Below are 72,089 nucleotides of genomic sequence, written 5' to 3' on the forward strand. Positions count from 1 at the left end.
AAGAGTATGTAATTGAGCCATCATTTTGGTCAACTAGGAGGTTTAAATTGGCTAGATGAATTTAATTGTAATTTAGAGCATTCCAAAAAAAGAATCAGGTCAAAAGGCCCCACGGTTTGAAAGTTACCACAGTTTTTCGAGTTTTGGAGACCTCCTAAGAATGCTTCAAAGTCAATTTAGGGGCATTAAATGACCTCAAAAATGGTCAAAAAATGGGGGACAAGTGGAGCTCATCCATAGGGCTATAGAGTGCTTCAAGAGCTTTCCAGAAATATAAATGGTTCATCAATCAGAGCTATGGTTCAAAAGTTATGCCTCATGGAAGTTCGGTTACCATTTTTGGATTCTTCTAGATTTACACCAACTTCTAATGCAGCTTCTGGAGCCTTCTACTTGGTTAGTGGATGCCTACTAGCACTTTCTAGAATGTATTCCTATTCCTTAACCCTCCGGGGTCTATTTAAGGACATTTCTAGCATTGTAAAAGGCAGTTCGGAGTGGAGTTTGAGAGGAGGTACTAAAAGGAGAAATTATCTCCAGATTTAAGTTATTGTAAGCCCATAGGGCATGTTATGAAGTCTATTTTCTCTGTACTGAATGTACTAGCTTATTTTCACAGTTAATACAATTTCCCTTTTCCTGTTGTGTCCCCATCAGTATGATGCAGATTTATGATATATGATTGATGATGTGTCAATTAAAGCAAGAATATCATATGAGCATTGTTTTATTATCTTGGTCATTTCAAAAGATAAGTCTAAGTTTACTTTTGAATTTGAAAATAAAAGATGAGATTTTCAAAAGATGGAGAATGTAGTATCATGTTGTAAACTAATTTTATATCTATTGCATGTACATTCTTAGTATATCTGTTTGATGTGTATTTTAAGGATAGTTGTGATGAACATATATTGGGGTGGCTGAATTTGGTTTACCCTATTCAGTTAACTAATTTAGTGATAACTTTAAAATGAATTGGGTGGGTTAATTACATATAAAAGATAATTGGCCTTACCTAAGACTTAAACCTATATGGTTAAGTACAGAGAACAAGGCATATCTCTATTCTGTCATTGACAAGTATAATAGAGAATATCATTATGTGTTGACTATGGGCATACCATACATGGATTTAGAATCTTAGTGCCATAATGATGACACGTCAATATATATATGATTCATTTACGGGTTATTCTTAGTGTGAGTTTAATTTTGCATAGTAAGTAAATGATTACTTCTTGCATATTAATTTTGGAACTGCACTATGTTAAGTGGATAAGATATCTACATTATGGTTATGTATATGTTTATTCTAACATGTAGGCAGGTGGATTACACTTTTTTAACTCAGTGTGTACTGAGCCCCCTTTTTGTGTTGTGTTGCATTTCTATGTGTTTTTCAGGTACTCCAAGTCGTTTAGCAAGTAGCTAAAGATGATTGTTGCAGTTACTTCTTGAAAACAGCATTTAGGGTCCCTATGTTGGACATAGGTGTTTAGAAATGTTATTGTACTGAACTCTATATGTATTCACATTATAATGGATATGTACTTTGATGATATCATCTTTCATTTTGAGGTTTTCAGATTGAGAGTGGTTCAGTCTAAGTATTTGTACTTGTATTAAGTTGGAATAATAATAATAAAATTATTGTGTTCATTGTTCTTGTTCTTTGTTACTAGAAAATTATGCTTCAACATTTTTTTAAATTTAATATATGGAGTTTGATATAGTTTTAAAAAATAAATTATTTTTGGGATATTGTAATGTAAAATGTTATAGTCAAACCTAGATATATGGTTAGGGACAAAGTTACCATTGTGGTTAATTTTAACCTTAGGGATATAATTAAGGTTAGGGTTGGAGTTAGGGTTAAGGTTAGGATTCGAGTTATGGTTATGGTTATGGTTAGATTTATGGTTAAGGTTTAGATTAGAGTTACGTTTATGGTTAAAGTTAGGTTTAGAGTTATGGTAATGGTTAAGGTTAGGGTTAGAGTTAGAGTTCAATTATGGTAGAGATAGATTTAGGGTTAGAGTTAGGGGTAGAGTTAGGTTTATGGTTAAGGTTAGGGTTAGAGTTATGATCATTGTTAAGGCTAGGGTTAGAGTTATGGTTATAGTTAGGGTTAGGGTTATAGTAGGCCTAGTGTTAGAGTTAGGCTTAGGGTTTGAGTCAGGGTTAAGGTTAGAGTTAAGAGTAGGGCTAGGGTTTGAGTTAGGATTAAAGTTAGGGTTAGGGTTAGAGTCCAATTATGGTAGAGTTAGATTTAGGGTTAGAGTCAGGGGTAGAGTTATATTTATGGTTAAGGTTAGGGTTAGAGTTATGGCCATGGTTAAGGTTAGAGTTAGAGTTATGGTTATAGTTATGGTTAGGGTTAGAATTATAGTAGGGTTAGGGTTAGGGTTTGAGTTAGGGTTAAGTTTAGAGTTAGGATTAGGGTTAGAGCTTGAGTCAGGATTAAAGTTAGGTTAATATAGGGTTAGGGGTAGAGTCCAATTATGGTAGAGCTAGATTTAGGGTTAGAGTTAGGGGTGGAGTTATGTTTATGGTTAAGGTTAGGGATAGAGTTATGGTCATGGTTAAGGTTAGGGTTAGAGTTAGGGTTAGGATTAGGGTTAGGGTTTGAGTCAAGATTAAAGTTAGGGTTAGGGTTAGGGTTAGATTTAAGGTTAGGGTTAAGGTTAGAGTTAGGGTTAGGGTTAGTCTTAAGGTTAGGGTTCAGGTAAGGGTTAGAGTTAGAGTTAGGGTTAGCATTAGGATTAAGATTAGGGTTAGGGATAAGGTTTGAATTAGACTTAGGGTTAGATTTAGGGTTAAGGTTACAATTAGAGCTAGAGTTACAGTTAGGGTTAGAGTTACATTTAGAGTTAGAGTTAGGTTTAGCATAAGGTTTAGCATTAGAGTTAGTGTTAGAGCTAGGATTAGGGTTAGGGTTAGAATTAGGGTTAGAATTAAGGTGAGGGTTAGAATTAGGGTTACAAATGCAATTAGGGTTAATGTTAGGATTAGAATTAGAGTTAGGGTTTGAGTTAGAGTAAGAATTAGATTTAGAATAAGGGTTAGAGTTAGAGTAAGGGTCATAGTTAGGGTTAGAATTAGGGTTAGGGTTAGTGTTAGGGTTACAATTAGGGTTAGGGTTAACATTAGGGTTATGGTTGCAATTATAGTTAGAGTTAAAATTAGAGGTAGTGTTAGTGTTAGTGTTAGTGTTAGTGTTAGTGTTAGTATAAGAGTTAGAGTTAAGGTCAGAATTGGGTTTAGGGTTAGGGTTAGGATTAGGGTTAAAATTAGAGTTAGAGTTAGGGTTCAAGTTAGAGTTAGAGTTAAAGTTATAGATAGAGTTGGGGTTAGGGTTAGATTTAGGGTTAGGGTTAGAGTTAGGGTTGGGATTAGGATTAGAATTAGGGTAGGATTAGAGTTATGTATAGTGTTAGGGTTAGGATTAGGGGTAGGTTTGGGGTTAGGGTTACAATTAGAGTTAGAGTTATAGTTATAGTAAGGATTAGAATTAGGGGTAGGGTTAGAGTTAGAGTTAGAGTTAGAGTTAGAGTTAGAGTTAGAGTTAGAGTTAGAGTTAGAGTTAGAGTTAGAGTTAGAGTTAGATTTTTGGTTAGAATTAGGATTAGGGTTAGAATTAGTACTAGAGTTAGATTTAGGGTTAGAAATAGTGTTAGGGTTAGGGTGAGAACTAGAGTTAGAATTAAAGTTATGGTTAGAGTTAGAGTTAGGGTTAGGGTTAGAATTAGGTTAGGATTAGGGCTAGAATTGGGGTTAGAGTTAGAATTAGGATTAGAGTTAAGGTTATATAGGGTTAGGATTAGGGGTAGAATTAGAGTTATAGTTAGACTTAGCGTTAGGATTAGGGTTAGGGTTAGAATTAGGGTTACAAATATAATTAGGGTTAGAGATAGAGTTAAAGTTAGGGTTAGGGTAAGGGTAAGAATTAGGGTTACAAATATACTTAGGGTTAGAATTAGGGTTAGGGTAAGGGTAAGAATTAGGGTTAGGGTTAGAATTAGGGCTAGGGTTAGGGTTAGGGTTAGGATTAGAATTAGATTTAGGATTTGAGCTAGAGTTAGAATTAGAGTTAGAATAAGGGTTAGAGTTAGAGTTAGGGTTAAAATTAGGGTTAGGGTTTGTACTAGGGTTACAATTAGAATTATGGTTAGCATTAGGGTTAGGATTACAATTAGCATTAGTGTTAGTGTTAGTTTTAGTGTTAGTGTTAGTGTTAGTGTTATTGTTAGTGTTAGTGTTAGTGTTAGTGTTAGTGTTAGTGTTAGGGTTAGGGTTAGAATTAGGGCTAAAATTGAGGCTAAGGTTAGGGTCAGGGTTAGAAATAGAGTTAGAATTAGGGATCAAGTTAGAGTTAGAGTTCAAGTTGGAGATAGAGTTGGGGTTAGGATTAAATTTAGGGTTAAGGTTCAAGTTAGGGTTCGAGTTAGGGTTAGATTTAGGGTTAAAGTTAGAGTTAAGATTAGAATTAGGGTTGGGGTTAGGATTAGAATCAGGGTTAGGTTTAGAGTTAGAGTTAGAGTTACATATAATGTTAAGGTTAGAATTAGTGTTATATATAGTGTTAGGGTTGTGTTGGTAAATAGATTGTCCTTTTAAATAAATTCTCCAAATGCCCAATTCTGAAAGAATAATTAGATGCCAACAGTTGGATAATCTATCATGAGATTGATAGATTTCCTCTGAATTGGAAGGTACAGCTCCCTTATGAACTGATATGCAATGAATTTGTTTTATCTCTAATTCCTACTGTGGGGTATGTTCTTAACCGGAGAACAGCAGAGGAAAACTGAGTTCCACCCAGGCAAGTGAAATCTTAGGTGGAATTTAGATGCAAAATGTTGTGCTGTGATCTTCACACTCTTATGAATTTCTCAACAAATCAATCATGATAGATGCAAATATGAAATGCAATGCAAGCTTAACTATGCAGATGAAACAACTAACAGATACTTGTTGTATTTGAACCCTCACAATCTTATGACTTCTGACGCACAACAGAATATCACAATGATTAAGAAGAAATAGGATGGGATGCATACAAATGAAACACTTAATTAAAATATTTCCCAAAACTAGTGTCAACTCTCTGATTGATTTACCAGTTCCATTAAAATGAAATAACAAAATAAAACTCTGTTCACTTAATTACTTCAACTTAACCTTTCTGGAAATATAACATACAGAAGAAGAAAGCGGACAGTAAAGAAATGGCACAAAACTCAGTTGTCTCTGCAACAAGATTCACACCAAAAATTTGCCGACCCTTCATTAATCATTTAGCCCTATACATATAGAGATGAGAGATGATCGTTACAATAGGAATACCAATCGGTTCATCTCTTCAGAAGACAAATGACAAGAAGTTAATTTGTCATTTATGAAATCAAAAGAAAATGAAAAAGAGACATTATTTTGACCTCTTCCCCTTTTCCATTTTCACTCTATATGTTGTGGTAGCAATTATATTAGGAATTAGCTCATCATTGCTAGACACATGTACATTGGTGAATCTTAAGAGCCATTTTGAATGCTCTCAAGCTAATTCTTTTATAGAATTCATCTGACTTTTTAATTCATCAGCTGCCACATGTATGCATCTACTCAATGTCTATAAATCTGTTATTCTATTTTGATTATTAGGAGCGATGCTTGACAGGTTACTCAAATATACAGAGAAGTTATTTTTCATCACTTCTATTCCAATCAAAGCCTTTCCTTGACCACTAGTCTGTGGTTCAGAATGCAATCCTTTCATCAACTTGAAAGCTCTGTCCTGAGTCTTCTTTACTTTATCTTCTGTTTCCTTCAGCCCCTTTTCTGCTTCTTGAATCATCTCCTGTTTGAATTACATACCTTTAAGCCATTCAAACAGGGGCTCATTACCCTTCTTCAGAATCTTCTCTTCAACTGCTTCTTTCGCCTTCATCTGAATAATCATCTTCAGAAGGGAAACATACTCTTCACATCTTCCTCTCTTTGTGGCCAGAGTAGGTTGATTAGATATGAGGTTATCTTTCTCAGTCTCTAGTTGAATGATAACATTTCCAATTTGATCAATCAACATAACTCCATCTAAATTGAGCTTGTCAATCCATTCCTTTTTGATCTAATCGAAATGTTGGTCTTTTTGCAGCTAGGAGATGAAGGCTTGTACCTCCTCTGCCATGGGATTTTCAGCAGTAGGTACACTAGTAATAGTTGGCAATGGGACAACTAACTGCCTGATGAACCTCTTAAGCTCTTCTATCTCAGATTTCATTCTGATCTTTGACAACTTGAGATCTTCCAATTGATTTTCTATGATCTCATTACCCGATCTCCATAGGCCCACCTTTGTATCATGTCTGGCTGCTCCAAGATCAATGGAATGCAGAGTAAAATCTCCAGGAGTCAGGTCTTCAATTCGCCCTGCCTTACTGGGTTTGGCAATCTCCATGGTCAGATGTCCTATTTCTGGATCTTGCCCCATAATTGACAAAGTTTTCTGCTTCTTGACCTTCACCATGGTAGAACCAGAGTGAACTACCTGAGATACAATGTCCTTTGCCGGAACATGTTCATCTTTCCTTTTCCTTTTCCTTTCCAGTGAGTCTTCAAGCCAGGACTTTGTTCCAATTACCTTAGAAGCTACTCCTAATGATTCGATGCTAAACATCTTCTTCTTCACTGGAGTCTTCACCATTGTTTCCATGGAGAAAGGGTTCTTTGAATCTCTTGAAAGAAGTCTAGATGAGCTTGGAGCTTTTTCCTCCCCTTGTGTTGCTCCTTTTGCCTTGTCCAATTCAGTGGATTCACTGCTACTAGAGTCTTCATCTCCAACCTCTACTACCTGAATTGGAGAACCAGATGGCTGCAAAATGGGAGTCTTCTCAGATAGAATAGGACTATGATGAGGAGATGGAAGTGGTGTAGTATGAGGAGAAGGGACAGGTGTATTCTGTGGAGATGGAGATGGGGAAACATGAGGAATGAAGATTGGAGGAGCACCACTATCTTTTTCCTTACCAGTCTCTTTTTCTTCAGCAGTAGACTGGGTCCTGATAACTGGCAGAGAGCCACCTTGATATGTCAAAGATATGGGAATGTTCTTTTCAGGTGGTTGATCTCCTCCTCCTGCAGGCATAGCTGGTCCTTGAGTAGCTGATATTGATACATTAGGTGTGGTGCTATGAGAAGAAGTGGGAGTGGCAGCAGCTAGAGATTGTTGAGAAGCTTTTCCCTTACTTCGGCCCTTCTTGGCTATCCACTCTACCCATTTTCCTATTCTTTTGACGATCCTAGCCACCATAACATCGAGATCTTCATCTATATAAGTGTAGGGCTCTGAGCTGACTAGGGTATTTCTCAACCTTGTTAAATATGTATTGCTATACATATTCTGACCATCATCCTCTAGCCCTTCTACATCAAAATTGATACCATAAGTTCTTACTTGATCCACCGTGAATCTAGCAAAGGCATGATCTCTACTCTCCAGCTCATCTTTACAATTTGCTTGTTTGATCATGCCTCCAATCTGAAGCACATCTCGAGCATACCCATTCGGGTCAAACACGGGTCTCAAAACTTCATACTCTTTTAATTTGAACCTTCCTTCAAACGCTTTCACCATGTTCTTAGCATCCAACTTGGATTCACAACTGTAAGCTCCAACCTTCATAGGGAATTCATATCCCTTCTTTCGTAGTCTAACACTTAACGCATTCACCTAGAGAGCCTATCTCACGATCTCCATCAACATGATCATGTCATCCGGGTATCTGGGCATCTTCAAGGGAAAACCATTGAATGCTGCAAGACACAAATAGGAGAAGGATGAGAATTGTATAAAAAAGCAACCAAACTAACTGATTATCGCCATTGCTTCTGGGCTGAATCTCTACTCCGGACACCCTTGGAGTTCCTTGCAAATTCTCATAGTGAATGTATCATTAACTCTGATAAAATCTACATAGCTATTTTGTAGCTGCAAGCATAGATAAAATTCATAACTTTTAACATTTTTTGGTGCATCCTCAATTCTAGGGAGGCCTGGCCATAACTATAAGGAAGCCAGCATATATATTAGGAAGGAAGACATACAAAATGAATTATAAAACTTGGCTGCACTGAGAGCCCTAGATAATTGCTCACTGACCTCAAATGCCCAGTCAATATACTATGAATCTGAGAAAATAATTTGCACCAAGAAAAAATATTGCTCTACAAAATTAAAGGCATTTGTCTCACCTTTGAGTCGATGCAAAAGAACCATAATATCCACAATCTGTGGCTTGAGATCAGTGTCAAAAAGGGTTTTAGGGACCTTGCTCTTGACTCCCCTCAATTTCTGGAACCAAGACTTCATGATTTCTTTCCTCCATACCATCTTTTTCAAAGAGAATTCTGATATGGCTCCTCCAACTGTCAGTGTGGAGAACTCCTCATGTTCTGAGATTCGCAAATAGTTCACCACTACTTGCCTATCAACTGAAATTAATACACTCTAATCAGGCAACAGAATCTGCTTAGTGTCTGGATTGTAATGATTGATACACTCTACAATCAACTCCTGAGCTTGAACTGCCACAGGAAATCCAACTGCCTCCACCAGTCCACTCCCACGGAGCTTCTTAGTAATAGGATGAATTGGTTCAATCCTTATCCTTCTCTGAAAATCTAGAATATCATAAAAGCGGAGTGAAGTATCTGTGATGTTCTACCATGTTGATCGGACTCCACCCAAACCATCAAATCTAGAGAAATGAGCCATTTAATCAAACAGATGTAGACTATGAAACTTGAGAATGTAAATGATGGTGAGAAATAGCTTTGCAAGTACTGTATTAGCAATGTTCAATTCAACAGTGTAACGATTCAAAGCAAGAAAATGGTAATTTGAAAATTGATTATATTGTTCTTTATGTAGAAACTTCAATTTACCCATTAGGTTTTCAAGATCCGTGCCAAGTGAAATAAATGATCAATCCATTAGACTGATGGTTATAACAGGTTCCTCCATGTCTTTTCACTTTTCTGTTGGCTTAATGGTAACTTCCTTTATTACTGACTTACTTTCCCATTTTAACCCTGTTTCGGAAAAACCAAAACGAAGTACTCCCTAGGGTGAAATCCGCTCAGCTTGATTCTGCATTTAGACTCTTTTTCAGATGTGAGTATACACTTCCCTTGTATTCTTTAGGATTCTTGTGATTAATTTGTTACATAACCAAGCCTGGAAGATTAATTTTTTGGACAATGCGGAAAATCACCTCTGAAGGTAGAAACTCCGCAAAGGAGAAGGCAATTTCTAATTTTTCGCGAAGCCTCTGTTTAGTCTTTTCTGTCTTAACTATTTTGCTTTAAGCCTTTAGAAAATAGAAAAATTACTTCGCCAATGAAAGTGGGCCCCACTGACTTCCTTTACTTTCTTTAGTTATGCCTATTTAGAAAATTGACTTCTTGGTGCAAAAGCTTGTAAAAGGAGAAGCTATTTTTCAATTTTTTGCAAATATTCCTTTTACTCATCTCAACAGGTTTTAAATCATTCACGCCATTGAAACATCTGAACTTTAGATGATCTTAAGCAAAACATAACTCTTCTTTCTGAATTCATCTTGTAGACTGCATTTACATTTTTGGCAGAGTTTCACCTTCCAACTATGAAAGTCCGCAGGAGGAGAAGTCAGTTTTGAGTTTTCCGCCAATGCCTTTTCTGATCACTTTGGCAATTTTTGAATGATTCCTGTGCTAGAATATGATGATAATCAACTGACTTGTCTATAACTTCACTCACCTTTCTATCTTGAAATCTGCAAACCATATTTAAAACTCATTGCGGAATTATACCTTCAAGGTGAGAAAGTCCACAAAAGGAGAAGGAAAAACTAAAATTTTTGCCCCTTCATCTTTCTTCATATTCAGTTCGTATAATCTACAAGTAAATTTTTCTAAAGTAGTATCCTTTGAGAATCTCCATCGAGTAAGGATCTAGACTACCCAAATGAACTATGACCATGAGGAAAACCCACCCGGCTATACAATGTGCAAGAAGGGGGAAAGATGGAAACCCGATGGAGACAATCATCACCTAAAGAGGAAAGACTTATTGACTTGACAAGACCAAATATGACAAAACATCTACTTTGCCAAATTACTATGGGACTAAAAAGTGGGGCAACAGGTTAGGATTGGGGGAAGCTTAGGATTAGTGTTATGATTAGGGCTACAATTAGAGTTATAGTTATGGTTAGAGTTAGAGTTAGAGTTAGAGTTAGGGTTAGAGTTAGAGCTAGAGTTAGGGTTAGAATTAGGGGTAAGGTTAGGGTTATAATTAGAGATAGAGTTAGAGTTAGGGTTAGAGTTAGAATATGGGTTAAAATTAGGGTTAGGGTTAGAATTAGTGTTAGAGTTAGAATTAGTGTTAGGGTTAGATTGGGGTGAGAATTAGAGTTGGTGTTAAAGTTGAGTTAGAGATAGGATTAGAGTTATAGTAAGGGTTATGGTTAGGGCTTAAATTAGGGTTAGGGTTAGAATTAAGATTAGAGTTAGGGTTATAAAGGGTTGGGGTTAGGGTTAGGGGTAGAATTAGAGTTAGAGTTAGAGTTGGAGTTAGGATTAGGGTTAGGGTTAGGGTTAGAATTAGATTTAGGATTAGGATTATAATTAAAGTTTGAGTTTGAGTTTGAGTTAGAAGTAGAGTTAGAGTTAGGGTTTGTGTTATTATCGTAGTTAAGGTTTTTTTTGGATTACTAATCATATTGTAGCTGATGTTAGTGCTATTATTACACTTTAGCTTAATGTTAGAGTAGCTATTAGGTTAAATTTTTATGTAGGTTAGTTCTATTATAATGCTCATGACTAATGCTATTGTGAACACAAGTTATTTACTTTTTTGAATAATGTACTCCCACTCTCTCCCATCTCTCTCTCTTTCTAACTATATATATTCCCACTTATCAAAAAATATAATATTATTTCTAGTTAGTAGTACATATAAGGTTAGGTTAAGGTATATAATTTACTAAATACTTAGTATAGTCATATATAGAGTTAGAGTTAGATTTAGGATCCAAGGTTTATAATTTCATTTATATGACACTTGGTGTTATGGTTAGGGTTAATAAGTGGTTAAATGTTACACTAAAATAAGGGACATGGTTAAGGGAAGTATGAGATTTAGGTGTAGTGTTGGAGTATTTGGAGTACAACTATGGTCAAATTTTGGATATATGTTATAGAAATGAATCGAATAGTGGAAAATTTTTAATTGTGTCTTGTTTGTGAAAGGGAAATTATAAGTCCCAACACAACTATTTAGATGATGTAAAAGTGTGAAATAATAGATAAGAATCAATTTTATGGAAATTATTTCTCCATGGTGATGTGAGAACATTATATATTGTTGAATTGTTAATAATGCTAATGTAACTTTTATTACGATTGATTAAGAATTGTAATCAATAAATATGCCTATCATTAAGGACATCTATTTAGACTTATGATTTCTTTCTTAATTAACATATTTTGTAGCCGCATCCATTGAAGAAATCTTTTGTACAACAACAAATTTAGTTTTTCTTGTTCTCTTTTTCATGAAAGTTACATAAAAAAATGGAGAAACAAAATTGCCAATATAACTATTTAGAAGTAAAATTCTAAAACCTGAGACAAGAATGAACTATATACAAAAAAAATCTCTATAATGGTACAAATACATGTCACATTATTCAATGATTAGGATTCTTTTGTGACCTTTATTTGAAAAATGATAGCAAAAGACTTCTTTCATCATTGAGGGAAACCCATCCACTTATGCATATGTGTCACATAGGAATTTTTATGCATCTTTCATCTACATTACTTCCATTTCCTCAACACAATCAATTGGCAATAATGTGTTCTCCACAACTTTAATTATAGTTGTGTATGAATCTTTAATTATTTATAGGCATTTGTCAAACTCAGTCTCAAAGAAATCATTTGAGGTCATTGAAGTAATCAGACTAGTATCAATAATGTTTGATTCTCTATTTGAGGCATCCATAACTCAAATCGTAACCTATAAACTTATAAACAAACATCAATATATATAAATAATTTCATAATTAAAAAGTATTAATAATTAACATGAATTCTTTCAAATAAATAATGTTCAAAATAACATAAATAAAAATAAAAACTATTTCAAATGAAATAGTTAGATTTTAATGTTTGAAATATGGCGGCATTGTCTTCCACTTTTCAAACATTACAAACATAAATATTAATAAAAATCTATATATACTATAACAAATATTTTTAAAAAACACATATATAATCTAATTAAATAATGACAAAATATAAACTAAATATATGATTCTTTTATTTTAAATTAATCATTAAATTTATTAAAATAAAAGTTTTATTGATAAGGTGACCTTGCCATCCACATTAATAATTACTTTTAATTATGAAACATGAAAAATATAAATATTTTGAAACATGCAAATATAAAACTATTATGAAACATATAAATCTAGAACATGCAAACCAAAAGCATGTTAAAATATGCAAATCTAAAACTAATATGAAACATGCACATTAAAAATGTACAAATAAAATGTATTATCAAATAAATTTTGAATCAATTTGAATTCTAAATCTAAATCAAACATGCAAGGCTAAACTATTACATGAAAATCCAAACAATTTTGAATGCAATTCTAAATCTGAGATGAACCTTATTAAAATTAAAATCTAAAACAAAGGATAATATTATAACTAATTTTGAAACTAAATCTACATTTAAATCTAAATACATAACTAAATCTAAATCTAAATGCAAAACTAAATTAAAGTAAAAAATAAAAAATAGAAATCTCACTTAGAAAAAATTACTCCAAAACTTTAATCTACTCCTCTTCAAAAAATCCAGTCTACTCCAATCACTGTAAAAACACAAAAATGAAAATGAAATGAGGAGCATTTTTTTTATAACATATGAGAGACTCCTCGTATCCCCCATAGATGTATTTTGGCATTCCACTAATCTTTTTCAAATTCCACCACTCCCCACAAAAAGTAAGCATGAATGTGCATTCAAAAATATATTTAATAGAAAGAAAATGTTTTATATTTAAAATTTTAATAAAATTATTTCAGCCCTATATTTTTGGGTTCTATTTTTTGGCCCTATTTTCATGTCCTATTTTTGGCCCCTTTTTCAGGCCCTATTATTTCGACATCCATTTGGCTTCATATTATTTTGGCCAACTATTATTTTGGAAATGTTTTTTTATTTTATAATTTAATAATGATAAAATATATACTAAATATATGATTCATCCACTTTAAATAAATCATTAACTTTAATAAAATACAAATTTTATTGATATGGTGGCATTGTCATCCACGTTAATGATAAAATTTAACTATGAAACATGAAAATATAAATACTTTGAAACATGCAAATGTAAAACTATTATGAAACATTCAAATCTAAAATATGTTAACCAAAACTATTTTGAGATAAGCAAATTTAAAACTAATATGAAACATGCAAATCTAAAACTAATTTGAAACATGCACATTTAAAATATGCAAATGAAAAGTATTATAATATATATAAATCAAATATATTTTGAATGCAAATCTAAATCTAAATCAAACATGCAAGACTAAACTATTAAATGCAAGCCTAAACAATTTTGAATAGAATTCTAGATCTAAATGAAACTAATTAAAATTGAAATCTAAATCAAAGTAGAATATTATAACTAATTTTGAATCTCAATCTACATCTCAATCTAAATCTAAATAAATATATATAAAAATATAAATCTCACCTGTAAAAAAATTACTCCAAAACTTCAATCTACTCCTCTTCAAAATATCCAATCTAATCGTCCAATAATCTCCACCTCTTCCTTCTTGCAAAAATATAAAATGAAAATGAAATGAGGACCATTTATTTTATAACCTGTGAGAGGCTCCTCAGATCCCCCAATGGACATCTCTTCACATTCCACGAATTTGTTTCAAATTCCCCCGCTCCCCACAAAAAATAAGCATAAATGTGCATGCAAAATTATATTTAACAAAAAAAAAATCATATTTAAATTTTCAATGAAATTATTTCGGCCCTATTTTTTAAGGTCATTTTTTTTTGGGCCTATTTTTTTAACATCCATTTGGCTTCCTATTATTTTGGCTAGCTATTATTTCGTGAATGCTTTTTTATTTTATGAACTAATAATTTAATATTTAATTTAAAAGTTTGTAACTACTCTCATTTCCTTTCTATTGACAAGGAATCTATTATGGCATATTTTCGTGCTGGCCATTTGTGTTGCCATTATATAGAATGCATGTCAGTATAATAATAACTCCAAAATATTTAATGAAATACTATATAGCCATGCAGATGTTCATATACAAGAATAATGATTGAATTAGATCAGATTCAACCAACTCTATAATTTTTGCTAGAATAATTATTCTATTAGATAGATATTAAATCAACTGTGCCAAATAAGTGACCATAAGGCGCATTGGTATTTGGAAAACCACAAACATGGTTTTCAGACTATTTAGTTTTGACACTATAAGTTTTTTCCTATTTTTTTAGACTCTCAGATATTTCAAACAAGAAATTTGTGAATTCTTTTCTCTTCCTCTCTATAGTTTTTGTTGTAATAATTTTTCAAATTAAACTCCTTGAACCTCAAATTAAACTATTGTTCATCTTTTAGATAAAAATTGATAGCAACTGTGAGAAATAGCCTAATAGTAATGCGTAACAAGAATGAAAACAAGAAAATCTATAATTGTCATTACATCAAAGTAATATCACAACCAATATTGTATTTCACAATTATAATAGGCAGATAAAGCCTCCATCCCCAATCTAGCGGTAGATAAAGCTTCAATCTTTAAACTCGCATGAAATGTTTCATTTGTCCAACCTTGGTGAGTGAAAGAGAGAAAAATTCATTCTCCTTAATGAAAGAAACCATTTTGATTCTCTATCAATTAGCTCATATACATATTGGAAAAATGAGAGGTAGCTTAAACATTACACACTAAGGAAGAAATTAAGCTTGGAAAATAAAGTCAATTTTGACAATTCAACACTTTTAGTCTAGGAATCAAGCCTTAGCATGTGATGTTTAAGCCATCTGGAAACAAAATAGTAATGGTGCCTTTTTGTTCAAATGCATATTCTCCTTTGACTTCCTTGATGTATACCACAAGTATAAGGAATCATTGTTAAAGTTATTCCCCTTTTATGAAACTTAAATGCAAAGGAGATGTGAAATACACTTTAGATGCGAAATAGCAATTTCCTTAAGTGATTTGGCTGTGGCTCGGATAGAGTGGCAAATTTGTGGAGGAGATCTCAACTCCATGTGGTTTGCAATTTCTCTCCCTTCCTTTATTTTTTTTAGCTTGTTGTACTATTACAGTTATGGAGCTTAAATTTGAAGACACCAACATTAACTGCCCTCCCCAAATTGTTAATATACCCTCAATAGATGGTAATCTGCTCACTGCTACTCTCTACCTACTTTTTCCATTTGGTAAGTTAGTGTCTAGAAGTGTTAACCTACCCATTTCCTTTGGTAATCTACTAGATCTAAGCAATCAACCCCCTAAAAAGAGATTTAAAGAAATCATCACTCCTAGCAATATTGGTGTCTCTTCTTATGTGAGGTTTCTTCAAGTGACTAGAGAAGTAGGATCAAGCGAACAAGGTAAGAACTCTTCCCTTAGCTTGGATGATTTTTTCATTCCACGAAATGATGCTATGATGAAAGAAATTGTTCTTAGAATAAACTAGGCTAAGTAATACTAATATCTTCTTTGCATGTGTGGATGTGGATAAATTTCCTCCCAAGAAGTTTCTCAATGATTGATTCCATAATTTATGGAATCTAAAACTAGGGCTTAAGATTTCTTTTTCTCATCATATTCAAAAAGGGTTATATGCTATTTTTGTCAACAATCATGAGTCCCAGTTAGAAGCCCTAAAATGGTAGTATTGGTTGGTTGGAAAATCCTCCTTTCGGGTGCTTGCTTGGTCTTAGAGACCATTTGTGAGGAAGTTCTCTCTTTATCTAGCCTGAGATGGGTCATTCTCAAAGATTTTCCTCCTTTTCTGTGGTAATTTCTCCCACAACTCTTAGAACCCTTTGGTAGTATCATTTGAATTGATGAAACTACCAGACTTGTTTCAAACTTTGATGTCAAAATTCTTGTGTCGATCAAGCTGGGAGTTGACATTCCTCAATGGTTAAATCTTAATATCAATGGTGATATTTTCTCCTGCCTAGTTGAGATCCTTGGAGGGATGAACACTTGTTTCCTCTGCAAAAAGGAAGGACACCTTAGGAGAAACTATCCCATTATTATTAAGAATAAACCTAAACCTATCCTGACAAAAACCAATCCTAAAACACCCAATAATGGAGTTTTACCTAAACCTAGCACTCATAATATGGGTACTGCATTAGTTAACCCTAATAAAAAGAACCTTGTTGACACTTCTAGAAATAGTAAGGAGACTGCTAGGCTAGCCCTAAGTCCTAATCTATTCATGTCCTTCTCTGCTCTTGTTCTATTCCCTACTAAGAATAATAGTGCCCCAAAAAACCAACCTATAATCCACACTACCTTACTTAAAACAACCTCTCAATCTATTGGTGATGGCTTTCAAACTATCAATAATAAGAAATGTAAGAGAAATAATGCTAAACAACTCACCTTGGACCAAATTTGATCTGGTAACACTAATAATAACCCCTTCTTGACTTTAGCTTCTCCTACTCCGTTGATTGAAGATGTTCCTACCAATACCAATGTCTGTAACAAATTAGAACAACCCACTCTTATGATTGAAGATAATTCAAACCCTATGAATTCTCATCAGGAAAAAAATGTTGATCTTAATAGTAGGTCTGGTGATTTTATTATGAGTGATTTCCCTAGTACCTTGAATAGTAAGTTAGCAAAGGTTAATTTGTCACTTGATCCTATTTTTGGTACAGGGGCCCCTTGATAATAACACCCCCAACCCTTCTATTTCTATCCTAAATAAGATAGATGATAATTCCTACATCGAGGTTATTTATGCTAGATCATGTCCTAAAGATTTATTAATCTAGGATCCTTTCGGATAGTGTATTAATGAAGTCTCTAGTAGGAAGGACCCTCAATTTAGAAATATTCAACTTGGTAATATGAAGGATGATGAAGTTCTTTTAATGGGACCTAATCCATCTAAAAAGAAAGGTAAATCCATCTAAAAAGAAAGGTAGGCCACTTGGCTCTAAAAATAGGAAGAAGAATGATGAGCTTACTACTCCCTCTACTAGTTCTATCAATCACTATTAATCATGAAGTGCATATTATGGAACATAAGGGGACTTGAGTCTTCGGATAGGAAGTTTATAGTTAAAAGGTTTTTGATGAGGCATAAAAACACTAACTTCCTTATGTTACAAAAGCTTAAGGTTGTTGAATTTTTTCTTAATACTACTCTAGAATGTATTTGGAGATATGCTATTAAAAATATTTCTAATCACCAAAAAGGTAAAGGTGGAGTTGCTCTACTTATTAATCCTTGTTGGGAAAGATACATTTCTAATTTTGGTATCTCTCCCTACAACCATGTTGCCTAAGCAACCTTTGATGTTAATGGATCCTCATTTGGAGTTTGCTCCCTATATGCTCCTAATGATTCCAAGGAAAGGATTTCTCTTTGGAATTGGTTATGTGATCTCCCTAATATCCCCTAGATCATGGCGAGAGATATTAATATGATTGAAAATCAGGAAGACAAATCTGGGGGATTGGCCTTTCAATGGTAATCCCCAAAGAAGACTCACTGGGACTGCCTTAAATAGAAAATGAATCTTTATGACACCCTTGAAGGATAGAAGTTTGAGAATTTAGAACTCTAGTATACTTGGTGTAACTGTTAGAAAGGGCCTAATAGGATATATTCAAGGTTTGATAGATTCTATGATAATGCTAATCATTTTTCCTTCACCCCCAATCACTTAAATTCTCCTATTACCATAATCCCCTCTACCCTTTCTGATCACCTCCCCATCATTGCTAATATCTCTCTTAGGAATTCTATTGATCACTACAATCCTTGTAATAAAAAATTCATCCTCAACTCCTCCATTTTATAGGATCAAGATGCTCTTATCGCCATTAGAATGGTTAGATTTTTCAATTTATATACTAAAGCCCCCTCCCATGCTGCTTGCTGGAATATGAAAGTCAATTTTTGGAAAAAAGTTGTTCAGACCCTTGGTTAGAAGAAACCAAAAGATTAAAGTGTTGGAAATATTCAAGACTATGCTAAGTTACTGAGAGGGGAGGGGTGAATCAGTAACTTCTAAAATTTTTACACCAATTTCAATTCTAAATTCAATAAATCATTTAACATCTAAGTTTTCACATTTGAACTAATTGCATGCATGAGAAACTAAAAAGATAAAAGCATCCACAAAACTTGAACACAATGATTTGGTGACCCAGAAACCTACCAAATAGAAATTAAAACTAGGGTGGGGATGAAACCCACAAAACTTCAATACTGCAACATAAAGTTGGCTTGTTAAGGCTTACAATGATCACTTCTAATGATGTGTCCTATTAGGAGCAATTAGGATTGCTAGGTCTACCTTGTTAGAGGTTTTACAAACCCACAATGAAGTATGCACTCTAACAAGAGATTTAAGAAAGACTGTTAAGTCTACCTTGTGAAAGAATTTGACTGGTTCAACTATTAGGATGAAATAGTAATTCTCTGACTTACAATTGGATTGCTGATAGAGATTCCTTAAATGTACTAATCACCTTTCTGTGATAGATTTGTCTCTACTGCTTATATTTGCATTCATGCACTTGCATACACATTTCATTATCTTACATGCTCATTATCATGCATTACATTTTGATGTGATACAATACATTACATATATATACTAGGGTGAACTTTAAGAAAACCGCCTCCAAAAAAAAATATAAAATATTGGCGAATCTTTCATTATTTTGAAAAAAAATAAAAATTCTATTGGCGAATCTCTCAATTTTTTATTCTAAATATGATTAATATTGGCAATTATTTTTGAATCATAATTTTTTTTGTATAAAATATTAACGAATCTCAATAATAATAGGAAGTTCATTAATCACCATGGAATATTACAAATCAAAATTGAATATTTTTTTACCTCATGGAATATTATGTGAATTGTTACATATACTTTAAATCAATGGTGAAAAATACATATTGGTGATATATCCCTAAAGTAACTAATAATTCTGATAATTATTGGTTAGTTCAATTTAATTTCTGCAATAATATATTATATTTAGGTAACTCAAATCTATTCATGTAATAAATATTATGGCGAATATTTGAGTTTATATTTTTTAACAAAATAAATTATTGAGCGATTTTAAATATTCTAGAACTGAATTTTATAAAACTATGGCGATTTAGGTTGTATCAAATCTTAAATTATTAGCCAAATTACTAGCCAAAAAATTCTAAAATTAGCCAAATTATGAATATTAGCCACTAAATTATACCCTAATATATACCAATCCAAATTAAAAATTTACAAAGTTGGCCATCATACAAGTTAATGCCAATATTACAAAGTTGGCCCAAATGAAGACAGTCAAGTTTTGAAGACTGACTTGGTGAAGTTCTGATACTCAGCATGCACTATCATTACTCAGCATTGTCATGCACTCAATAGATGTAGAAGCTCAGTCCATACTAACCACTTCAAGATATTCTTGAACTCAGTCTACACTGGTGACTTGATAGATACTATGTGACTTGTCATAAACTAAATCACCCAGTAAACACATGAGCTCAGTTTACACTAGCTTTGCATTACATGAACTACGAACTCAGTAGAAATTGTAATGCTTGATAACCACTAAATTGCTTGAGTTGAACTACTAGACTGAATCTGCTCGGTTTGAACTATTGGGCTTCACATTAACTGAATATACTTGGTAACCATTGAACTACTCAGTAGCTATTGGATTACATGGAAAACATTGTATATTGTTCAATGAGCTCTATAGCCATACAAAATCTGAATAAGTGTGTGTCACTAATAAAAAACTTGACTGTTATGTCAACATACAGAGCTTAGGAGAAATACCTTAATGATCAACTCCAGGTTGTTGAACAGGAAATCCAACTTAATTCCTCCTCCCCTATTCTCTCTGAAAAAGTTTCCCATGCTAGAGATACTCTAAGGAAACACCAACAACTCAAAGTTAGAGGTGCCTATATTAGAGCTCGAAAAAATTGGCTCCAATATGGTGACAAAGGATCCAAGTTTTTCTTTAATCTCTTGAAACAAAAGTAGGATAAGGAAAAGATTGACAGGATTTGTGTTGACAATAAGGATCTTCTTAACATTAATGATATCATTCTTGCCTTTGAGGCTTTCTATAGGAATATTTTTTCATTGAAGAATAATAAAGCCTCTAAAGAAATTTGTGATAAATGCAAAACTATTATTCCCAAGAGAATCTATGATGTTGATGCCCTTTTGCTTAAATCTAAAATCTCCCTCCAAGAAATTACCAATGCCATTACTTCTCTCAAAGATAACAAAGCCCTTGGCCTTGATGGCCTTCCCATAGAATTCTATAAGGCTAATATTGACTAGATTGCTAGAGATCTTGAAGTTTACTTGGAAACCTTTAACTTGGGCACTCTTGGGAACTCCATCAATATGGGAATTATTAAACTGGTTCCCAAAGATGGTGATAAAGCCCTTATCAAAAACTAGCATCCTATCACTCTCCTTAATGCCTCTTATAAGATTCTCACTAAAGTCCTCACCTCTAGATTGGTCAATATCCTTCCCAAGTTTATTTGCTCTAGCCAAACTGGCTTCATCAAGGGAAGGTATATCCTAGAAAACCTTATTACCTATTTGAAGGCTATGGAATGGGCCAATTCCTCCAACCAACAAGTTTTCATGTTTCTCATTGACTTTGAAAAAGCCTATGATAGAATTGAATGGGAGTTCATTCTTACCGTGCTTAATGCTTTTTGATTCCCTAAAGAATTTTGCAAATTTATCCAAATCCTCCTAAAAGATGCCTCTGCTCTCATTGAAATTACTAGAAATTTAACTCACTCCATCCCCCTCTCCTATTCCATTAAGCAAGGATGCGCTCTTACCCCTACCCTCTTTGTTATTGCCTCTGATGTGCTTTTTTATCTTCTTATAGATAACACTCTTTCTCCTAAAGTTTGAGGCATTACTCTTCCTAATGAATCTAAGCTTCTCAATATCTAGTTTGCTGATGACATGTCTCTCTTTCTAGAGCTCTCTAATCTCAATCTTCATAACCTTACCCTAAAACTTAACTTTTTTGAGAAATCCATCCTTCCTGGTTGGAACAAAGAACCCCCAGACTGGTTTCATCAAACTGGCTTCTCTTGGGGTGGTCCCCACAAAATTGTGAGATACTTAGGTATTCCCTTATCTATTTCCCCCTCCCTTAAGGAAATGTGGTTCTAGATCAAGGAAAGGATCAACAAGAAACTTAATAAGTGGGATAATAGAGTGCTCTCCCTTGCTGGAAGAATCCAAGTTTGTCAAAAGATCCTCTCCTCTTATAGAATTTATTACTCTTCTACTTGGATGTTTAGTAATTATCAGATCTATGAAATTCAAAAAGATGTCAGAAGGTTTCTTTGGTCTTATGGGAAAGGGAAAAGAAAGGCCCATGGTGCCAAATGGAGTTGGTGTCACGCAGATAAAGATTTTGGTGGGCTTGGATTGAAGGACCATAGGCTGCAAGGAATCTCCCTTGCAACCAAAGGGATATTCCAATCCCTTGATGGGTAGGAACCTTAGAAAGTTTTAGTTAGGAATAACATTCAGAATGGTGTCCCTAAGTGGGAAAAAACTTGGAAGAATCTCCCTTTTAGCTATCTTGTCACTAGGTCCTTCTTTGTCTCGATCAGAGGTACTTGGGTCTTCAAGTCTGTTTGGAAGGCTTTAGAACATGTTTGTGGACACATCTATAATTCTAGATTTGATAATAGTAACTCTCTACATGGGGAATGGTCAATTTGGTGGAACCTTCACTACAATGGTAAACCTCTTGCTTTGACCCAAGGCTATTTCGCTAGACTTTGGCATACTAAAGGTATTAAGTATTTTATGGACATTCTAGATAATGATAGCATTATTAGTTGGCAATTTCTTAGGAGTAATTTTGATCTCCCAACCTCTCACAAAAGAACTTTCAATATGATTAAAAATGCCTATTCCCCTCTTAATCTTCCCCAGAACACCGATGTGGACACCCACATATACCTCACCTTTTGATGGGATGATGGTTCCCTCCTTTCTAGAGTTAAGTCTAAAGAAAAATATAAAATCCTTAATAAAAAATCCTCGATCCTTAATCATCTTCACTTCCTATGGTATGTTAATATTGAACCCCCCATCTGGCAAAAAATCTTTGGAAAATTCTAGAAATCCGCTATCCCCCCCAAAATTAAATGTTTCAGATGGTAGCTTATGTTGGATAGACTTCCTATCAAAACTCATCTTGGTGACTGTGATAACTTTTTCTAGTTGTAATATGCCTGAAAGCATGAGACATATTTTCTTTGACTATTCTTTTGCCAAAGATATCTGGTTGTTATTTGGATTATCTTTAACTGATCATGTCTCTACTTTTGACATAATTACTAGACCTATTCGTGGTCTCAAAAAGGATGCTAACCTATTCTGGAATATTCTTTCTTCATTCATCCTTTGGTTCATTTGGAAATGAGGAAATGAGGAAAAAATCCAAGGCAATTGAAGAGTTCTTATGGGGTTTCTTAGAAAACTCATACATTTTAAAATTATTTCGCAGGTTTGCTATGTGATGCGGCTTAAGAGAGGAAAGCTGAAAAGGTTTCTTCGCAATGGTCATGCTTCCATGTTTATCTATGAAATGAAGAATGGTCTTTAGAGGGACAACATAGCGGATAACCAAGGTGATTTTGATAAATCTCTTAAGAAGTTGATTAATGAAATCAGAGAAACTAGAGGACCTTACTTTGATCAACTTGATTTCTTTGCTCATGTCTTGGAAAGAAAGAAAGTTGTTTGGATGGAGGGGGATCAAGGTTGGATCTCCTAGAAAGATGATCTTGTTATATTAAATAATTATTTATTAATTATTTATTCTTTTACTTAAGTTTAATTAGGTTAAATGCATTTATTTATTAGTTGTAGTCTAGGAGTTGTTGACAACATGAGAGTTTGTTCTTATCTAAGTCATACTTATCCTCTCACCTTGATCGAGGATATCCCACCTTTTTTGGATGTATGCTTAGTTTTCATTCTTATCTCCTAGCACTTTCTAAGCTTTTTCTACAAGCTTCTTAGAGGCCTTTATAAACAAGCTCTCCCTTTGTATTTTTGCACAACAATTTTATTTTTCTCATTGTTGTAATATAATTTCTCCTTATTGCTTCAAGCTCTTGTTCCTTCCTTCTTTAGTTTCTCTTTAGTAGGTTTTTTGCATGTAGGTGATCTTGGCACATTGTGAAGTTGGATTTCATCAACTTCTATATGGTATCAGAGCCTCCCTACTGCTTCCTAGTTCGAAGTATTTTTGAAGCCACGATTTGGAGACACAAACCCTAGTTTGTTCAAAAATCCTTCGAAGTTTGTGATTTTTTCTTCAATTGGGAGGAAGAGCATTTTTTTAGTATTTGGAGAAAAAGGAGAAAGAGGGTTTGACATAATAGATCTAACATTTTTTGGGCTTTTTTCTTTATTTTTTGGAGGTTCGATGGCTATGATTCAGAAAAAATAACTATGGAGGTGATTTTCAAACATTGATATCTCCCTCATATGGACTCATTTTTTCAAGAAATTTTTTTTCTTTTGGGGTAGAATTTTATGATCTACACATTGGTATAGGAACTTTGACATCTCTATTCCTCAATTTTTTTGTAATTCAAAAATCCCATTTTTTACACCTTCAAAGGCTTCATTCAAGCTCATATGGAGACATATTTCAATGCTATTTTTTTTTAAAGTACATAATTTATTGTCTACTTTCTAGATCTAGAAATACTTTGGAGTAATATTGAGCTCCTATTTTTGGTGTTGAAGTAGAGGCTTCAATTTCCTGCCTCTCTGCATCTAGAATCCAGGTTCTTTACTTAATTTTTGTACTTTCTATAGTTGTTTCTCTAGTATTTGAGGGGATATCTTTATACATTGTTGGGGGAGCATTTTATTTTCTATAATTTACTTCAAAATAGACCCTTCTACTTCCTTCTTCTCTCAATGTCAAATCCTTCTGTGACCTAGCTAACACCGCACACCTATCATACCTAGAAAGCACAAATGACTAGGCTTCTCATGTCACAAGGTATATGGTCATGTTTGGATGAGAACCAACCTATTCTATAGCACCCTTTTGAGGTTCTTCAGCATAGAAAAAAAAAGGATGGAGCCATGGGATTGATTTCACTAAACATCTTAAATAGTCTCTTATTTCACTTAGATGGTTTAACCACTCCTTGGGCTATTTGGACCAAGTTTCACAACTTGTTTGGCACAGTGGATGAATTCTAGGCACTACAGCTTGATGTAGAGTTCACTTCTTTGATACCAACTTCCCCACCATTGAGGACTTCTTAATGGAGTTAAAATCTCTATGTATAATTTTGCAAGGATGTGGGAAAACAAAATAGATGATGCGTGTATCTTTTTTATACTCTCAAAGTTGCAAGGATAATATCAAATATTTTCTTCCACTTTCTACTCCATTATGGATGCCTTGGGTAACAGACATTAGATACCTTCTTTTGAGACATTTTGTGATCAATTGATACGGGAATAGTCCAAGATCACTCAGATGGATTCACTTATAGGTTCACAGTCATAGGCATTGCTTGCCAAGGATACATAGGAGTAGAAGCCGAAGCGGATATCTAATTCCTCCTCTCAGCACTCTACTAGTTCATCATCTTCTTTTAAGAAAGAGAAAAAGAAGATTGAGACTTCTACCTATTCCTATTGTTAGAAGGGATCTCATGATGAGTCACATTGTTTTCAAAGGAGATTTGATGGCTATGAGAAACAGATTGCCGATTTGCAAGCTCTCCTTCAAAAGAGCATTGTTTCCTCTCCATCCTCTTCTACCTCACAAGGGTCTTCTTTTTAGGCTTCTTCCACCTCTTCAACATCTACACCAGATCTTGGAAAGGGTCATGCATTACAAGCTTCCATTACATCCCCTTCCTAGGTCCCTTGGATATTGGATTGAAGTGCTTCTCACCATATGACATCTTCTCACAGTGTCTTCTCTACACTTGAGGCTTCTCCCATTCCTCATATTTGCATGGGGAATAACATTTCCCTACCAGTCTATGAGAAAATTTCAATTAGCATTTAGGATGGTATATTCAATGATGTATTGTATGTTCCATCTTTGCTGCAAACCTTCTCTTGGTTTCTTAGATTACATGCAGTGGATCAAGGCAAACAGTTGAGTTCATTGCAGATTCAGTCTTCATTTGGGATCATACAACATGAGGTCTTATTGCTATAGGGGTAGTTGATCCTTCCATCCATCTCTACGCCTTCTCACACTTTGGTCCACCATCTTCATTGTCAAAGCACACTACTTCTCTTTTGTAGGAGCATCATGTGGTGTAGTCAAGATACTTGAATCTTTTTATTGTTCTTAAGATCCCTATTTTGACTACCACACCACATCTAGTTGACATTTTTTCTCTTCAACAAGATTCTTCTTCTACTCTACCTGATCCTCTAGCTCCATTCATCGAGCCTCTAGGTGCACCTATTGTGGATTCTACAGTAGACATTCATGATAGTATCATCACACCTGCCTTGGGGATTCCCTTTCAAGATCCTCATATTTCCTCCTTTGAGCATCAGCTGGGCCTTCTAATTTTCCCTCTCATTTAGGGGTTCCCTTGTTTTGTTCCCTTGTTTACTCTACATTGGAGTTTCATTGGTTCAATCCTTACTTTAGGGGCTCCATTATTCAAGGGGAGCTTTGGTGTCTTTTCTATCTCTCATGAGGGGGCTGGTTGTACTTATGGTTTTGAGAGTCTCTTGAAACATTTTTGGTGGAAGTTTTCCTTAGGGGGTCTTGTTGAGGCCTTCCTTCCTTCCTTCCTTCATTTTTTCAACATGTTTGTACTTACCTCTTTTTAGGGGAGGGTTTTCCCCATGAGGTTTTCTCTCTTTCCCCATTTTCAGAGGTTGTATTTCTTATGCATTTGTACATGGGTACCTAACATGGCTTTGTTGCTAGGACCCATATTGTATTTCATCTTAGTTTTTGTGAGCTTAAGGCATTCCCCTAAGCTGCACTTAAGGGGAGGTGCTAGAGTAAATAATTATTTATTCTTTTACTTAAGTTTACTTAGGTTAAATGCATTTATTTATTAGTTGTAGTCTAGGAGTTGTTGACAACATGGGAATTTGTTCCTATCTAAGTCATACTTATCCTCTCACCTTGATCAAGGATATCCCACCTTTTGTGGATGTATTCTTAGTTGTCATTCTTATCTCCTAACACTTTCTAAGCTTGTTCTACAAGCTTCGTAGAGGCCTTTATAAACAGGCTCTCTTGTTGCATTTTTGTACAGCAATTTCATTTTTCTCATTGTTACAATATAATTTCTCCTTGTTTCTTCAAGCTCTTGTTCCTTCCTTCTTCGATTTCTCTTCAGTAGGTTATTTGCATGTAGGTGATCTTGGCGCACTGTAAGTTGGCTTTCATCAACTTCTATAGATCTCAGTGATGTTCTTCATTGACTGTTGTTATCTTATCTTTTTGCATATTTTCTCTTGATAATTGTTTCTTAAATTTGGTTGTACACCTTAGTTGGTAGGTTGTTTACTGTGAACTTGATGGGGTGAAGCTTCCCCCTCTTCCTTTTGTACTCCTTTTTTGACCAATCGATTTATAATACAAAAAAAAAAAAAAACTTGAATGCAAAGGAAAATGAGGAAGGTGTAAATAAATGATGCATATTTCTTAAATATGGTAGATGAAATTGATGGTCATGATTATTGTGGCCTTTTGTGAATCAAAACTATTTGGAGAGTCAGATCGATTTAGGTTATCACTACAACTAAATTATTGAACTTAGAGCACCCTTTTCCATAGAAACCTAATAGACAACAATCTTACAACTCATTAAGGGCCCATTTGGTTGTTGGAATAAGAATATGAAATTAGGAGTATGTTTTCTATTTTCCATTTTTTGTGCCAATTGGAATAGGGAATAGGAATACATATTCCAATTTTACCCCTAAAATGAACTTATGTCCATTCCAAAAAATAGTTGTTATTGGAATAGTCATTTCTATTCTCCATATGCATTCCTATTCTCAATTCCTATGACTGCAACCAAATAGGCCCTAAAGGAAGATGCATCCTTTATAAGAGAAGAATGATATTGAGCATGAAGTCCTCGAGATGTCTCCCTAATACCTAGATATATTGGACATGATAAAGATGTTAGAGTGGTGGTTGTGAATTTTTTTACAATTGTATGATCTAGTTAAAAGAAAAAGAAACAATATTTGTAGAATCATAACAATAAAAAAATTTATTGATTACATTCTTCTCTTTTTCATAGGATTATCCATAATCCAAATGTCATCCCTAAACTTGATCCTCCTTCCATTACCAAGATTCCATATTTTTCCTTAACATGTTCTTATCTTTATGGATGCTATTCCAAATCTGGTAACCATTAATTCAAACATCTAAATAGAGGTAATCCTAAAGGTTAGGAGTTGAAAAGAGATACTTTTTCTTAATTAGAGAGTTCCATTCTATTTTCCTCTTCAAATATTCTCTAAATTTATTTAGAGAGAAGAAGTGTGTTAATCATTTTGTTAGTGTTGATGTTAATACATCCCTTTGTAATTGGTTTGCAGACATTTTCCTAAGACACTAACAAAAATGAACCTTCTCCTTTGTGTCCATCCAAAGAAACTTCCCCTAAATTTTTTAGTTATACTAGCTTACTTAGCAAGAATAGAGAAAAAGCTTAATGCATACACATGCATATTTTGGTGAATAGACTTCAAAAGTTTGATTTCTCAACTTGATTTAAAAGGGCTCCTTTCTAACCAGTCAACTTGCTATTAATTTTGTCAATAATGGAATTCCAAAAAGAATTAAAAGGCTTGATCCCTAATGGGAGACCAAGATAGGAAAAAGGAAAAAAATGAATCTTACACTCAAGGATTTTAGATATTCTTTTTTATCTCTCTTCTGGATTATGGATAAAGAAAATGGAACTTGTGGTCTAATTGATAAGTTAGCCCATAGAATTAAGTATAGGAAGAAAGAGAAATCTCAATTTTTTTTCCCACTTTGACAAAATCCATTCACATCAGAATAGTGTCTTCAAAAAATTGCTTGTAGGAATAAGGAAAAAAATTAGAAAAATGTTGGAGACCCTAAATCTTTCCATCTTGAACAAATCTTCTAATACGTCTGCCCAAAGGTTCCACCATGATATAAAAAAAGATAGGAGAAATCGTATCACCATTTTTGATACTGCATGAAGCTTTGAAGAAATTAGAATATATGTCATTCACCAACACAATAGTAGACGAAGTAGAAAAATAATAATTTAATGAGTTTCTGACTATAACCAAAAATCCCCAATCAAATCTATCGTAAGATTCTAACATATCCAATTTCATTAAAAATCATTGTTTGTTTAAGACTTCCAATGAGTGGATGTTCTCATTGATGGTAATGATTGAATCCCAAATTTTTCTTCTAATAAAAAAACCTATTTGTTAGACAGACAATTTTAGGGAGAAGAGCCAACAACCTCAAAGTTAGGACTTTAGAAATAATATTCTACAATAAGTTACAAAGGATAATTGTGTTAAATCCATCCACAAAATTAACTCTTGGTTTATTCTATATAAGGGAAATAAATGTGCAATTCATTTCCTCTAGTAGAGATTGAGTGCCAAAGAATTCTTTGACAAAATTGGAGACTTTCTTAGAAATAATATGCCAAAATTGGTGGAAAAAGAGCATAGGGAAACTGCCCAACCCAGGGGACTTCTCTCCTTCAAATGAGAAGGTTGCTTCCTTAATTACTTTGGAGAATAGGATAGAACTAAGATATTTATTCAAAATATCATCAATATTAGAAGGAATAGAAGTGATAAGATCATTTTGATCAAGAGAGTTTAAATTATTGTCAATCGATAGAAGATTAGAGAAATACCTCACCATTTCTTCCTTGATATCTTGATCCTTATCTAAATTTTCTCTTTCATGTTGAATGTTATATATTATATTTGTTACCTTATGCTTAAGAGCTATCAAATGGAAATATTTTCTATTTCTATCTTTCGCCTTGAACCATAAATCTGTTGATGTTTTCCTTTAGAATATTTACTCTTTAGATGTTATATTGTGTTACTTGACTAGAATGTCACTCTCAAAATTTATTAGATGTTTAGTGTAGCCCTCATCTTAAATTTGATCCTACACAATTTTAAGATCATTTTGGGTTTCCACTTTCATTTAGAATATGTCTCCATGGACTTCCTTATTCCAATTCTTTATCCTTTCTTTTACACGTCCATGTTTCTTTTCCACTTTGAACATAGTTGTGCCTTCAACTTTAATGCTTCACCATTCATGTATGCATTTTTCAAGATTTGGATGAGCCAATCACATTCTTTCAAACTTGAAGGGGTAGTTAACCTTCCAAACAAAGATTGATGACTCCAACAAAAGAGAATATCAACATGTATTAGCCATTAAATCAATCTAGTACCCTGTTTGTAAGAAATGCACATATGTAAGAGACCTTTATAAAACTTGAAGAGCTTTAAATGGAAGAAAAAAAATAACATTATCAAATCCATAAAATGGAAAGTTACAAACTATAAAAATATTGTATTGAACTGTGGCATATTTAGGCACAAAACCTAGAGAGATAGAGGCTATAGTTATTTACAATATGAGATGACATAGGAAATATGAAACTTGTCTCTTGAAAATTGGGTGTCCAATGGTGAAGAGAACATAGATTGCTATAAAATAGTTTCCTAAGATTATAAAACAACCTTATTTGTGACATTTATTCTAATTTTTGTAAAATAAGTTTTGATCATGAGGTAGCATCCATTTCACATGAACTCAACAACATGGTTGAGTCTTCCTATGTTCATACTCAAGTTGATAGTGGTGCACATGAGATGTATATATTGTGGACTTGAGGCATAAAGGTCATGATTTTTTTCATCACACTGTTAAAGATTTTAAAAGGACACAAGATATGTGTGTGGGTGATCACAAAAAGATAAGATGGAAAAACTATTTATTGCCCAAGCAAGACAACACTTACAAGAGACCAAGGAAAGATGAAATAAGCTAGACAATACATTTGGACCTATTTGTGAGGATTTGAAGAGTTAACTTATCAAAAAGTTAGGTTGTATACTTTACATTCACAATATTAGATCCCTCCAATTAGCATTTGAATTAACATATTCCATTGGCATGTGTAATTATTGTGTTATCTTGACATTATTTTGAGACTTTATGGGTAGGTGATATTTTTGCGTAGGTTGGTTGAAGCCCCTGACCTCATATTGGTCACCTGTAGGTCTCTAGCCACCTCAATTTTGTAGTGCAATTTTTTTGTGCATAATGGAACTGTTTATTTTTTGGATCCATATCTTGCATATATGGCATTGTATTTTGCATACATGTAGGCATTATAAAGCTAGTTCCATGCATTACACAACCATATTAATTTAATTTAAAGTCTTTTTTTTTGTTTTGAATTCTAATTTTGATGCAAGTAATGGGTGTAATAACATTGTTTGGGCTTCTAATCCTTCAAACCTAAGACCCACATAAAAAATGTTTCTTCCATCACCAAGGGCATCTTTTGACATTTCTACTCACCCAATCTCAAGCACCCATGATCTATTCTCTGTCTTCTGCAACATTATTTTGGACTATCAATGCGCCAAGCATAACAATTTCTTAGCCTCAAATATTGCCAAAATATCCCAACCATGTGGGTGGTGGTAAAAAAAGAACCACAATGGACATCTCCATCCTAATACCCTTCTACAAAACAATAATTAGGGTTTTCCACTATGGGAATTAGGAGGGAGGAGTCATTTCAATTAAAACCCTAACTGTAGTCTAGGTTAACTGGTAGACCCAAATAAATGAAAATCAAATACAAATTGATTCTCTTTAATATAAACTAATTAGTACACTGAAAAATGATCAAAAGAACAAACCTTCACCATAAACACAGGTGCATACTGAACACTGCAAGAAAATCTCAAATTTGTACTTGTTGTTTGCATATCTCTTTCCCACCAAAACACTTGTTTATTTGATTCAAATTCTGTACAACACATTCCAACCCTTTCCTAGGTTGAAGATATTCACTTTATAAGTCAAATCTCTTGACCTTACAAATTTATTCCTACTTGTTTGATCAAAACAATAAACTGACTATTGATCTTCCATTTTTGCAAGAAAAGTTGCATGATAACTATTTTTTGCAATTTTTTGATATTTCAAAAAAAAAGACTTTAAATGCTTACCAAACCTTAAAAAATCATGCAAGAATACTAAAATACATGAAAATGAATATTTTTGGTCAACTTGTAGTGCTGACCAATGTTGACCAACCTTTGACTTTCTTATATGCCTTATTACAACATGCAAGAAAATTGTCTAAATGCATTATAGGGATTCTTTGAGATTGCCTAAATGTCTTGTGTCATCTTGGACACTTATTAACCTCCTAATATATCCAAAATTGGTGGTTGACCACCTTATTTAGGACCTTGGGCCCCTGCACCAACTTTAGACATTTTGCAAAATATGGGCCCACTTTTACACTATAGGGGTTCCAATATTACATGTTTTCATTTCATGTTTTGATAATTTTTTGTAATATTTGAGAAGGATTTAGAGACATCCTACACTATGATTTTCTTCCCATATTTTACTATTTGGCATGCAAAGAAACCTTGCATACATATTCAGTTTTTCTTATTCCCAACAAGAGGAACATTGTTTAACATTATTGATTTTCATCATTATTTGTTGAACATCTAGCATCGATTTATTCAATTTTACCTTGTGGGCCTACATGCCTTCCCTTGTTCTATCTAGTGAGTGGGAATAATGACTATACATTTTTGATGGAAGTTCCTTGCAGGTTCCTCCTTCCTTTTTCACTTCTACATTTTTTCTTCATCTTCTTTCTCTTTTGGAGGGCTTTTTTCCCATGGGTTTTTCTCCTTTATGATGTTTATGAAAGATTCCTTTATACATAGGTACCTCACATGGTCTTGTATCAATGACCTATCTTTGCATGTTCTTTCATTCTCCCTTAAGTTGCACTCAAAGTGCTCATAGGCTGAAATTACTCTAGGAAGAATCTTAGAATCTATAACCTTGTTCTTGGAAACAATCTTAATGGATGCCAAGTGTTATTATACACTTTAATGAATGGAAGTTAATTGAAATGGCATGGTCTAAGGAGGGAAGATCTTACCTCATAAAAACTCATGGGTTGCATGAAAGGGCCATGGTAGTAGCCAAGATGCTCAAGTTTCTCAAACTCCATTGGTAGTTTAGAAATGTAATCTGGAATTTAGAGGCATATGAGTTCCTTAAATGGTTTATGACATCTATCATTGAATATTATTTGTGATCTCCATCTTCATAAGATAGCACTCTTAAGAAATTTCTCATACACTTGATATGGTAGTCCTTAATTTTGATTGAAGGCTACTCATTTCTTCCACAAAAATAGATGCCTTTTAAGTTTTTGAGTTTCTACACACAAGTAAACCATATATCACATTGTGGTTGTGTATACAAAATGTATTTTTGATAAAATTAATAGAATGACATGCCTCTTCTTCTTTTAAAAGATCTAATAAAATCTAATAACACTTATTCATGCCCCCTCACCCCCACCCCTTAATGTTTCTTAATCCTAAACTGATCTTGAGAAAAATATCCATACCTTTACTCACATTTGTTGTAGCAACATATTTCGAGTGGCAACATATGTAAATGAATATTTTTTGTTCAAAATCAATGCTAATGTTTATATTGTATAATTCATTTGACTTTTTTAGATGCCATCTTTACTGAAGAGATAATAATATTTTATTATTATCGATTATATACAAGATACTACTAATGCTTGTATGTTCATATTTGATATAATTATATAGCCTGAATATTTTCTTGTGAAGCAAGTCCATTCCTAAAAATATGAACCCAAACCAAAATAAGGAAACAATTGCTAGATTGCGGTCTCAGTTCAAAAGAAATGGTGATGGAAAATGTTATTGTCCTTGCAAAAAATGCAGGGGCTTAAAGAATCGAAGAATTCTAATCACAACAACTAGAAGACATTGTAGGCAACATGATCACATTGAAGGGGAAAAGGATTTTTTTCCTTTGGTCAATGTGGATTTTGAATTGGTGGAACATGGAGGTGTGCATATTGAAGCTAAAGGTAATGCTCCCATGGAAGAAGATGATCTTGAGGCAGAGAACACAATTGAAGATGTTGGTATTGGTGCAACAAATAATGTGCCAGAGAACATGATTAAAGAATATGTTACTATTGAAACTAATAAAGATGATGAAGAGAACCTTGATATACCTATAACTGAAAAGGCATATGAGCCCCTATACCAAGGATCCAAACAACACTTCTCTCCATTGTATTGTTGCTAGTAAACTTCAAGGTTATGAATGATATATCCAATGTAGAAATATCACATATGCTAAGGTATAGTCTCATTTTTGTCATCTTTTATGTTAGTGTGCTATTAATTTTCTTTATATTAACAATGTTTTTCCATAAGTTGATAGGTGAGTGTTTGTTACCACCATCAAACATTCTACCTCGCTCTTACTGAGAATTATCAACCATTATGAAAGATATTGGAATGGAGTATCAAACAATACATGCATATCCCAATGATCATATTATATATCATAAACAACATGAATTTGTAATAGAATGCCATATTTTTCACATTAGTAGATACTAATCAAATTAAATAACCAAAAAGGTGACTCGTAAGGTTCTTTGGTACATTCCCATTATTCCATGTCTACAATGATTATTTAGGTGTACTAGCTTGGCACAATTTATGGAATACCATGCACACAATAGAAATCAAGATGACATTATGTGAATGCCTATAAATGATTCTTCATTTAAGGACATAGAAGATAGGTGGCCATTATTTAAAGAACCTCATAATCTAAAACTTTCATTAGCAGTAGACGATGTCATTCCATTTGGATAGATGAGATCTATTTACTCGGTCTAGCCTATTTTTGTTATTAACAATAATATTCCTCCTTGGATGTCTGTAAAGAGGGAGCACATAATGTTGGCAATAATTGTACAAGGTATTTTTTCATTTAATAGTCATCTAAATTAATTTATAAACGTAGTATCAAAATAGACATAATAATTATATTTTGTGTATGATCATTCAACTAGGTAAGTACCAAGTGAAAGATATGAATGTATATATTGAGCCCTTTATTGATGAGTTTTTGGAGTTCTGAAATGGGGTCACTATGTATGACATCTCTAGACCAATTGGTGAAAGCCAATTTCAATTATGTGCAATGCTTGTATGGACAATGCATGATGCCCCTGAACTAACACATTTTTGTGGTATGTAAAACTATTAATGATAATTTTTGGTATGTAATAGTGCTAAAACATTTTCATTTTATGTCTAAGTTGCATGTGATAATTATAAATATGAATCTTATAGTACGCATTTCATCCACTTATACACAATCTCATCATTCAAAAAGTTTAGGAAAGCAAGTGTTTGATGAGCATAGACACTTTCTCCAAAAAAATCATAAGTATCGAATTGTCGAAAAATATTTTTTCAATGGGAAAGAAGAGACAACATCAAAACCATGAAGAATGACACCTCACATGTGCAAGTTGGAATACAATAGAATGAATTGTCAAGGTAATGTCATTACATCTAATGTAGATTTTTGTATGAACTTTAAATTTAGATACTATCCTTTTTTTACTAATGATATAATTGATGTTCATGAAGATCATCAAGGCATCGATGAGCAACTTCAAAAAGGACTTAAAAGCTATCCTAGACAATTTAGTAGGTTTTTGTACTATGAGCACCTTCCAATCATGTATTTGTTTGATGTTATGCATATTGGAGAGAATGTAACATAGACAGTATGGGAAATATTGGATGGAAGGCATGACAAAGAAAAATTGGTCAAAATTGGCAATAACATTGATGAGTCTAATCATGCATTGAAGTTTTTCCTTGAATAAATAAGTAATGGAAACCAAATTAATGTGAGTCTCATTCCTTGGTTATTAACACAATAAAAAACTAATGCTATATATGAAACCACAAGAAAAAAACTAAATTTCCCATAGGATTTTTTGCAAACATAAGTAGTCTCATATCAAAGAAAAGTGATTTTGGGTCAAGGTTGAAAACACATGATTGGCATACCTATTAGAATTCTTTTAGAATAACTGAGAGGGGGGGGTGAATTAGTTATCCAAGGTTCAAATTCCCTAATAACACTTTTTCACTACTTTTAATGAATCCATACACTTTTCATTCATCCAAACTTAAATCAACCATATTAGCAAATTACAGTAAATCAACATGCAGAGATAAAACATGCAAGATCAACACATGACACAATGATTTACGTGGAAACCCAATTTGGGAAAAACCACCAGTAACATGCTACTTGATTTTCACTCTTCTAAAGTGATGCCCTATTAATAGCCTGCCCTGTTAAAGGCTTACAACACACTGTTAAATTTGACCTTGTTAGAGGATTTCACCAAACTATTAGGAATGGGCCTGGTTAAAGGACTTCTAAACATTCACTTGGAATGTCACCCTATTAAAGGATTTACCTCATGGCTATTAAACCAACCTAATTCCATAGGATTTAAACTATTTGTTACAATTGCTAGAGAGTAACAATAATGGCTTTTTGATCTGATACAACTTACAACATACTTTGCAGATTTCAGATCACTTCTTTAGTTCAATCCTATTGCTTGGCTTTAATCATTTCAGCTCTGACAACTTGTCTTCCTCTCAAGCTTCATCTCCTTGACTCTTCTTACTCATCATGCCAATGCAATCATCCTTGTGGTCATCTATCCAAACAGTATTTTTGTGCTTTCTTCTCCTTAGCACCTTTATCAGCAATTATGCTTTTATGCTTGACCACCTCTCTCTCTTTCTCTCTCTTTTCTTCATGACATTATGACTTCCTTAAATAGAAATCTGGTTTGCCTTTGCCACTCGATTCTCCCTTTCCAACTTTATGGTTTCAAATGGATTAGGTAGGATACAATGTATCTGCCTCATATCATGTTCTTATTTAGAGACTTCATCTAGGTTCCAGTTGTAACCTCAAAAATATTCTACTTGGTGTTTTGTGCCACCAGCTCATCATTCTTATCTTCCATTTAATTCACAGGCTTCTAGATAACAACCTTGTCAGCTTAAATCTGGAAAATCTTCGATTATTGAAATAATGCAGCAACTTGGCATTATTGGTGTACTGATGCTCGACATCTCTGTGTTACTTAGCACTATTGGATTTCTGATGCTCGGCATTTGTTCCCTAGATAGCTCGGCACCTAAATAAAACTATATCACTCGGCACCTGATTACTCTGTATCACTCGACACTTGATAAACATTGTATCACTTGGCATCTGATATCACTTGGCACTTGATAAACTCTATATCACTCGGCATCTGATATCACTCGACACTTGATAAACTCTGTATCACTTGGCACTTGAAGTTGAACTTGCTCGGCTTCAACTAGGAATCTGTTCGACACCTACTAGCTTGCTTGGCTCCTTCTCTAATGAACTTTAGTTAGGCTTTACATATGTCTTAGCTAAAACCTTATATCTTTGATATGTTTCAATGTGCCCATTATATGTGTCTTAGAGTATGTCATCAGTACATTATTTCATCAATGGCTTGAGTGATCCTTCTACTTCATTCCAACATCATAACTTCAACCTTTCTCTAGGTGTTCTAATTACATATTATTGATTTCATCCTCCTTTTTAATCAACTAATTGATAGTATTTGGATCACTAAAGCAATTTTCATTCCTGCAAGTAGCAAGTTTGACATCAATGACAAAACAATGATTGAGAACTTTCTTTACCAGTTCCATATGATCATTCCAACAATCTTTCGTATGATCTTTTCAATCATTTCCAACAATACCTTCATCAAGGTAAGTCATGTTATTCTCTATTTACAATAAATTTTCAAAACATCATGTACTTTTAACTATTTTATTTTATAATATACTAAAAAGATCATTTTATTGTTAATATAGTAGATTCTAAATCTGTGTCTCCCACAACTTCGACAAAATGAGTGTCAAACATTTTATGCATGATCTTGGGAAATACATGAGGTTAGAAGTGTTATTGGTCTAGTTAATATTTTTTTACATCATGAATATCTTCTGGGTGGTTGTCATCTAAAGAAATTGATAAAAAAGACAAAGTAATGAAAGAGAAATATTTCTCAACTTTTGTGTGAGATGCAAAAGTGTCTACCTTCAAATTTTTTCAATACACAAGAACACTACCTCATACATCTAGTTGAGAAGATGAAATTGTGTGAACCTATGCCAACTAGGTCAATGTGGATGGTCGAAAGGAACTTGAAATTTTTAAAGAGCTTAGTTTGATGGAGAACACATCCTAAGGGTTCCATAGTTGAGGATATATGGTCTACTAGACCATGGTGTACATTAGTAAATATCTTCCCAAGTTTGCATCAAAGATCCATGTAGATCACATTTGGGATCCCAAATCCATTAACAAATTTGAAGGGGAGTACTTGATGGGGAAAGGTAGATTGAGGAAAGTGAGAGGTAATTATAATATGTTATTGTAGTTAATTAATTCTTATCCATCATCAATGTAAGTTGTTTCTAACTGGTCTATTTATTTTATACAATTGCTCCTTAGTGGGATGAATTTTATTTGTATATTGTAAACAATCTTGATTGGATGATGGTATGGATTAAATGATCTCAACAAAATAGTCACTCATTTACATGAGAAGGTGTTACTTCATTGGTTAAAGAAGTTGATCATAATGGAGACCCCAATGTTATGCCAGTAGTAATTGATTTAGCAAATGATTTAAGAGGTGGAAAGGTACATATAAGTTAATCTATCATGACCCATTTTTTTAATATCAACTCACGAATGGATGCATAATTTTGACATGTTTGAAAAATAATAGGTCAAGCACCACAAAGCTATGTACTACAATGGCCATAAATTTTGTTAGATTAAATAATTTATTATTTATTATTTATTCTATTACTTAAGCTTACTTAGGTTAATGCATTTATTTAATATTTAGTATTTAATGCATGTTGTGGTGAGTTGTTGACAACACGGGAGTTTGTTCCCTTCTAGCATGTTTCCCCTTTTTGTGGAAGTGTGCTTAGTTATCAACCTTATTTTTTACCACCTTCCAGCTTCTTCTACAAGCTTCCATGAGGCCTTTATAAGCAGCCTCTCTCTCATTGTAACTCATATTGCATTCTCATTGTAAATACAATTTCATTGTTTTGCATATTTTCTCTCTCATGTCCGTTTAGAGTTTTTCCCTAGCTCCATGCTCTTCCTTCCTTTTCTTCCCTTTGACAGGTTATTTGCATGCATGTGATCTTGGGTGTCTTCCAAGTTGAATTTTATCAACTCCAACATGGTATCAGAGCCTCGCTGCTGCTGCTTCATTGAATAATTTTTGAAGCCATGATTTGAAGTCACAAACCATAGTTTGTTTATGCATTTTTTCTTCAAATTAGGGGTAGAGAAAATTTTTGGAGCACATTGGGCCCAAACAGACACTACCATTAGATTTGGAAGGCCGTTTGCAATTAGGATTCATATAAAACTTTCTATTTTTGGTGATAGGGCATTCGGAAAAAAAAATTTAGGCATCTTGGTTGCCATCATATAGACTATACAAAATTTTGGAGCAAAAAAGAAAATTTAAAAATTATTTTTGCTGCACAGTTAGGCAACCACCACCATGCCACTCAGCGGCCACTTCTGCACAACTCACATGCCACTCGTAGGTTGCCACAGCTAGCAGCGCCACCACAGGGTCGTCGCAGACCAACTGCCACTGGCTGACCACCCAATCATCACCTCCAACAGCTCCTTCAGCTAGTTCTTGCCGCCTCCACTAGAGGTAACCACCCCTGGGCTGCTCTACAAACTCAGTAGACACCTCAACACATAGTCAACAGGTCCAAAAGTAACTTTTGCATAGTTGGCAGCCGGTGGGGTTGAACGTGGCCTAGGTGCCACATGGCACCTTGCCATGTGGACCTGCCACATCAAATTTTGCCATGTGGCATGCCAGTGGCTTCTTTTTTGCTACAATGGCTATTGGGTCATCAAATTTAAACCAGTGAAATGCTGAGATTAGCATGACATCAGCACTACATCAGCAGACCTTGATTGCACATCTCCTAGGTCCTTTTTGACCTACCTTCAATTATTTGGCCATAACTTGAGCATACAGAGGTATTTTTTCGATCCAAAAGAAGCACCAGAAAGTTAGTTTTGAGACAACAACATTGGTGTAGGTATTTTTAGGTTTTGATGTAGTTTTGTCACCCTTTTTTTAGTTGAAGTCAGAAGTTTATTTTTTGACTCCAGCATGCATATCTTTTGCATCCCATGTCAACATTTTGAAAATGTTATATTTTTAGAAAGATGGTTTTGTCATCTTTTCAGAAATATAGTCATTTTCCTTAGATTTTGGCCCATTCTCTTTTTATCATATTTTTGGCATTTTTGCTCTATGGTGGATATCTTGGGTGTTTTAGGTTCGAGGATCATTTTCCTGGCATGGTTTCTTTTGTTTTAGGCTGTACTTTCTTTTGTGTTAGATTTTTCCTTGTTCTAATCATTGTAGACATCATTTGTAAGCACTTTTGTAAACACACTAAGATAAAGTGTCACTTTTACATTTTGGGTTCATGAACATAGCTTTTGAGTTAGTTGTACATGCACTATTTTTATAAAGCACCATGGGGGGGATAGTTGTTTGCTATTTTAGGCATTCTCCCTTTGTCAAGTGAGTGTCCCTTCCATGACATTAGCCCCATCCAGTGTTAGTGTGATCGTGTCTTTATAGGTGTATGTAACTCTTCCTCTCTCATCATTCTTGGTTTGTCTACAGGAGACTTTTGCCCACCTTCTCAGTTGCTTATCATCTCACCCCGTCTGCATTAAGGGGGGGTTATGCTATTTTTCTAATACATCCTTGGTTCGATGGTTTGATAGTGTGAACTATGTATTCAGTGGTTGATCCTATATACAAGGCTATTGCAGTGGCTAGCTACCTATGCATTTCAGTGAGATGGATCATCTACAATATAAACACACTCGATTCGTGCCTTCTTCTTCCATGGAGGTTCTTCAGATCAGCAGTTTTCTTTCTGATGGTAGATTTTGTAGCTTCTTCATGCTTTAATGATGCTCTTCATGATCACTCTTTGTTCCTATTTTAGGGGACATTCCCCTAGTTGGAGGCTTCTTCAGTTCTTCAGTAAGTTCTTACATCTTTTTGGGGGAGGGTTTTTTCCATGTGGTTTTCTCTCTTTCATCATTTTCAGAGCTTGCTTCTTTTACATTTTTACATGGGTACCTAACATGGCCTCGTTGCCAAGACCCATTCTGCATTTGTACATTTCTTAGTTTTGTGAGCTTAAGGCATTTCCCTAAGTTGTACTTAAGGGGGGGTGTTAGAGTAAATAATTAATAATTAATTATTTATTCTATTAGTTAAGCTTACTTAGGTTAATGCATTTATTTAATATTTAGTATTTAATGCATGTTGTGGTGAGTTTTTGATAACATGGGAGTTTGTTCCCTTCTAGCATGTTCCACCTTTTTATGGGATTGTGCTTAGTTGTCAACCTTATCTTCTACCACCTTCTAGCTTGTTCTACAAGCTTCCATTAGGCCTTTATAAGAAGCCTCTCTCTCATTGTAACTCATATTGCATTCTCATTGTAAATACAATTTCATTATTTTGCATATTTTCTCTCTCATATTCGTTTAGGGTTTTTCCCTACCTCCATGCTCTTCCTTCCTTGGCTTCCCTTTGACAAGTTATTTTCATGCAGGTGATCTTGGGTGTCTTTAGAGTTGGATTTCATCAACTCCAACAAATTTTGCATAAAAAAGGTGGAAAAGACTAAGAGAACTTGTGATTCTAGGATAACTACAACCTTTGAGGTCACCAATAATTTTTTCTAGAAATGACATGCATCTTCAATAATCTGAAAATAGATACTATGGCATTTTGGATGATATAATTGAGTGTGACTTTAATTCCTTCAAACTAGTTCTCTTTGATGTCAAATGGTATAGGCTAGGATTGAATCAAAAGGATCCTAATAGAATTGTTATTGAACGTGATAATGGATTTACAATGATTAATACAATGCCAATTGGAAATGAGCCCTATGTTCTTCCAAGCCAATGTAAGCAAGTGTTTTACTTTGGCATTCCACATAAAGTGAGTTGGTAATTTTTTTTTAGACATGATCCAAGAGGAAGACTGATAAAGTATAATGTGATTGAAGAAGAAGATACCAAAGAAGTGGAAGATAAAGTAGATGATGATGATGGCAAAGATGAAGAAGGAGATGATGATGATAATGATGATGATGGTGGTGGTGGTGATGATGATGATGATGGTGAAGATGTTCATGATTATGCTCATGGCATTGATGATGATGGTGGTGGTGGTTGTGGTGGCAGTGGCGATGAAGATGGTGATGGTGATGGTGATGGTGATGATGATGACGATGGTCATAGTGATGATCATGATGTTGATGATGGTCATTCTAATGATTTGGATGATGATGGTGATAATGATGATGAGATGGATGAAGAAAATGATCAATGAAAATGTATTAGGTGATGATTAGGTTGAAATATTTGTTATGATGCTCAATTCTTGGTGTTGATTACTTATAATATTGTTTTTGTAGAGGTAACCAATTAAAATATATATAACTTTATGTTTTTTGTGATGTATGCATATTGGCCATGTTATGTTCTATGTAATTTGTATCATAAGTATCATGTAATTTGTAACTAACTTAAGACAAATGATTTACATGTGTAGGAAACTATACCCCTTTAATGAGGATTGTACAAAGTGACATGGATCGAAAGGTATAAGTTTATTACATATTTTCTTTCTCTTTACCTTCAACATTAACTTTAGGAAAACTTCATCAATATTAGCCTCATTTTATAGAAAAAAATTTTGCTACAACTATATCTCTCATTTGATGGGCTAAAGGTAGGTATCTATCAGATTTAGCTTCCTCAAGTAAGGGAAATGGGGCAATAGAAGAGGATAGGGAGACATGCAGTAGGTCTATGAAAGAGAGGCAAACTAGAGGTCAAAAGATTAGAAGAAAATTCAATAAACACATGCAATTTTTCCTTGCTCAAGGGGGGTCATGTTCTTATGATGATGGGACAAAGGGCATCATCAAGGTTCCCTTGAGGTACACACATCTTGAGAAAGAATGGGTACCCAAGGAATTACCTCCAATTAACACTAATTTTTGTGTTAACAAGAGGATATATCACATAGCTCCATCATCATTACATGGTTTGGACCTATTTTCCATGGATGGCATCAAGGTTATTTATAAAAAAAAAATTAAATTGATGGAGTATGTAGGACCTTGTTACAATTACAATAAATGGATGCAGATAGTTCAATATATAAAAAAAGTATGCATAGGTATGCACTGTCAGCAAATTATCTACAATGTAAAGAAAATGATCAAAGTAAAAGACTTGATATGTACATTGATGGAAGGCCAAAAGCAATAGGGAAAATTGCAGGTTTTATAGATAGTACTTATCCTAGGTCAAGTAGATACAAAGAAAGTTACTATCATAGGACTTGTAAGTACTATATATGCAATATTAAAACTAATTACTTCCAGTTAGAACTTAAATATATAATATGACATTTTAATAATAAGTTTTTTTGCTAAGTGAACTATTCCTTTCACTATGCTGATGTTTTTATACACATTCTTTTTCATAGGGCAACATGGCTGATCCATTGGATGATAGAGGTAGGGATGTTGCTGCCACCCCTTCTCTAGTGTAGGTAAACCTTTTGTATAAAAATTTATGCAATTATAATTTTACAAAATGTCATACTATTATGTTACTTTTTCTAAGGCTTTGGACTTGTTTTGATTATTTTACTAATATTTTTGTCACAATTTAATTCATAGGGAAAGGGAAAAGAACAACTTACACAAGATAAATTACTTGCTGATATGGTGGCCACAGTATTATGCGATGATGACATCACATATAGTAGTGACCTTGTAACCCTATGTAAAAAGACCCTCAATTCCATCAATCTACCAATTCTTGGGCTTGTGATGGGTCCAAATCCAATAGAAGAGAAACATGCCACAAAAAATGAATTGTGTCAAAGAGCACACTATCTGGAAGTAAGAAACAATGAGTCTTTTGTAGGACAATAGTTCAATAAAGCTTTATCTTTTATACTAATTTATGGATCATGAACCTCAATATGTATGTTTTGTTATAGGATTTTTTGAGACCACACTGAGTTGTTCCACCTAATGAGGGTACCAATGTAGGTCCTATAGGTATGTGATTTCAATTGTCAATCATTAGAAGGGATATTATTTTCCTCATGACTATTATTGATAGTTTTATATTATTGTTCTCATGTTTTTGCAATCTATATTTTAAAAATACAATATTGTAGTGTCCTCATTTTCGATGTTATTTAATTTACTTTAGAACTCTTGATTATGATTTGGATCATACCTGATAATGGTAACTTGTAAATATTTTCATCATACATATATTTCATCTCTCATATATATTTACATTATACTGATATTATGTTAAACTTATTATGTTAATCCTTCTATGATCCCTCAATTCCCAATTGTAATGCATTTGATTCAACAATTCTATTTATCACCTCTTATTCAATCCCCTTCACTATCCAAATTTATGCTTTCAAAAATTAAATAAGTTTTATGTGCCTCTGATTTATTTCATAATTCAATTTCAAATCCATTATCATTCTATGTTGTTTTAAAGATGGAATTGACCTTGAATATATATTTCAAAAGCTGCTAAGAATGCCTCTTTTTATACTAGCTTTTTCATAGTCAATCATTGATAAATATTTATTAGTACTTCATGCTCGATCAATATCCATCCATTAATATAATTGCTAGTTCACTCTTCTCCTTTACTTAACCACTTGTATTCATTGTTTGATACTTAAGATTTATACAATCCATTATCCATACTCTATAATTGATATTCGTTCCTAATATGTTATCTTAGTTGTATTTGGAAAACTCATATATCTTTTCTAATTATAAATGTCAAACCTTTATGATGATATAATCTTAATGTATATCCTCTTGACCAATTTCATGTCCATGAGCTTGTGATTATTCTTACTAAATATGTGATGGGTGTTGATCAAATTGTTGATTTTCCTGTTGGCACCCTTTATAAGACTATTTTCCTATTGTGCTACTAATGAAACTTTATATAAGTGTGACTCTCTCATCATGGTTCTATCAATGATCTATGTTGTACATAACAATCGGTTAGAAACTTTCTATCATTGCCTCTGATATGATTCTGATGGCTGTTGTGGTGTTCTTGTGATACTATTTTTGCATAATAATATCATTAAAAACTTGCATCTATATCTTTAGTCTATGACTCAATCTGAGTGCCAAGTTTGATCTAATAATTAAATCTCCATACATGTGACTGTATTTTTGTGTGTTGAAGATGATGATAGCAGATATGTATCCAAAGATCTATAAAAGATAATTCATTCCTAAATCGTGACTATGTTCATTTCTACTTACCCTTGACTTGATAATATTTATTTGGAATGACTCATGGGTGGAGAGTTTCTCCCGATAGCAATGTCATTGTTACTTATTATTTATTATTAAATTCTATTAGAGGAAAATAGGTGACATGACAAATAGATTGTGTCAATATATATATGTGTGTGTGTGTGTGTGTGTGTGTGTGTGTGTGTGTGTGTGTGTGTGTGTGTGTGTGTGTGTGTGTGTGTGTGTGTGTGTGTGTGTGTGTGTGTGTGTGTGTGTATGTATGTATCTATATATATCTATATATATGTGTGTATATATATATATGTATATAGATATATATATATATATATCTATATATCTATGTATGTATATATATATATATATATATATATATATATATACATATAGATATATATATATATATATATGATTATTTTTCAAGTGTTAATGATTTATGTATGCCTACTTCCACGAGGTCGACCAACACTCTGAGATTGTTGGCTATAGGATCGACAACAAGGAGATTGCAAACATCCACACTAGCTGCAACTAGACCTAGTAAATCCTTGTTTTGCTACATTTTGTTATGTGTTAAATATGATAATATTTGTACTTTCTTTTTCATTTGAATATAGTATGACATTTATTAACTTTGTGCAAGGACAGGTACAACTTTTCATGGTGATAGAACTTATACTAGTACTAGTGATAATTTACCACCCTTTCTTGGAGTAGCCTGTGTTACTTCTAGTGGATCATTGGAGGCATCATTGTCGATGGCCAAGAAAGATATGATTCCCTTAAAATTTCCTAAGCTTCTGAGTACTTTAAAATTGTAATTATTTAGAGTGTAATTGTAGTTGAATTTTTTATAACTCATTTTTGACTAATGACCTTGTGATGATTTTGCAGGAAACAATCTATTTTATAAAACTTTTTATGATTCAAAATTGAAGATATTTGGGCCCACATTACATAAAAAATGCATAGCTTGATATAATTGGTTGCTACATTTCTCCATTCATCCATTTCTGATAATATATTCAACATACATATCTTGAACTAATTTTTTTAATCTAATTTTTTTTTTTTGTTAAAAGGTGGAATGAGCAAATCCCTGAATTAAAAGATTGGCTCATAAAAACTATGGAGGAGTTCTTTTGCCAAAATATTTTGAAAAAGCCCAAATTCTAAAAAAAAGTTTAGAAACATCTAAAGACTATAAGAGACCAATACAAAAGGGCTCTAGAGCTCAACCCAAAGTACGAGCATCCTCCTATGGTGCCATAGCTAGAGTGGAATGAAATCATTGAAGATGCAAAAGAGATGAGACTAAGAGATAAAGCAATTAACCCACCACCCAACAAAAATAGGTATGTGGTATTATTAATATAATTATGCACAAATTAGTGAGTAATATTAATTCATTAAAATGTTTGACTTGATTACAATAACTATAATCATATATGTAACATGTATAGTATTCTATGTTAGATATATGCCTTTAAAAAAGATTAATGTTATATATCTAACATGAATATGATTATATGTTATATTAAAATGTATAATATAGGAATTTTTCAATGGTGGAAAGAAAATGTATCAATTAATTCATATTCATACCCTTGAGTTTAGAATCTACTTGTAAACAATATCTATAAAGAAAATGAAAATCATGAAATCTAAAAGTGACATTTTCTACACCACCTTTTTGTAACCATGTAAAGCCAAAATATATCTCATCCATGATTAGCTTTGTACTATTGCCAACATTACACCCACTCATTAATTAGTCATTCCATTAGATACTCTAGGATAATAGAAATAAACATTGGAAAATAATCCTATTCTATGCATGAATATGAGATCATTACTCAATCTATTACCAAGAGAAAATGAATCTACACATTCATATTTCAATCACACACATACATATAAGAAATCATACTTGTATCTTACTGAAGCTACTATATATTAACATATTCAAATCATTTTAATAAATTATCATATTTCACAACCTCACCATACTAGCTAATAATTACATATTTGTGTAACATTTGAATTTCAAGAACCAAACATACATATTAGGGTCTAACTCAAGTGGATCCCCATACAACAACCCTATTTCCTTGTGTTCGTCATGTCCCTATATAAGATTCAAATGCACAACATGTGGATTATCTTCTTTAATAATTTGAATTAGATTAAGAGATCACCCCAGGAGTGTTTCTCATGCATTTCATAGTGTCTAACATATTAGTGTGTTCATCATCAACACTAGTGTTCTATTTGATCATCAAAGAAGGGAAAGGCCACACTTTTCCATAACAGAGCTTCAACCAAGCAAAAATTGACTTCATTTATTCTAGCTTAAGGCATATAAAAAAGAAAAAATATCAAAACGCATTTGCAACACATTGATTTAAATTTTTAATGAGAAAACGTCAAAATATTGATTAATTTTGTTTGACAAAGGCATTAAATAGTAGACATGAGGTTTTCATAGTTATGAAAATGAGTGAACATTTCTCAAGAAAATTATGTGATTTTAGTTTATATCAAAATTTAAGAAAAGAATGTTGTTGGGACAAACTAAATTGACAATAAAAATCAAGAAATTTTCTCAATCATAAGCATTGCAGTTTTCAACTGCATTTAATAGGCATGATAAAATATGACCAGTAAGAAGGTATGGAGTCCCACTTCCCTTGTTGAAGTTGTCATATTATCAACTAGCAAAGGAAGATGCTTGAGGCTCTAAGAAAGTTCTTTGCTTGAGGCTCCAATACTAGCATTTTTTGATCTTTTTATGTTAGTAAATAATTGACACTAACAACATGCTTGAAGCATTAAGTACAAATTGCAACATGCAATTTACACCATATTTGTACCACCCTAAAATCAACATAGTATGGAAACAATGTCGTGTTCATTTGGATTGTGGATTTTGGTAGATATTTTTAGAAGTGTGATTGTGGATTTATATAATCTAACATATTTCAAAGTTTACATATACATGATGTAGGACACATCAAAGGTGACACAATCTAGGAAAGAGAAGATTGCTCAACAACATCTTGGCTCTGGTGGATATATGAAAATTCATTCACGCCTTGTAAGTAGTAGTAAATGAAATTTCATATCAATTTTTTTATATAAAATTACAAATAATAAATACATTAATTATTGATGATATAATGCAAAAAATGCAAGGTATTGAATTTAATCTAGTGCCCATAGAAGGGGACAAACAAATTGGCTTCAAGCAAGGCTATAAAGTAGTGGTTGCCCACCATTGCATAGATTCTAGTGGCCAAACAAATGTAGAGGATTTTGGTGCACAGGTTCACACACAAGTAAATAGGCCTAATGAATAATAATAGTAATTGAGAACTTCATGAGAAATAATCTATTTGATGTTAATTTCAAACAATGATAACAATGCACACATGAGATTTCATTGCAGCCTACTACTCTTGGCACAAATCTTACTCGTGATAATGAAGGCATGGATCCTACACATGACAAAAACCTCTATGTACATCACACTGATATAGGTGCATATTCAATTTCTATTGAAAATTAATCATGTAATTATTAATAAAATTTAACATCTTAAATTGCAATTGTTGTAACCTTTATGCGATAATTTTTTAGTATGTAGAGTGTGATGTTAGTGTTGAGCATGTTGAGGTTGGGGCTAAACAAAATGTGGCAATAGATGATGTGGCACTATCAAGTAAAGAAAAATCTCTATTATGTTCTTTAGATTAATGAAATATTTATAACACTAAAAAAAATATTTAAAATTACACCCATTTATTTCTTATTGCAGGGGTGCATCAGCCTTGTCCTCAAAAAAAGAAGAGGAAGCCTCATGTTGTAAGATCATAACCACAAGAGCCACAAGATGTCGAAGATACTCATGATGTGCCTATTAGCCTTTATCTTCAAAAAAAGAAAAAAGAAAAGAAGAAATGAATGTTAAAAACCTTGTTTGATAATGAATATGTGTTGATGGATTTTTATGAATGTTGCTTATTAATGAATTTTATGCTATGTTATTGAATATTGTTATGTGATTATAATGTTTGACGTGTTCATGAATTATTGATGAATTTTTATAGGTATTAATGAATTACATGTCATGTTAATGAATGTTATGTGAATATTATAATTGATGTGTTCACAAATTATTGATGAATGTTTATATGTATTAATTAATTTTATGTCATGTTAATTAATGTTATGTGATTATAATGATTCAATGATATACTTCTAAAATGAATTAATGAAACATTTACTTAATAGTTAATGGATAAATTAGCATGATTATAGTGGGGGGAAGAGGCCAAATGAGCTTCCACATTCACATGGTTGGCCTTGTTAAGTAGATAATATGAAAGGATTCTCAAAACCAAGTGAAGCTCAAACTAAACCTATCGGGTTGGGAACAAACAAGACTTTCTGCTTGGAAGCAAGTGGCATCCTATAGTGGAGTGGGTTGAAAGTGAACTAGAGGCTTTTTGCTTTGTGTTATGTGTTTAGAGGTCTCATATTAGGTTATATGCTTTTCATACATGAATGAGACAAATAATTCTAGATCAACTATCATGTGTTTCATATTTGATATTATTTTCTTTTTGAAATATAGGTTAAAATTGCTTTTTTCGGCAATCTTCCAAACAATGCTAATGAAGATATTTTAAGAAAGTTGTGTGAACCTTTTGGGAAGGTATAGTTTTTTCTTCATTCTTTATTATAAAATGAAAATTTGACAATGGTCAATTTCTCAACTGGTTGTTGAGATATTTGTGTGTGGTTGCAATTAGAAAGAGTTGTTATATCTAGAAAGAGTAATGTTTATCTTGGCTTTGTTCACTTCTTAACACATGTTGTAAGTATAAAATTAGATGTCACAACAATAATTTGTCATAAGTATGCTTTGTTCTTTTTTGATGCCACAAAATGATTGATATAAAATTACAACATTTTTTAACATATTTGAGGTTTGATGTATTCTTTTGACTTATTTTTTCACATTCTATAATGGTTTTTATGCTTGGTTTTTTTGTTGAGTGTAGATGGTGCATATTTTGTGGTTCATTGGTAAATGGGTATTATTTGTTTTGTAACAGGACCTTGATAAAACAATCAAAGAACTTAATGGAAAAACTACTAATGGTCCTGATAAAGGTCCTAAGTTCAAGATATAGGTTATTTTTAAATTTCCATCAAATAAATTTTTTCTTGTGCACCCTTCCATTGAATATCACTTTTATTGTTATGGGTGATGATTTGTCCAATGTACAGTCACATAATTTGTAATTATTTTCATACAAATTGTTTTCTGGGAGACTTCAAAGATGAAGAAGTAATTATTGAGATAGACAAGACAACCAACATTGAGAAAGAAAGTAAATGAATAATTCAAATAACAAAGAAGGTAAATGTATCATTCAAATAATAGAGTAGGTAAATGTATCATTCAAATAACAAAGCAGGTAAATGTATCATTCAAAAAACAGAGCAGTTTTTAGATGATTTGTGCAATTTTTAAATGATTTTCACAATGTATGATAACACAATTCACAATCCATTTCCATTAAATATGTTTGTTAGCACAAGGCTCTGGAGGTGAAGATGCAATATTGACATTGATGTTAGCCCCAACATTGAGCAGCCAATCAAAAGAGATGAGGAAATAGAAACCATTGAGAAAGTAGGTGAGTGTATCATTCAATCACATAGAGCTCTTTAGGAGATGATTTCTGCAATGTACTATCATACAATACACAATCCATTTTCATTCAAAATACTTGTTAGCAAAAAGGGCATCTCTGATCAAACAAATAGTCAGTCATGTTTGTGCATTGCTACATTCATGCCATGTATGATTACACAAGGAGAAGGAAAAGACAATTAAAGAAGATGAACAAGGTATATTTTTGAAGTTCAACAAGTTGGTTCTATTATATCAATTGTGTTTTCTAATGTTTTATTTCTAATTCTCATCCATTTGAATAAAAAAGTTTACATCTATGAGTTTTCAAATCTAGATCACTTATAATTTTCTTTATAAAATATATGTGAACTATATGGAAAAAAATTACTTACCCCTTAATTTTCCAATAGCTCATATACCATATCTTAAAATTGTAAATTTACATTGTTCTCCATGTTGATACAATTCTTTGCAACATAAGATTTGGCCCAGAACAAATTAGTCCATCATTGTTTTCTATTTTGGTTTCATTGCTTATCCTACATTTGACGGACTAATTATATAAAGGATGTGAAAGTCATATGAGCACAATGAGTTTATTAAAATATAATGAGATTAAGTTGTGAGAAAGTTTTTCATCTTTCATCTTGATGTCTATCTTTCATGTTGTGCTTAATTTTTTAGATTCCAAAGTACACTCATAGTAATGATGTGATTAGCCTCATATACAATGAGACTATTTTTATTTTTTTTAAACTCTACTTGTCATTGATATTTTGACATGGCCTGTCATCGATGGTATGACAAGCCTATCAAATCATCTTTGGATGTCATTGAAAATTTGATGCCTACTAACATTGATGATATAACAAACGTGTCAAATCTTCTCTAGAAAGAGTCAATATTCTAACACAAGCTGGTGTTGATGGTATGACAAGCCCATTAAATCATCTCTAGAGCTCGTCGATATTTTGATGTTTTGAACTAGTTGTTGGATGCTGCCATGCAACATAGATGGGGATGATTTTCAATAGAGAATCCTGTAGATAAATCAATAGATGTGGAGTGTGTGAAAATTTTGACATAGTTCTAGCGATGTAATTTTTCAACATTAAGGCATTGAACATTTGACGACCATGCATCGAAAAATAGTTCCAAATTTTTTAGTGAGTATTGCTATTTTGTTGTTTGCATTTGATTGTGGAAATAATCTTTATTGTCAATGTTTTGAGTCACACTATGTGATCCATCATCAAGATGTTCATGCAAAAGAAGAGAGGAGAAATGTGATAGATTATAGACCAGGTATCCAATAAAATGAGGGGAAGAAAATGAAGATAGCATGATAAATAAGAGCACCTACGCTCAATGAAAATAGAGACGAACAAGAAGACTTAACTAGAGGAAAACTTTGACAAAGAAATTAAAAAGATAAAACTAGAGAAAAGGACTAACAAAAATAATAAATAATAACAACAAACAAACCAACAAAAGAAAATAAGTATAAATGAAAAAAGAAAAAATCAACTATAATCTAGAAACAATTAAACTCAAATAACAACCAACACAAATAAACAATTATATATATATATATATATATATACATACATACATATAATTATTTATTTGTGTTTAATTGTTTGTAGGTAAAAGTTGAATTCTTTACTTGCTTGTTTCATTTATACTTGTGTCCTTTTGTTGGTTTGTTTGTTATCATTTATTATTTTTTGCTAGTCCTTTCCCTAATTTTATCTTTTTAATTTCTTTGTCAAAATTTTCCTCTATCTGAGTCTTCATGTTGATCTCTCTTTTCATTGAATGTAAGTGTTCTCATTTATTTTGTTGTCTTTACTTTCTTCCATCCTTTTACTAGATTCTCGGTCTGCAATCTATTGCATTTCTCCTCTCTTCTTTTGCATGAACATCCTAGCAATGGATAACGTAGTGTGATCCAAAATGTTAATGATAAAAATTGTTTCCATAGTAAAATCTAGAAAATAGAATAGAAAAACTTAAAACAATTTTCTAAATATCCTCAACATATACAACTTTCATCAACTCTGATACATTCATGCATGAATCTTCTCTCATGCTATTCTCCCTATAGGTTCTAACTGATTCTTCTCCCTCTTTTTGGTTTTGGTTTTCACTTAACTTCTCCTCATTTGACATTAATGGAAAAGGTGCCAATATGTCCAATAGTAACTATTTTTTCTAAAATGCTTCCCCTTTGATGAAAATCTCCATAAAATTACATGCCTTGGAACAAGTCAATCTATGACCAAAAAGATATAAGTTCCAAAAAAAAAATTATACCAAAAACTCATTATATAAGAGCTCTAGACTTTTCTCAATGTGACCACTGCCTCTAAGGAGTAGTAACAAGAATTACGTCCAGATAAATAAATATGCCCTAATACTGATTGTTAAGAAGTAAAGCCCACACATAACTAAGATGGGGGTTGAGGGTGAATCAATTATGACCAAATATGATTAGAACCAAAATTATAAATTAGATCATCAACAATAAAATATTGATGCACAAAAAAAAAGAAACCATACCCCATAACATAATATTTTGTTGACCAAATAAACCCTTGATTAGAGGGGAAACCATGGAAAACATAAGTTCCTCACGAAAGGATGTGACCCTATTAGGAGTCATATATATTGCATTTAGTACAATTTTCCTTGTTAGAGGACAGATCCATGTTAGAAGACATTGAACCCTTCTCAAAAGGTTTTAACCCTATTTAAGGTTGAAAGGGAACAAGTAGACTCACTTCCTAAATGTTCCAGCAAATATGAAGAATAAACCTTTAGGATAACATATCTAAAATCATGAACTGGTTGATCTACAACTTTTCAAAAAAAAAAAATTGAATCTCAACTCAATCATCCAACATCATTATTGCTCCTCTCTTCTTTCATAGCAGTAATTCAAGATTCATCTTTACATGCTTTGTCAATAATCTTAGGTTCAATCGATGAAATCAAATAGATTTTGTCTCTTACCTTTCTTTTTTTCAATACTCCCATGCTTGCATCACCAAAAAATTGATCTTTAGGTTGATTTATTGCAACATACATAGGTGTTCTCCATTTGTCTCTAGGTTCTTCAATCTATACTTGAATTACACCATCAATTTCAAAGATTAATTCATGTTTTTCATTCTGATTTTGAATTGCTCTCTAATTTGTACTTGCTCGATTTGAATCATCATTAGAATTATACTCAAAAATTATTTCTTGTACTTGAACTCTTTCATCAATTCTAACATTTGCACTTTCAACTACTTTCTATAGTTTCAAGTTATAGCATCTATAAGAGTTACTCTTTCTTAAATATCCAAGAAATGTGTCATTATCAATTCTAGGATCAAATTTCCTTATTTCATCTTCTTTTTTGATATAAAATTTGATTCCAAAATTATTGAAATAATTAAATGTAGGTGATGCAGGAGCATCCAGAGGTATAAGGGTAATCTTGTGTCACCCAAAAAAATGTACTTAGACTTAGTTTTTGTTTCATGTGTTTTCATTTTTGGATACCCATTTGGGTCAAATAAAGATTTCAACTCTCACAGTTCCACTATCAGTGTTCTAGGATAGAGTATTTGAACACCTTGGGATACGTGTAAATGCCAAAAAATAGGAGTATGTAATTGAGCCATCACTTTGGTGAACTAGGAGGTGTAAATTGGCTAGATGAATGTTATTGCAATTTAGAGCATTCCAAAAAAAGAATCAAGTCAAAAGGCCCCACGGATTGAAAGTTATCGCAGTTTTTCAATTTTTGGAGACCTCCTAAGAATGCTTCAAAGTCAGGTTAGGGGCATTAGATGACCTCAAAAAGGGCCAAAAAATTGGAAATGTAAATGGTTCGTCAATCGGAGCTACGGTTCAAAAGTTATGCCTCCTAGAAGTTTGGTTACCATTTTTGGATTCTTCTAGATTTGCACCAACTTCTAACGCGGCTTTTGGAGCCTTCTACTTGGTCGGTGGATGCCTACTAGCACTTTCTAGAATGTACTCCTAGTCCTTAACCCTCCGGGGTTTATTTAAGGACATTTTTGACATTGTAAAAGGTAGTTCGGAGTGGAGTTTGAGAGGAGGTACCAAAAGGAGAAATTATCTCCAGTTTTGTGCTATTGTAAGCCCTTAGGGCATGTTTTGAAGTCTATTATCTCTATACTGAATGTACTAGCTTATTTTCACAGTTAATACAATTTCCCTTTTCTTTTTGTGTCCCCATCAATAGTTGTGTGACCGAATCATAGTTCATAAGGTGTTGTACATGTTCCTTGCCTCATCTGAACTCTATTCATGGTGTATATTGCAATATTAATTGGATCTATTCAATATAAATGTAATACCTATTGAGAAATCATTTTGTATGATGCTAACAACATAAATTCTTTCAAATGTCTCTTAAAAATTTGATCAATGACCAACTCCAAGTTTCTAGATGGCTATTTTTCAACTTATTGGGTGATTCAATTGAAGATAAATGTGAATGTTCACAAGGAGGCCTTTGTTGTATCTACCAATTTTGCACAACTTTGTGGAAACATAACCACAAAACCAATATATTTTTGTATTTTCCATTTTATGATGAATGCAATTTCTAATCAATGTAACTATATGAATTCCTATTATAACCAAGTGTTTGAAAATTAAATAATAAAGATAGAGTAACAAGATATTTAAAGCAAAAATTGAAAGAGAAATTCTTAACGGAGATAAGCCAAAGTAACAACATGTCTATGAATTAAATTATCAAAAGGATTGGGTAGGAAACCAATGAAATTAGGAGCAACACTTCCTCAAATCCACTGATGCAATCGTCAATCATAATTTTAATGAAAAATGAAAGATGTTTCACGATTCACCAAATCATGAGGCCACAAAAAGTGGGCTCACATGAGACAAAATGCTATGCAAGAACAATAGTGATCTTTTCTCCAATTTGCCACAATAGTGAAATTTGTTAACATAAGGCAGACGCCAGAATTAAAAGATCGCACAATTATAACAATGCAATAAAACCATTAGCTCCATTATCATTCGTGATTATGAATTCACAAAAATAACACACTCTGGAAAGATTTTTTACACTCAAAATGAGAGCACCAATAGCATTTATTACTGCATCAAAATATTGGCCTCGAGTACATTTTACATCCATGTATTTAAAAGTAATCCTCTCCTCCTTTTGTGTTCAGAGTGAGAACTCTGCTAATACAAACATTATCATAAAAACTAATAAAATAAAGCTAATTACATACAATCTGACTCTCTAAATGGTGCTAAGAAGGTCTCCACCCTTATTTATATCAATTAATGGGAGCATGAGCCTTTACATGACTTAAAACAATAAAAGAAGAAGATAAGAAGAGAGAAGTCATGAGATGATCTAAGAGTCATTAGGACTTCTAAAAATGCAAGCTTGGCCTTCTCTAGATGTTTTTGAGAGTTGAACCACCATCAAAACATGTTTCTGGCACATGAGATGCTCAAAAATAGCAACTGGCAATTAATTCTTGGTGCACTGCTTCATCTTGAAAATTGTCGGTGCACCTTTTGATTGGCGCACCTTCTAAAAAGTGTACCTTGTAAAAAGAACACCTTCTAAAAAGTGCACCTCTTGGTGACAAGACCAAAATTGATATAATTTTTCTAATTCCACAATTTTTCAAATTAAGAATTTTTCTAACTCCACAATTTTTAGTTTCCATCATTTGGGTCTTGTTGACCTTCAACCAAAATGATGTGTTGATGTTCCCCTTTGAACTTTTCAATGGCGTACATGATTTATTGAGAAGCTAACAAGTCTAAAGCTTCATACTTTACCCTCACTTCCCTGTGAAAATCATGAAGTGTGACTTCTTGGGCATTCCTTCGAACTTGAAAGTCCTAGGTTTGAGTGTGATCTTAGCTGCTACAAAAGATGAGGAAGTCATGGTAATGTTAGGGACATCGAGGGCCTTTGGATTTTTTAGATATCCACACCTACACACCTTTAGAGATAATGCATTCACCAAATATTCAAAATGTGCACCATTAGGGAAGTGTGCGAGGTGTTTAATTCACCCAAAAATCAAAGTTCTCAGTTTTGAAAATGTTTTTTGGGTTTTGCTCAAACAAGATCTAGGACCACTCTTTCTTACTTATTTTGATCTTTTTCATGATTTAGGAAAATTTTGTGCACCTTGTGCACCTATGCACTTTGATCTTCAAAATTTGTAAAATTGTGCACTTGTGCACCTTGGTATCTTTGGGACTTTGGCATCTTAAAGACTTTAAAATTGTGCACCTTCACAACTTCGCACATGTGCACCTTGTAAAATGCACACTTGTGCACCTTCAGGGAAGTGTGCAAGTTGTTCAATTCACCCAAAAATCAAAGTTCCCAATTTTGAAAATGTTTTATGGGTTTTTCTCAAACGAGGTCTGGGAGCACTCTAGTGTACTTATTCTTGATCTTTTTGATGATTTATGCCCTCTTTATAGTCCAACATTGTCATAGACTTGAATTCATTCTGCTTCTTTTATCTAAAATCCCAAGGCACTTGTAATTGAATATGCACGTGCAATAACATGGTAATTTTTTGTGTCATGGATGATGGGGATGTCATGATGACCTACACAAAAGATAAACATTAGTATACTAATGTTAGGGGGTAAAAATGATGCTAACTAACTAGATTCTTGAACCCAATCTACAAAGTTCAACTCCTCGACGCATCTTGGAAGATACCCTATTCTAAGAAATGAGATTTTGTGGTACAAAAAAGGGAGTCCCCATTTATGAAGTAAAAAATGGAATGTGTGTTGTGGAACCACAACAAATAGCCCCAACAAAAAGGAAGGAATGAAAAAGGCATTTGTTTATCAGTAAGCAATTTTTGAACCTATATCAAGTTTGTAACTTGATTTTAGATGTCACTAGTAGCTTTTGAGAACTTCAAACAAGAAACTTGAACTTTTCAATTTTCATGCTTTGTGTGTGTTCAATGTCTTAATTCCCTTGATGCCCCTAAGTGCCAACCACCATGAGTGTGCAGCAACATAGAAATAAGCTTTCGCTAACTACTGAGAGTTTGAGAAATCTTCATCAACAAATTCCTAATCACTCTATGACCAAATGTGAGAAACCATTCAAAGGGCTCTTAATAAGACATCAATTACTTATCTTTTTTATTTATGGTGATCCATTTGTCAACTTCATGGAGCTCATGTGTTTCCACTTGATTCTTCCTTGAAAGTTTTGTTCGTTTGAAGTGAGCCAATGATTATGTTGTGCTAGCTCCAGTTGATCACCTTATTTTGGTTCATACCAAGTTCTAGAGTCCTATTTGATGACATCATTTTTTTATTTTATTTTTCTCTTGACAATGATCAGACTATGTGGTCAAAGTGTTGGTGTTCCTTTCAAATGGACCTTTTCCAATATGATGACTCATGTATTCCTCTTTTACTGAACTTTGGGAAACTCACATGCCAACAAGTAATTTTGATAAGCCCCTAGGGAAATCCTCTATTCAAACTAGAAAGTTTTGGACTATCCCGTAGCCACTTTCCACCTAGGTTGAAAGCAACCTGGATGACCAATTCTTTAAATTTGCAAAGTGTTGAGAGTGGTCAATCTAGAATTTGATTTTAAGTTTGAAAGTCCTCTTTACTTGAGAGAAACATTTGTATTTAGTATGTACAAGAAACAAAGTTATCCAAATGCTTTGACAAAGAAACACCTCTTCAAAAAATTGAGACTAGTTGGGATGGACCACATGTTGGGAATAGCCCCAAGAAAACACACTAACTCCCTAACTCAAAAACCTAAAAAGGAAAAAGAAGCAAAGGAATACAAAACCACCCCCCACCCCCCCCCCCCCACAAAAAAAAAAGACTCAACACAAAGAAAACCAACACCTAACTAAAAAGACTAAAAAAACAAAAAAACTTCTATACAAAAAACCCTAAATAATAAGAACATGGTGTGGTTGTTAGTAGATTTCTTATTATGTGCAGTACTAATAAACCACCCCCATATAGTTCTAAAGAATGTTGACTTTTCTTTGCACTTAGAAAAATAAAATTTGGACAATCTTGGTTCAAATTCTACGCACAAATCACACAAAATTAGAAGTTCTGGTAACTCTCCATGGCCATGATTAATCCACAAGCATGTTCTTTCACCTTTAACATCATATTCAAATTGAAAATCATCAAACTAAGAGGGATAATAGAAAGATATCACCCAATCTAGTGAGTCCCCCACTATAGGGTTACAATCACACATTATAATTTCTCCTTCTCATTGTCTTATCTCATGGTACACAACTCCATGTGCACATGGAAACACTATCATCGATGATGTAATATAGCTATCAAAACAAAACCCAAAAGATAGAACATTGTGTTTATGGCCCTTATTATTACCATCATTAGCCTTAAACCATGATTTGTCACCTTTAGGCTCCTTGGGACTAGAAAAATCAATCATAAGCCTTCCTTTCGGATTATAGGATTCATTAATATCATTAATCAAGGTGTTTTCTCCCTCAAATCCCAAAGAAGCATGTTCCAAATAATACTTACCCTGCATTGCAATCTCTTGAGCTAACAAGAAATCAAGACAACTTACTTCTGAATGGAACCCAAAGCAATGAACTCTACACAAATTTGTTATTGCATAGTTTGATATATGCATAGAATACCGATAAATAGACATTTCCTTAGTCAAGTTTGAGACCAAATTAAGCATTTTATCCATCTCATCTAATGATATATCTTTTTTTGAGGGAGGTGCCTTATCATTATCCAATGGGGGATCAATATCACAATAGGAAGTATTTGTGTCTTCTTCTTGATGACTTCTTGATTCAAAAATTTCAGCAACCTTTGGATCTTCTTCATTTCCATTGTTTTTGCAACTTTGACAGTTTTTGCAACTGTCATGCCCTGAATTTTTTTACAAGGCGAAAACACACCTAAATATTTTTTTTTAAAATTTATTTATTTATTTTGATTTATCTATTTATTTAAAATACTAAGAAACACAACATTGATATAACGAATTGTTATTGGGTAGACATTACATTTAATATAAGATGGTTGCATTAGATAAGTTCAACACACCTAGTCGAGTTTGTTGTCATGCTTTCATCCACTAAATCAATTAAGCTCTAGGTGTCACTGATAAATTTAATTTTAGGACCTGATGTTTATATGATGAGTTAAGATTGAGTATAATACAAAGTTTTTGTATAAATTAATTATACTCTTATGTATTAACTATCAAACACCTTTGGTATTATTATTTTTTCTCTACTAGTGCATGGAAACCCTAATATATATTGGTGTAATTCATTTAAATTTGCTTATGAGTCCATTTGTTAAAATGATAAAATCACATTACTTTCTTAAAGATCTCTAAAGACCCAAGTATCCAACTTAAGAAACTACTTAAATATAAGAATACCATTTATTTTAGTTTTACATTTATTATATATATTCACAACAATCTTTACACTTTTTACAAGATGAACTCTAGGTCACCCAATGTTTATATCATAGCCCTTCAACATCTTGGCACTAATGGTATCAATTTGTGTATGTTACTCATTGTATCCTATATAGAATACTTTTTTCATGTATTAGATTTGAAGTTTTAGCATTATGTAGATGATCCCTAGAATATAATTGTCTCGTACCCTTCAATTTATTTTATTATTATTATTATTATTCTATTTACTAATCACATAAAATTAGTTATCAATTAAAAACCTTATTAGTCTACCTAAGATTATATCTCCCTTAATTAAACTCTTTCTCAAACATAAGCTTTTATCTACTTCATTAAATTCTTTTAAGAAAACATTATTAACATAAAGATGGGTTAGACAACCTTATAACTATCAACCCATTATCCTAAAAAAAAGAATATATAATCCTAGACATAATTACCTAACCATACACTACCCCACACCCCATTAAAATTCTACTTATTAATTTATATCTACAATATTCAATACCTACATTACCAACTAATCTCACTTTTACCAACATAACCAAGATCCCTCTCTCTATATCCCTAAATTCTCATTACATCCTAACACAATTAAAACATCTAAGTTCCACCTCCTAAACCAATTACTACCCATAAACCTTGCTAGGTGACTCTATGGGAAATAGGCATACTTTCCAACTGGACGCCTTCATCAGGATACTAGTACACGAGGTGGAAGGGAGCTTTGACAATAAAGGCAACCCATGGAATAACTTGAATCCCACCAATGTTTAAAGAAATTTAAGGCACCTAGTAAGGGGTCTTATCAACCTAGAAACCCATGCCCAGCTTCTTTCAAAATTGATGATGGAATGATAGGGTGGGGACCACTATCCTCCAATCAAATTTGAAGCCCCCATTTTTTAAGCTTCCCTCAATTTCAAGGAAGATGGTCATCTAAAAAAGGGGTCAGATTATGTCAGAATTTAAGTCCTTATATACCCTTATTTCATGCCAAGGTGTATTCAAGACAAATATGATCGCCTAGGAAAGATTAAAGTCTTTTATTTTTTTATTTTTTTATTTTCTTTGTTGCTTTGTTTAATGCCATTAACAGATGGCACTATGACCCTCACGGGATTGTTTTCAAGGAAGAGTGTTATATTTTTATTTTAATAATATTATATATATATATATATATATATATATATATATATATATATATATATATATATATAGATATTTATTTATTTATTTATTTATTTATTTATTTATTTATTTATTTTATTATTATTATTATTTAATAATTTTTTGGTTTCTCATTCTCAATGTGATTAGACATCTATGTTTCAAAGGCAATTGTTTGTTTTCAATTTTGTTCCTAGCCTCATAGGTAGAGGTGTCCAATTAAATAGAGTTATAGGTATGTCCTATTTAATAATATATTACTCTATAATTTGGTGGAAGGTATTTTCTTACTTTCCATACAAATTCTAGAGAGATAAAATGAGCACCTATAGCAAGTTATTTCTTATGCTCTATACATTCTATGTTTTCTAATTAATTTTCCTCTTCTATAGTCTAGGGTACCCACAATAGATTATTGCAATGATACATTATGGGTTAGTTGGTATGTTATGATAGTCTAAATCAATGGACTTATTGAATCATTTAGACAATAAACTCAATACAAAAGCACATACAGAAAGCATAACATAAGTCCTAAATGAACAAATTAATTTAATTTAATCTATGAATAATGAAATTTGGTAAACCATTTGGTCAAGATCTAACATTGGATTCACATGCAAGGAACCAATTCAATGTTGCATATACATCTATTATTCAAGAGAGTTAAAGTGATAATATCATTCCAATACCATTCCATGATCTAACCTTCCTAATATACAATTCTCCATTGATAATTAGATTCATTCTTTCAATCTACATAGGAGTAAAGGAGCACAATAACTTAAAGGATCAAAATAACTTATCTTCCTACACATTATACATGCTTCCTCAAGTAATTCTTACATTACACAAAAAGGTAGTGAAATCTCCATTACATGTTAACACAATGGAAGTTCTATTGGCCAAACATGGATGTTTCACAAAGACTCCTTGTCAATGAGCTCCAAACACTACTCTTTCCATACATTTAAATAAACACAACAAGATGGATTTGCTTACAGCCCAAAAACTCAAATACAACAAAGAAGGGTCTTCATCTCCTTGGCACAATCTCTTTCCATCTCAATGAGACAACACAAGAGCCTTTCAAAATCATGAACATTGAGAAACATGAACATTGAGCCTTCTTTACACATTTGGATCTTCTCCACTTTGACAAAGGTGAAACCCTAATACTTCATGGCATGCACCTCCACAAAACCTGCACATAACACACACAAATGGGAACCATGGAGGCTCACCTCCCAACCTAGGCTTCTATGAAGCCACCCATCAAGCAGGGGGAAAAAGACCCAAAGGGATTTATACACACACATCTCTTACTATTACAATAAACACAACAAAAAACACAAAACAACTCCCATCCCAAGGTATTTCACAAAGGTTCACCTATGGAACCTTGAACATAGGGTGAAGGTGTGCTTTCAAGGAGGCTTTCCATATCATATCATATCTGCCAAAAAATAACATTCATGCCCTTTTGAGGCTTCACAAATCAACAAAATATCATGCCCCTTCGAGGCTTCATAAACATCCTCCACCACACAACACCAACAACTTTAGCTTCCTTGAAACCCATACTTCATTTACTTCCTTTCTTCACCATTTTTCCCTTATCACCCCCAAAGCAGAATATGAATGAAATTTGCATACGATGGAGCCCATACTCCAAGGTCCTCAACCATGTAAGCCCAACTATGCCCTTCACCCTGGACTTCTCTTCCCTTCCCACAAGGGTGAGTGAAGCCCTGCACCCATGATCACATTCACATTTTAATCCAATCAAGAAACAAAACCAAGAAGAAAAACCAAGAAATCTTCAAGAACACAACACATTCTCACAATGCCACAACACAATATCAAAATCCATAATGCGAGACTCCCACTACAATACATACTCCATTAACACATTCCTCATACTTGCATCTACTTTACAATAATCAAGAATGAGAATGAAGCATAGTTTGAAACACCAACCTTGGTCCAAGCTAGAGCAATGATAGTTGTAGTAGAGCTCCCTTTTTCCTTCTAAAATCTAATTGTCTCTAAACTTAGAGAGTGGGTGAACAACTCACTAATTTTTCACCCTTCCTCTAAAAAGACTCTCTACAAACCTTTTTTTAGTAGGAACATCAAGCCTCCTTTTTCTTATAGTGTTTCTCCTTCAAAATAAGAAAGTTGACCAAGTGGGATGGTGAGGGTACTCTCATGGGGAGACTCAAAATTTCGAATTGGTTCAAGAGGGCTTGGTTTAAGGGGTCCCTAAGCTAGGTAATCACTAAAATAGTTGAATTTAGGCCCCTAACAAGTTATACTACCATTAGGGTGGCTTGTTTTCAATAAAAATACACTCTAGGATCCCATTTAGGCTCCCTGAAATCCCTAACAAGTTTGAATTCGAAAATCAACATGATGTTGACCCATCCTAACACTTTCTCCCAAGTGGGTGTACTTAAACATTAATTGAAGAAAATGAAGGAACTAAGATTAAGTGACCTTGTGACCAACACTCTAGGTGACATGTCATCAACACATAGACAAATATAACTATCAAGTGACACATTAAAATACATTACACTTCACCATAACATGTCCCTAATGCATCCAAATTATGATTAAACATTTCCTCATGCAAACAAATTTATATTATGAAACAAAACACTTTCACAATGAGGCTTTTGAATCTTCCAAAGATTCACCTTGATTAAACTGTGTTCACATAGGTTTGGAAGTTGTTTCCCCCAAAAATTTCCATGGTTCCACTTCCTTCACATTCTACTTAACCATCAGTAGTCCGATGAAATATTATAGAAATACATACCGATAAGTGCAGAATGATCCAATATTACATAATTCACATTAACATATACAATTAACTTCCATCTATTCATTTCCATAAAACATTCAAAACATTGCAATATCAAAATTATGTGTATCAACATTTATCTTTCTTAACATAATGAAATTATTGTTCTAACACTATTACAATACTTCTCTATCATAACCATGAAACATTGAGGTCATATTCTGTTACATCATTAAAACAAATAAATGGATCCTAGTATATGTCTTAAGTGGAGATCATTAATATGGGAACATGTAACTAGTATCTTTTTAGTCAAGTTAACCATAACAACTTTCCTAACAATACCCCTTTATAACATTATGAGGGTCTGTGTGTTCTAGGGTTAATCCCTCAAGCCAATAGAACATTCTGAACTTATGTCGTCATGATTTAAAAATAATCCACTAATGCAACCACTTATGTTTTGTCATTTTTATAATCTACATCCATTGTTATTTCTTAGGAGAGAAAATGTTAATTCATCTTTCCTAATTTGGCTAGTGAATCATTCTATAAATCCTTTGATCGTGTCTCTAGCTTGAACATTGAGAGTTCCATTTTCATGTGATCTTATCTATTGAACCTAATGTTATTGAATAGGTAATACACTTATAATAACAGAAATCTGCTTTAGTTTCCAATAGGATCTCATAATTCATTATTAGTAATGAAAATGTCAATCATAACCTAACTAACTCCTAATCATATTTATTTCATCAAGGTCTATAATAGGGTACTAGTGTGGGCCATACATCCTCCCCCCCTAGCTATCAACTTCCTCCTAGAAGTTTCTATAATTAGGGACACAACTTTCATAATTAGGGCGTACTTTGATCCCACAAAATTGTTCCACTTAGGCCTTGCCTTAAGATCGGCTTCCATTCCTAGCAGTTTCACATATAATCAAAATATAGACTTATAAAATATTGTTCTATAGCTCATAGAGGAATAATTCTTCCTAATATTGATTAACTCACCATTGATTTGTCTAGGTATCATCCCAAGTTAGGTTACCTACCAATACGTAATATAAATATATTTGTGCTAACTTCTTTCTAGATGGATAGGGTGACTATCATTTATACCTAGAATGTTTAGGCTCATCACATTCAGCACCCTTATCTAAGGTCCTTAGTATGGTGTGAAATTGAGGTATCTTCATTTGAGGATTAAAGTATTTCCATGTCTATAGGGTTGGATGAAATCATATCTCACGATGAATAAAAGGGTGGTATTCTAATTTCCTTATGATGGTTGTCAAGAATACTCCCTGATATGACCGACTTATAACAAACACACTTAGAAAAAAATGAATCATAAAATAACTTTAAAAAAAATAAAATCACCAATTAAACATAAGTGTGGCCACAATGGTAAACTTTTCATTAAAACAAGTCATGTCCTGATGTATGTTGTTCTTTCTGTCATTTGCATATTGTTCCTTATTGTCCTCCCCTATGGTTCAATAGGAGACTTATCTTTATTAGGCATCACTTCCAATGGGTTCCTTCATGTATGCCGAGATCTAGATTCATTAAGTCTCATAGCTATCGAGAGGGGGTTATAAATAGATCCTATTAAATTTGAACTTCCACAAGGTCAGGATAATATCATGTCATATCATAATCCCTAGTAGGTTTCTTTTTTTAATTGTTATCATGGCTAATTAGTGTTATCTATTTAGGGTGTTTAATTCCATTACCAAATAAATAATCATATTTATTACGAGTCAATAGCCTACGAGGCCCTTTCCCTTGCAATATGGTATTATGATATTACGATAACTTACAATTGTACATTTGTTTGTGGGCTCATTAATGCCCAGTGTTGTATAACATAGGGGCTCTGATACCATAATGTCATGCCCTAATTTTTTTTACAAGGCAAAAACACACCTCAATATTTTTTTTAAAAAAATTATTTATTTATTTTGATTTATCTATTTATTTAAAATACTAAGCAACACAACATTGATATAGAAAATTGTTTTAGATTATGGTAAAAATAGGTTTTGAAGGGACCCTGAAACCCTTTCACGTCCTCAAAAAAGGAAAAAGCAAGCCATCCATTGGGAAAGAGTCCTTAAACCTACTAGAAGCAGTACCAAAAATAGGTTTTACAGGGACCTGAAACCACTAACAAAGTCCAAATAAAGTACCTAGGTTTTACAAGGACCTGGAACCATCAGTACTATTTAAAAACTAAAAGCCAAAAAATAGGACCAAACACAGGAACCAGGAGTAACAACCAGCAAATAGGACCTGAACAGAAACCCAACCAGAAAAGAAGACCCAGGAAACTATTGCAGTTTCGTAATCATCTTAACTGCCTCCTTACCAATCTTAGTCGTGTCCTGGATGGAGTTAGTAGCCGAAGAAGCAACAACAATCAAATATTTCTTCCTCGAACTCTATCTTGTCCTCTTGCTAGGGCCCTCCGGAGATATGGTTCCTTCATTTTCTCTTTTGCCCAATGTCACCACAGCAGCACAGATGCTTGAAGTTACCTACTCCATTTTTGTTCCACTTTCCTTGATAAGCATTCTAAGATTCTACTCGTAATCCTTAATTTTTTTTGGGATATCTCCCATTTGCACCTGCATGTGTTGAATAATAGCCCAGTCAGCCTCCTGGTTATGTTGCAAGGTTTCCACTTTCTTCTTTAGCCCCATTATTTCATTATAAATCCAAGAGTCAACTTGAAGGAAAATGTCAGCTTTTTGTTTGGTAGAGTGTAGGAAGGAAAGTTTGGTTTACCTCTCCAGGGAGTCACTCGCATCATTAGCAGTGGCGTGTGGCAAGGGGCCAACTTTATCAATTTGTACCTCCTCATCCAATGACTCCTCCTCACCAAACTTCACAGGGACATGTTGACTTAGGACCTCCTTAGCTTATCCCTCAGTCTCATTTACATGAGTGGAAGCTATCCCCATTTTTTCCTCCTCACTTAAAATGGCTCGATCTTTGATTAAATTCTCTTTCTCTTTATCACCTCCCCCAAACACATTATGAGTACCCTCATTATCAGACTTGCTCTATTCCGAGTTATCCTCAGTAGTATATTCCTCTCTCCCTTCCTCATTTTTGTCTTTCGTATCCGGATAACCATCCAGGTTAGAGCTAAAATCCCCAGCATCTGTCCCTTCCTCTTCCTCAGGGACATCCTTATCTAAGCCTTAAGTACTTTCCACCTCTGTATCCTCTTCCAATTTTTGTCTTCGAGAGCTAGAGGGTTTTAGTTTAGCCTTAACTTTCTCTTTAACATTCTCATCAGTTTTACCTTTTAAGGGTTTAGGATTCTTATGCTTGCTAGTGGAAGGAGACGAAGCAATGGATTTATTTTTACAAAAACCCTCAATGAGTGAAATCAGACCTTCATTTAAGATGGGTCAAGACTGTTTCTTTCTATGGGCATTCAAACTTTGGAGCAAAGAAAACTGCAAATAGAAAGGGAAGGAAATTATGTCCTTGTACCTGAAATGATTAAGAAAGACAAAGTGGAATTTGTGCACCCTTTTATTCCTTCCATCAAGGATAAAATACTCATGAATACAACCAAGCACATCACACCAAATACCTTTAATCTGTTGAACATCAAAGAAGTCTCCATTTTTCTCCAATTGATATAACAAATTTTTATTGGGTAGACATTAAATTTAATATAAGATGGTTGCATTAGATAAGTTCAACACACCTAATCGAGTTTGTTGTCATGCTTTCATCCACTAAATCAACTAAGCTCTAGGTGTCACTGATAAATTTAATTTTAGGACCTGATCTTTATATGATGAGTTAAGATTGAGTACAATACAAAGTTTTTGTATCAATTAATTATACTCTTATGTATTAACTATCAAAAACCTTTAGTATTATTATTTTTTCTCTAATATTGCATGAAAACCCTAATATATATTGGTGTAATTAATTTAAATTTACTCACGAGTCCATTTGATAAAATCAGATTACTCTTAAATATATCTAAAGACCCAAGTATCCAACTTAAGAAACTACTTAAATATAAGAATACCATTTATTTTACTTTTACATTTATTATATATATTCACAATGATCTTTACACTTTTTACAAGATGAACTCTAGGTCACCCAATGTTTATATCATAGCCCTTCAACATCTTGGCACTAATGGTATCAATTTGTGTATGTCACTCACTGTATCCTATATAGAATACTTCTGTCATGTATTAGATTTGAAGTTTTAGCATTATGTAGACTATCCCTAGAACATAATTGTCACATACCCTTCAATTTATTTTATTATTATTATTATTATTATTAATATTCTATTTACTAATCACATAAAATTAGTTATCAATTAAAAACCTTATTAGTCTACCTAAGATTATATCTCTCTTAATTAAACTCTTTCTCAAACATAAGTTTTTATCAGCTTCATTACATTCTTTTAAGAATTATCAATTAAAAACCTTATTAGTCTACCTAAGATTATATCTCTCTTAATTAAAATCTTTCTCAAACATAAGTTTTTATCATCTTCATTACATTCTTTTAAGAAAACATTATTAACATAAAGATGGGTTAGACAACCTTATAACTATCAACCCATTATCCTAAAAAAAAGAATATATAATCCTAAACATAATTGCCTAACCATACACTACCCCACACCCCATTAAAATTCTACTTATTAATTTATATCTACAATATTCAATACCTACATTACCAACTAATCTCACTTTAACCAACATAACCAAGATCCCTCTCTCTATATCCCTAAATGCTCATTACATCCTAACACAATTAAAACATCTAAGTTCCACCTCCTAAACCAATTACTACCCACAACCCTTGCTAGGTGACTTTATGGGGAACAAGCGTACTTTCCAACTGGACGCCTTCATCAGGATACCAATGCATGAGGTGGAAGGGAGGTCTAACAATAAAGGCAGCCCATGGGATAACTTGAATCCCACCAATGTTTAAAGAAATTTAAGGCGCCTAGTCAGGGGTCTTATCAACCTAGAAACCTGCACCCAGCTTCTTTCAAACTTGATGATGGAATGATAGGGTGGGGACCACTGTCCTCCAACCAAATTTGAAGCCCCCATTTTTTAAGCTTCCCTCAATTTCAAGGAAGATGGTCATCTAAAAAAGGGGTCAGATTATGTCAGAATTTAAATCCTTACGTACCCCTATTTCATGCCAAGGTGTATTCAAGACAAATATGATCGCCTAGGGAAGATTAAAGTCTTATATTTATTTATTTATTTTATTTTCTTTGTTTCTTTGTTTAATGCCATTGAAGGATGGTGCTATGACCCTCACGGGATTGATTTCAAGGAAGAGTGTTATATTTTTATTTTAATAATATTATATATATATATGTATTATTATTTTATTTTATTTTGTCTCTTATTCTCAAGGTGATTAGACATCTATGTTTCAGAGGCAATTGCTCGTTTTGAATTTTGTTCCTAGCCTCATAGGTAGAGGTGTCCAATTAAATAGAGTTATAGGTATGTCCTATTTAATAATATATTACTCTGTAATTTGGTGGAAGGTATTTTCTTACTTTCCATACAAATTCCAGAGAGATAAAATAAGCACCTACAACAAGTTATTTCTTATGCTATATATATTCTATGTTTTCTAATTAATTTGCTTCTTCTATAGTCTAGGGTACCCACAGTAGATTATTGCAATGATACATTAGGGGTTAGTTGGTATGTTATGATATTCTAAATCAATGGACTTATTGAATCATTTAGACAATAAACTCAATACAAAAGCACATACAGAAAGCATAACATAAGTCCTAAATGAACAAACTAATTTAATCTAATCTATGAATAATGAAATTTGGTAAACCATTGCTCAAGATCTAACATTGGATTCACATGCAAGGAACCAATTCAATGTTGCATATACATCTATTATTCAAGAGAATTGAAGTGATAATATCATTCCAATACCATTCCATGATCTAACCTTCCTAATATACAATTCTCCATTGATAATTAGATTCATTCTTACAATCTACAGAGTGAAGGAGCACAATAACTTAAAGGATCAAAATAACTTATCCTCCTACACAATATACATGCTTCCTCAAGTAATTCTTACATTACACAAAAAGGTAGTGAAATCTCCATTACATGTTAACACAATGGAAGTGCTATTGGCCAAACATGGATGTTTCGCAAAGACTCCCTATCAATTAGCTGCAAACACTACTCTTGCCATACATTTAAATAAACACAACAAGATGGATTTTTCTTACAACCCAAAAACTCAAATACAACAAAGAAGGTTCTTCATCTCCTTGGCACAATCTCTTTCCATCACAATGAGACAACACAAGAGCCTTTCAAAATCATGAACATTGAGAAACATGAACATTGAGCCTTCTTTACACATTTGGATCTTCTCCACTTTGACAAAGGTGAAACCCTAATACTTCATGGCATGCATCTTCACAAAACCTGCACATAACACACACAAATGGGAACCATGGAGGCTCACCTCCCAACCTAGGCTTCTATGAAGCCACCCACTGAGCAAGGGAAATAAGACCCAAATGGATTTATACACACACATCTCTTATTATTACAATAAACACAACACAAAACCCAAAATAACTCCCATCCCAAGGTATTTCACAAAGGTTCACCTATGGAACCTTGAACATAGGGTGAAGGTGTGCTTTCAAGGAGGCTTTCCATATCATATCATATCTGCCAAAAAATAACATTCATGCCCTTTTGAGGCTTCACAAATCAACAAAATATCATGCCCTTTCGGGGCTTCATAAACATCCTCCACAACACAACACCAACAACTTTAGCTTCCTTGAAACCCATACTTCATTTACTTCTTTTCTTCACCATTTTTCCCTTATCACCCCCAAAGTAGAATATGAATGAAATTTGCATACAATGGAGCCCATACTCCAAGGTCCTCAACCATGCAAGCCCAACTATGCCCTTCACCCTGGACTTCTCTTCCCTTCCCACAAGGGTGAGTGAAGCTCTGCACCCATGATCACATTCACATTCTAATCCAAACAAGAAACAAAACCAAGAAGAAAAACCAAGAAATCTTCAAGAACACAACACATTCCCACAATGCCACAACACAATATCAAAATCCATAATGCAAGACTCCCACTACAATGCATACTCCATTGACACATTCCTCATACTTGCAGATCTACTTTACAATAATCAAGAATGAGAATGAAGCATAGTTTGAAATACCAACCTTGGTCCAAGCTAGGGTAATGATTGTTATAGTAGAGCTCCCTTTTTCCTTCTAAAATCTAACTATCTCTAAACTTAGAGAATGGGTGAACAACTCACTAATTTCTCACCCTTCCTCTAAAAAGACTCTCTACCAACCTTTTTTTAGTAGGAACATCAAGCCTCCTTTTTCTTACATTGTTGCTCCTTCAAAATAAGAAAGTTAACCAAGTGGGATGGTGAGGTTACTCTCATGGGGAGACTCAAAATTTTGAATTGGTTCAAGAGGGCTTGGTTTAAGGGGTCCCTAAGCTAGGTAATCACTAAAATAGTTGAATTTAGGCCCCTAAAAAGTTATACTACCATTAGGGCGGCTTATTTTCAATAAAAAGACTCTCTAGGATCCCATTTAGGCTCCCTAAAATCCCTCACAAGTTGAAATTCGAAAGTCAACATGATTTTGACCCATCCTAACACTTTCTCCCAAGTGGGTG

The sequence above is a fragment of the Cupressus sempervirens genome, chromosome 10, assembly GCF_028749045.1.
Source record: "Cupressus sempervirens isolate cs-2001-9-10 chromosome 10, ASM2874904v1, whole genome shotgun sequence".
In the NCBI taxonomy this organism is placed as follows: Eukaryota; Viridiplantae; Streptophyta; class Pinopsida; order Cupressales; family Cupressaceae; genus Cupressus; species Cupressus sempervirens.